General features: G+C 36.9%; 2 protein-coding genes and 3 long non-coding RNA genes across 6 annotated transcripts; 3 read left to right on the forward strand and 2 right to left on the reverse strand.

The window, feature by feature from the left end:
• The first annotated feature begins 30736 nt into the window (after positions 1-30736).
• Positions 30737-31572, forward strand: LOC145000023 (uncharacterized). Its single transcript, XR_013661089.1, has 3 exons — positions 30737-30774; positions 31222-31317; positions 31425-31572. It is a non-coding gene; the product is annotated as an uncharacterized LOC145000023 (long non-coding RNA).
• Positions 31573-31691: 119 nt separating this feature from the next.
• Positions 31692-33508, forward strand: LOC144999885 (uncharacterized). The gene is made up of 3 exons (XR_013661031.1): positions 31692-31798; positions 32935-32988; positions 33450-33508. It is a non-coding gene; the product is annotated as an uncharacterized LOC144999885 (long non-coding RNA).
• Positions 33509-37862: 4354 nt separating this feature from the next.
• On the reverse strand, positions 37863-41732 carry LOC145000107 (uncharacterized). The gene is made up of 5 exons (XM_078959259.1): positions 41297-41732; positions 39265-41207; positions 38939-39188; positions 38317-38864; positions 37863-38230 (listed from the first exon to the last, which is right to left on the reverse strand). The coding sequence occupies exons 1-5, from the start codon at positions 41367-41369 to the stop codon at positions 38069-38071; spliced, it is 2976 nt and encodes a 991-aa protein (XP_078815385.1). The 5' UTR covers positions 41370-41732; the 3' UTR covers positions 37863-38068.
• An 87-nt stretch (positions 41733-41819) lies between these two features.
• LOC145000108 (putative glycosyltransferase At5g03795) lies at positions 41820-45349 on the reverse strand. 2 transcript variants are annotated; one of them, XM_078959260.1, is made up of 5 exons: positions 45223-45349; positions 43799-44326; positions 43584-43714; positions 42690-43044; positions 41820-42592 (listed from the first exon to the last, which is right to left on the reverse strand). In XM_078959260.1, exons 2-5 carry the CDS (start codon positions 44297-44299, stop codon positions 41924-41926), a joined length of 1656 nt encoding a protein of 551 aa, XP_078815386.1. In that variant the 5' UTR covers positions 44300-44326; positions 45223-45349; the 3' UTR covers positions 41820-41923. The 2 variants fall into 2 exon arrangements, with proteins under 2 accessions (XP_078815386.1, XP_078815387.1); XM_078959261.1 differs by having other exon boundaries at positions 43799-44341; positions 45223-45345.
• LOC145000109 (uncharacterized) lies at positions 42364-43115 on the forward strand. Its single transcript, XR_013661127.1, has 2 exons — positions 42364-42489; positions 42586-43115. It is a non-coding gene; the product is annotated as an uncharacterized LOC145000109 (long non-coding RNA).
• Positions 45350-72089: the final 26740 nt, after the last annotated feature.

Below are 72089 nucleotides of genomic sequence, written 5' to 3' on the forward strand. Positions count from 1 at the left end.
CATAGGATTGCCAGGTCGCTGAATCTTGAGGTGTAGGATTTGATGTCAGATCCGTTCATAGTGAGATTCCAAAGCTCCTGCTCTAGCTTTTGTATCTCACCCCTTGGGCAGTACTCTTCGAGCATCATGATTTTGAGATCCTCCCAACTCATCGAGTTTGCTACTGGGAGTGTTAGGGCTTTGATGTGGCCATTCCACCATGAAAGGGCCCTATCATAAATAGTGCAGGCTACAAACTTGACATTGCTCTCCTCTGGGCAGGCACAAATTTCAAATACTGATTCCGTCTTCTCAAACCACTGCATCAGAGCAATGATGCCACCACTTCCATTGAAGGGATTGGGCTTGCAGTTTGCAAAATCTTTATAAGTGTATTCCTTTGGGTGCCCTTGGTTTTCACTTTGATTGGCACTGTTTGTTCCAATTCCGCCTCCGTTGTTGTTGCTGCTAATTTGGGCAATGGCAGCAACCATAGCAGCGGTCACTGCAGTTTGGAACACTACGTTGTTCATTTGGGGGGGGGGGGGGCTGTTGATCTGTTGTTCTTTCGGCTGTTGCACTTCCTTGGTGGCATGTTACTACCATAAAGTTTAAAGGTATAATGACGATAAGTTTCCGATAAAAGTTATGGACCGGGCATTATCATAATGAAATGCCTTATGCATGTATGTGTATCAATTCTAATTGTTCTTGAAATTCGCAAGCAATTCACGGGGAAATTTAATATGACAAGTAAACAATTTCATAACAAATCGTTACATCCAGTGAAATAAAAATCAATAACTATTTCATTAATAATATGGTCTCGTACATAGTTATAATCAAAATTTGACCTTTAAGAAGGTCTACATGAAAGAGTAGCACTAAAGCTTACTCATAAATAAAACAAGATAATGAGTAGTACATGCTCTACTCACGACGGGTAATCCCTTGCGGTCCCTGAGATGAAGTCGAGGCAACCTGTAGTTCTGCTAGCCGATGCTCAGCTGCGATTAATCTCTCCTCGAGAGCCGAGTGCGTCTCCTAATACTCCCTCACCTCTTCTCGAGCAGTGGTAAAGTCCTCAATGAGTTTGTCAATGGGATAGTAGTCTCTCTCTAGGTCTCAACTCAGTGTGTCTGTGACTTCCACATCAGCTCCCAACCCCAGAACCCGATTTGCCGTCCCCCTAGTCTGATCTCCGAGGATCGTGATTTGTGGAATCATGACGGGGAGGTACCTGTCGACCGGTCCCCATTAGCTGAGGTTATAGAAACCCCACTCCATGCCAAACGGAGGGTGTTGGTGCTGGTGTCGGCTCCATCTCTCCAGATCTTCTGCCCAACGGGGGGGTAGGTCTGTTGTAGCCTAAACGATGTGCAACGCCTGCCCTCAAAATGGTTTGAATACCTGTTTACTGGTTTCCTAAGAATACAACTTATTTTGAAAAATCTCAACAATTAAGTAGGCGAGTTCATAATCATTTTGTATGAGAAGGATTTGTAACAGTTTCGTGTAAAATGATTTTTGTATAGTTCTAGAAAATTTGATATTTTCTTTAAGGACGAGTTGTAAGTTTCATACTCAAGACTAGAATGTATGTATTTACTTTATATCTCTTTCTTGTAAAATGATAGTGTATGTTTCTAGAAAATCCAAGATTTCTTAAATGTGAACTGTAGTCTTAAACCCTAAGACCAAAAATGTAAGGAATGTTGTACTGAAAAATAGTATGTAGTTTTATCCTCTTATAAAATTAGTGAAGTGTAAGTTACCCCGTAAACCGAGTAGTTTTGTTAATCCCTATGTGAGTTATTATAACCATGTTTAATTAGACTGATATGCCTGAACGACATTCTTCAGGCGTTGGAGTTGGTAGACATTTGTCACCCTAGACTTTCCGGTCTAACTGTAGCGAACATCTAAGGTGCGGGGTTGTCAATCCTGTATAGATCTATACACAACTATCTCGCTCTCCCTCAAGGAGACTCTGGTTGTAATGTGGGACTTAAGGTGTACACTAGATAGGTATAGTGAAGAGAATCTCTCACAAGAGCATCAATTGATTTGCATGAACTATGACTCCTTCTTCTTGTAAAATGAAATAATTATACCCTTGGATAATTATATGGTTCCTCTGAAATGATAGTGTGGTTTTATGACTCCCAAACTATACTAATTATACTTTATCTTATATGTTTGTTGATACTATTTATATAATATTTTATATAAATATAATGGTGTACACTTGCCTAGTGTCGAAATATGAGTCAAAATATAGTGTCTTTGGGTTGTAACTGTGACAACCTAAAATTCTATTTTGTCCAGTTATTCTAATCAATCAAGGCCAGACTCATTTTTCCTGTCTTCTAGTATTGTTTAGAGTCAAATGGAGTGTTCTAAACTCAGTATAATCAAGGTATGGGGCTAGGGACGAGTGAATTTGAGTTAAAAACCTTTCAATTAAGCCAAACACCCCTTGATGAGGTGTATGCGGTTGCACACATGGGTGTACGACTGTACACCCATCCTAGCCGTACACTCTCATGTATAAATGAGAGTCTTAGCCTTCATTTACCTCTTTTCACACTCCTAAGCCAAGAAATCAACTTCTCTCTCAAGTACCATCCGATTTTCAGCTAGATCTTCAAGTTGTTAGTGTTTCTTCCTTTGATTTGTTGATTCATTACACAATCTAGTAAGGATTCATGACTTCATCCATGAAATTACTCCTTTTATTTAGATCTTCAACTGTTCTCCAAGAACACCAAGAAAACCTACTAAGTTTTGGACCTCAAACACCCCTAAAGGCTTCTATATCGTAAGTACCACTCCTCATGCTTACTACTTACTAGTTATGCTCCTTAGAAATCATCCAAACCATGATCATCAAGGAGTGTACGGCCGTACACACCCCATGTGGCCATACACCCCTTTGTTTAGTACTATTTGGCTTCAAACTCATGTTCTATGCTAGCACATGATCAAGAACACTTATGGGATGCAACTTAGAGAATTTGGATACATTTTGACCATTTTTACATGATCATCAAGGGTGTACGGTGGTACACTCCTTGTGTAGTTGTACACACCCTTTATGAGGTCCAAAATGGTAATAAACTTCCATTAACGCTAAGCATTTGTCAAAACACACTTCCAAGATTCTTAATAAGACCTTAAATCACTCATTGGCATGTTTCACCATGAGTGTGCGGCCGCACACCCACTTGGGTCATACACTCTGGCCGTACACATACATGAAACACACCATTCTGGCCGTACACACCAATGTGTGGCCATACACCCATTATATGCAACCCTTGGTACTTCTAGCACTTCAATCTAAGTGTTTCCTATATCCTAGGGTGTTTTTCCTTGCATGATTAGTTGTTTAAACTCTAATTATATACATATATGTGTCATTCTACGCTTATTAGGATACGTTGTGCTCAAGTCTTCACTTGACACTTAGCATCCTACAAACCTATCTTTCATTCGTATCACTCACTGCAAGTGAGTTCATACCCCTTAATCTACCCTTTAAATGATTTTAGAATGATTTTATGGGGGGGGGGGGGGGGAATACAAGTTGAAAACATTATATTTATTATATCAATCCCATATGATTAATAACTAACAAACAAGTGGATTTCATATACTTCAAAATTGTTTACCAAACAAACTCTTTAAAACATTTCATAAACTGACATCAAGTCATCTATTATTCAAATGGTTAAAACTACTTTTATGTTAACTCTTTATTAAACTCTTTTGAACTTATATATTGTCAAAATCATGTCTATATAGATATAATTATATAAGTAAGGTTGAAAGAACTTAGGACTGATAACTCACTTTATTTCATGTTCCTTGTTTGGTTGTGGACTTAGAGTATCCGGTTGTTTGTCCGAGCATCGTTTGAACCTTAGTTATATATTATGTATATGCATATAGATATAACAACTTTTATCTTAGTGCAACACACTCAGTCCTTCAAACAACATTACTAGTAAACTATAATAGGTATAGTTTAGGAGATTACTACTCACTATTTATAGTACAATGAAACATACAAGAGTCAGTTCATTCATGAGTCAATACAAACTTACTATTACGAGAAACAAAAAGAATATAATATGATGAGAAACTAAGAGAACATACACTATACTATTCACGAGAACATAATATACACTAGTACAGAGAGAACATACAATACACTAGAGCATACTATACAAACACTAAAATACTATAACATTAATGTGAGCCACTACTTCATGGTATGTCAATCTTCTGCTGTGCCGCGTTTTGTAACCAGAGTCTCCTGGAGGAAGAGCGTAAATTTGTGTATAGATCTATACGGGACTGACCGTCCTACACCTTGTTGCTAGCTACAGTAGGACCTGCAGGTCTATGGGTGACGAATGTCATACCATTTCGACGTCAACAAGCGTCGTGTTTTACTAGTCGATCAAGTATGGTTACAATAATATCACATTTTACCTTAATTAACAATTGGTTTAAGGTAGTTAGTACAACAGTAGATATTATACACAATACTACAGTACTTTATTATTTTCCCATTGCATTCACATTGTGATCTTCTCACATAATCGGTAATGTAAAACTATATTTTTTTATAATGATAGTCATACTTGGAAAAATACACACTTTTACAAGAAACAAACATTCAGAACATTTGGGTCTTGGTAGAAGGCTACATTTTAGTAGAAAATATAGGATTTTCTAAGAGTTACAAGCATTTATAAACTTTTACATCTAACATTTTCATACAAACAATGACACTAAAATACTTATGAAATCACCAGCTTAAATATTGATTCTCTCTTTCAAAATAACTTGTATTCTCAGGTCATCAGTAGACAGGTACCGATGCCAGGTTTTGTGGCGATGGAGCTAGACTCATCTTTATTTTGATCATTCAATTTTGGTGTCTTGCTATTATACAGAACACACTTGTATTAAAATATATTATACATGAAATGGATGATGTTATTGCTTGTTTACTATTATGCATTGTTGTGATACTGTACATGACGTCCTCCACCCTCGAATGTTTCCGCCAATTCGGTTTGGGGGTGTGACAGTAACACACCAAAATAGTAAATAAATATTATAACCATTTTTGCTAGAAAAGCTATCTTTTAGTAAAAGTTGCCAAAACCTTGTAGTTTTCCGAATCATGCTTTTCCTTATGATATTTGTATCGTATCTTTTTTTTTTTAACTTTGCATATCAAAACTAATATATCACAAATATTATATCAAAGTAGTGATAATCATACCTTATGAAAATAATATATTATTTTTAACATAAAGATACAAACATGTAAGTATTTGTGTGACAAAAAAAGATTTACTGGTATCCCCCCCTAAAAACATGAAAAAGCTTCAATATATGGGGGTATGTACTCACCTTGATTGGTTTTGGTGGGTTGCTTGAAGTAATGAAGTGAAGATTTCTTCCCTAAACTCTTGAACGAAGTTGATGAACTTCCTTGAAGTGATGAAGTGAAGATTTTTTATAATGATAGTCATACTTGGAAAAATACACACTTTTACAAGAAAAAACATTCAAAACATTTGGGTCTTGGTAGAAGGCTACATTTTAGTAGAAAATATAGGATTTTCTAGGAGTTACAAGCATTTATAAACTTTTACATCTAACATTTTCATACAAACAATGACACTAAAATACTTATGAAATCACCAGCTTAAATATTGATTCTCTCTTTCAAAATAACTTGTATTCTCAGGTCATCAGTAGACAGGTACCGATGCCAGGTTTTGTGACGATGGAGCTAGACTCGTCTTTATTTTGATCATTCAATTTTGGTGTCTTGCTGTTATACAGAACACACTTGTATTAAAATATATTATACATGAAATGGATGATGTTGTTGCTTGTTTACTATTATGCATTGTTGTGATACTGTACATGACGTCCTCCACCCCCGAATGTTTCCGCCAATTCGGTTTGGGGGTGTGATAGTAACACACCAAAATAGTAAATAAATATTATAACCATTTTTGCTAGAAAAGCTATCTTTTAGTAAAAGTTGCCAAAACCTTGTAGTTTTCCGAATCATGCTTTTCCTTATGATATTTGTATCGTATCTTTTTTTTTTAACTTTGCATATCAAAACTAATATATCACAAATATTATATCAAAGTAGTGATAATCATACCTTATGCAAATAATACATTATTTTTAACATAAAGATACAAACATGTAAGTATTTGTGTGACAGAAAAAGATTTACTGGTATCCCCCCCTAAAAACATGAAAAAGCTTGAATATATGGGGGTATGTACTCACCTTGATTGGTTTTGGTGGGTTGCTTGAAGTGATGAAGTGAAGATTTCTTGCCTAAACTCTTGAACGAAGTTGATGAACTTCCTTGGAGGTGATATTATCCTAAGGGTTTTTAACAAATTTTAGTGTGTGTAAATCGGATGAATTTAACATAAGAATGTATAGAATGCTTAAGAAGTCTCAACATCACTTACCAAAATCTAAGAATATAGCTTGAAGATTCAAACCCCTTTAAAGCTTGGAAACTGACTTCTTGAGAGTAAATGGAGTTTTTGCAGTAAGTGAAATGGAATTGGTGGTGTTTGAGAGAGTGATTTCGGCCTGAAGATGGGGAAGGAAATGATGTAAAGTTTACTTGGTAATCTGTTGGGTAATACATGGTATTTGGTGGTTAATTGCTTGGGATACTACCGGGTTTGCATAGGAAATGGGGATGGGATATCACATCTGAAAATCAAACCTTATCCTTTGTATCCCACAGGAACCACTCTAGGATGAATCACCTTTTAGTTTTTAGCCACAAAAGAAGGTGATTTCGATCTAGGCATGACTGAAATCCCTTGGTACACACTCCTTTTTGATGATTTCGTTCCTAAACTTTTACAAGAAAGTTATTTCGGTCCCGCATTTAAGAGTTTTCGGCCTTAATGGGACATAACTAGAGATTTCGGTCTTGTAGTGATCCCCATGGATGTGTTTTCGGTCTTGAGTAACAGAAATCACAAAGATGGTGGCCTTAAAAATCGAGAATTCAAGGTCATGGCATAAATACTTGTTTTTGTGTTAAAACCATTTGATTCTTGTTTAATTTGCACAGATCTTTCAAAGTTTATTTCAACATGAGTTTCCAAGTGTAAATTATCTTTAATCATACAAATGGTTCCCTCTTGGCTTTCAATAAACATCATTGCATCAAATTTACATAGATATACATTGTGGATATACTTATACACAAGGCCCCTTAGACTTGGTTTGACCCAAAATTTTCTAGTTGTCACAGTAAAGAAGCATCTCTCTGAGAAACTTAGGCCCGTCTTTTCCATGCTTTACAGACTTGAAGGTGTTCTGGAATCATGCTCGATTCCCAAAGAAAGGGGAGAAGAAGTAAAACAATCTAAAAAGGAAAACCCCAAACCTTTAGACATGTCCACTGTCAAGCCCAAAAGCAAAACTAAACCTAAAGGCAAAGAAAAGATTTTCGTGAAGAACCAATTATTGATAACAACGAAGATGAAGAGCCTTATGAAAATGAGCTAAAAAGAAAAAAGGAACGTGAAGTTGAGATGGATGAGCATCAAAGAATAATTCGTGATACTGAAGCGAAAGAAAAAACTGAATGCGAAGCTCAGGTCACGCTGGAAAGCCGGAAGCTTTTATTTCCAGTATGGACTCTAAAGCGAAGTCAAAGTGAAGTTGTGGATATGCCGAGTAAGTATCGGCTGGAGCCCGTTGTGTCATTCGATCTTTAGAGTAAACAAGATTCAAAACTGGACCTTCCGATCACTCCGAAAGCCTTCTGGTTTTTCAGCTTTGTGAAAGTTGTGAATGTCCCAACAACAGATAGCGGTGCATATCACTTACTTTTCTTGTTTTATCTCAAGCATATGAAGCCACAGTTCGAGACGTGGAGTGCGAGCAAGATTATAGTTGTGAAGGTCACCGGTACAATCGAAACCGAAAGCTTCCCAAATGTGAAGTTCAAGGTTGTGAGAGGTTCATTTAGTCAGGTCTACGAATTCACCCTCCCTGATCTGCCATGCCTTACCCCTTATGAGTGGATCATGCTTTACAACATGTTGCTGAGAGATGGAAAAAAAATATTAGCCCGTTATTGCTCACCTTAAGCAGATGTTAATCGCATGCATTCATATAGGTAGGCAAAACGGATGTGGAGATTGTTGTTGTGGTGCGAAGGAAGCCAAGCGTACTCCTTAAAGAAGTTCCAAAAGTTTTTGAGAAATTGTAGCCTGGGAAGATACAAAAGGAAGGATGGTATGTGGCCTTTCAGATGAAAGAACGAAACGATGCAGACTTTCATAAGGCTTGCTTCTTTCTTGCTGATAAGCATCTTTACACTACCTCTTGCCTGGAGTATATCGTCGACATTGTTAACAAGTACAAGGGTAACAACAAAAGTAACAAGAAGTGCTTTTCGGATATGATTCAATGATATATCCAAGTTCGCTAGGTTTTGTTGGTCGTCATTCCGAAAGTTTTTGAAGTGCAAAAGCAAACTCAGCCGTGAAGGACTCTCGCCTCAATCGACACAAAGGGGGAGATTGTTGAGTATTAGTCTTTTGTATATCCGAGTTGGTCCTGTCCACTCGTGATAAATGATTAGGGTTTTACTATATAAGGTGCATGCATGCATCGTGTTTTAGTTAATCGTGTATTTGTAAACCCTACACACCTCAACAGTAGTCGTTCTTTATCGAGCTCTTCTGAGGTTGTGATTTATAATCATTCGATACATTCTTGATTCATATTCCGTGTTTGATTGTTCATACTTGTTTGAATCTAATCGATCTTAAGAGTTTTTTGACTCTTCAATATTCGATGGATTTTTATATGACGAATGAATCCAGATATGAGGAATGGGACTCATGGGTCCCAGTTCAATGGTCTGGGATCGCTGCTCGAGAAACTAATATTGAGTAGATTTCTCGAGAGTACCCCTATCTCGTCCTCCGCCTGATGAGTTGCGTTTCTCTTCCAAGACTTAGATATAGTAAGTACATTGGAGTCGTCATACGGAGGTTCCTGCAACACATCGGAATGCGGTATCGTCGTTTGAGGCAGCGAACCTGCCAACAACATTTGCCGAAACTGCTCTGGAGTACTGGCTCTGCTATTTCTACCGTAATCGGTGGGATCTGTGCCATTAGCACCTGCATTGGGGCCTATGTTCTATACTCGCGGTGATGGTCGTTGTTTATCGTCACCGGTATTCTGAACATATCTTCTACTACAGTCCCAGGTGTTGTTGGATTTAGATCCCTCTTTTTCAGAGAACTAGCATTGTTTATTGGCTGTATCACTCTGAGGATACGTTTGAATGCAGCCAAATGTTATGACATGTTCTAAAGGGGATTGGAAGCTGGATGATGGATCTATCCTGAAAATTTACCTGAGAAAACAACACAGAAGAATCGTTAAAGGACAACCGGGTGTTCTCCTAGGACGTCGCTCCGACGATCAAGTTAGATTTCTTAGAGAGAGTTTAGGGTAAATTGTGTGAGGAAGAACATTGATCATTTCCCTGTACAGGAAGAGATCCTTTTATACCCGTTTCTAATGGAATGAAATGACTTTCCCATGTGGGATTGAGACGTGGCACCCTCTTATTGAGAGGAGTGTGCCCCCGATAACTAACTGCCAGGTGACGTCAGTCCCGGGCATCACCAGGCTCCTTATCATGACCTGATTGGTCGTGAGAGAGTGAAAAGATTATGAGGAATATCCGATCCTCATGAGAGGAAACGGCCTCCACCTCAACGTTAGCCTACTTGAGCCAAGACTGTGTCCCGGTCTTGGTACTGGCTAGATAACGCCCTAGTTAGTGCTTTCCGTTAAGTTTAACATGGCCACGTATGGTAACGTTAATAGTCCCTATTGATGACAAAACCTCACAAGAGCCGTGAGTCCCTATCGATGATAGAATGACATGAGAGCCATGAGTCTCTAATGAGTCCCTTGTATGTATGTTGTGGTATGTGGTATTTTAGGAAACTTGATAAGCTTTATGCTTACAGTTGTTTATTTATTGTTTTTTTGGTAGTTCATCTAGTACCTTACGTGCATCCTTGAAGATTTTATGATGTCTAGTTCCATTGTTTTTATTATCCTGATACAATCTATGATTCGAAACTATGGTTTTGAAACAAGTTGATACTATGGTTCAATGAGAAATGATTTTTGGGTGTTTCTATTATGTTTTAAGGAAAAAAAAGTTGGTGTTTCTGATTTTGATTAGGTCTGTAATTAGAATTCAAGTTCTTTGATTATCTCACTTTTAAATTCGTGTATCCTAGGCTATAGATGTAACGCCCGCAGATACGGGCTAGTCAATTTAGAGGCAATAGGGGTTGAAAATTACTTTTTGACAAAAGATTATTTAGAATAAATAATCTTAACCAAGTTTTAGAATATGTCACAAGGTTTCCGTACATATAAAGAACGCCAAAATCCGAGTTATAACGAAGAAGTTATGGTCCGCCGAAGTTTTACGGCAAAACCGGCACGGCACTGGGAGACGTAAATAGTGAATTTACGATAGAAGACTTTTTAGCCTTAGCAATCTAAACAAAATTCGTAGAATATGTTAATCTAAGAACATCGATAAAAAGAACACCCAAATCTGACTTCGTATGAAGAAGTTATGATTTTTCTAAGATTCGGCTTAGCAGTGCGCGGCCTGAAACTCGAATTTTAGTTCGAGCAGTTTTTGGCTTACGTGACCTAACTGAGAGTTGAAGATCTCATTAATAGGAACTAAACGGTAAAAAGATAGACGAGAGTCCGTATGAAGGAGTTATGAACTCTTCGCGGTCATTTAACAGTCTAATCGCCTCCTACTGTTAAATTTGAGATCGGTCGAGAATTAGCCGACGGAGTCTAAAAGAAAGTTGTGGATCTTGATTTTACCTACGCGTGGATATAAAGAACGTCGAAAACGGAGCTCGTATGCAAAAGTTATGACTTTTCTAAGTTTGAGGGCTGATACGCGATAGGGGTGACGTGGCACCACCAGAATTGGACACGTGGCACCACCTGAAGGCCACCACATGGACCAACTCGGCGAGTAGGTCCCCCCTACTCGGCGAGTCCATCAGATTCCACCCCTATAAATAGAGGTGCCGGGTTCCCTCATTTCCTCACCCCTCACCCCTCTTCTTTCTCTCTCTAAACTCTCTCTCTAAGCTCCCTTAAGCCCCTAAAAGCCTAGGTAAACCCCCTAGCACCCGAAGGAAGCCCTGAGGCTCCCGGAGTCCCGAGAAAAAGGGTCTTTCGGCTTGGGAACACTGCTCCAGCGAAGCCCGACTTTGCGAAAAACCCGCTGTTTTATCGAAGGAATATCGTTTTGAGAGTATGAAATAAAATAATGAGAGATAGGTGATGATAGGAAGGTGATGATAGATAGGTGATTATGAATCGGTGATATAGGATACTACAACCTTGTCCGACAATTTGGAGATGTAGTCATCTACCAGAGTATAGATGGCGACCGCGGACTATTATAGACAACCCCGTGGAAACACCAGCAGGCTAGTAACCTGTAGGTGATGAATTACGAGTTCAGGCGATGTTGTAACTACATATTCATGCGATGATAGTCTAACCCTTATTATGAATTACGAGTCCAGGCGGTGTTGTGGCTACGTATTCATGTGATGATAGACTAACCCTTATCATGATTTACAAGTCCAGGCGATGTTGTAGCTGCGTAATCATGCGATGATACCCTAACTCTTGCTAGACACATATTGAGGGAGTAATCCTCGGATTAGTATTGTCTATGCAATGTAGGCGATGATCCTTAGGTAAAGTTCGTAGGAACAATCATGTAAGGAAATACGATGTAAGGAGATGAGAAGTAAATATGATATAGGAGATGACCCTTGAGATAATATCTTTAGGGAAGACTAAAAGAAGATAATGGGGATGGGTAATTGGGTTGATTGTTTGATTGTTTAAACATAATAACTATATTATTGTGGGTTGAAAACCCTATGTACTCACCAGGTTTCCCAACCTGACCCACTCAGTTCATTTACATCACAGGTGGCGATATGAAGTGACATTACACTAAGAGATTTAAAGAGATGTAGATCACTAGTGTAAATAATTGTAAGTTCTGTTTATGCTTATGTTTCTGTATTAACGATGACATCCCAAACGTTTTAAGATGAATAAAAATACGTTTCTTCAAAAATGTTTTAATAACGTATTTATCGTGTTTTTCTGGGAACAAATTCCGCAACCTTTTTATAAAATGAAGTACTCTGATTTTTATAAAGCATAAACAAAATCGGTCTTTTCTGGCCATGATTTTGGGGTGTCACAGTTGGTATGAGAGCATTAGTTTAAGCGAACTAGGAATATGGATTTATTTCTAGACTTAAACTTAGAATGCTAAGTAATGATTGTGAGGAGTGTGTCAAATAGATTTAGGTAATGCACATGAATAGACACAAGCACTAGCTTATTTTAGGAATGATGCCTAAATTCCTTTTACGTGCTAAATGATGCTATAGTTTGATCGGATCTATGGTCTGTTGCCAACCGGATCTGGAAACCTTATGTGTCTAGGATTCTAAACGTATGAATACGATATTAGAACTAGCATATAAACGTTTCGGAGTGATAAGGATGATTTAAACATCAATCCTAAGTAAAGGTCTAGATTCACCTTATTCGGTGTAGAGATCAAGATGGCAAGAACCCGTAGCGGAAACGTAAATGCGAATGGGAACCGAAACCAACCCCCAGTGATTGAGCAAATATCGGTGATGGAAGCTGCTGCTGAGCCAGTCTCAATGGCCGGAGTGCAAGCGATGATCCAAGCGATGTTGGATCGTCAAATGGAGGAAACTAGGCGTTTGCTCCAGCAAAATCGAGAGGAAGCGACCGTTCAGATCGAACAGCCCGAGTTGAACGAAGGGCAGACTGAGGAGGGAAACTACAATGGGACTGTTGGTCAAGCCAACCCACCAATAGTTAGGCAAAACCACCAGGATGGAGGAAATGATGGACGTGGATGCAAATACAAGGATTTCATGGCGTCCAAACCACCGAGTCTATCTGGAAGCCCGATGCCGGTGGAAGTCATAAACTGGATCTCCGAGATGGAGACGATGTTTGAGAGTTGTGAGTGTAGCAACAGGCAAAAGACCGCTCTCGCGGTTCCTCTGTTGAAATCTGGAGTACTAAGCTGGTGGAAGCTACTAGCTGATTCGATGCCCAAAGGAGAAGCGAGCAAAATGTCATGGGAGGATTTTCTGGTGCAGCTAAAAATGCAGTACTGCTCTGAACAGGATCTTCTGGAAATCAACAACGAGTTTCAGAATCTAAAGAAGGGAAAGATGAGTGTCATCGAGTATGCTGCAAGTTTTACGGAGAAAATGAAGCTTGTTCCTTATCTAGTTCCAACTGAACTCTCCAAGGTCAATAAGTTTACCCACGGATTACCAGCAGACTTTGGTCCAATGGTCAAACAAGCAACCACTTTGAAAGCCGCCATCTGGGCAGCCAAGAATGTCGAGACCCAAATAAGAGAAAGGGTCTGGAGAAAGTTGAAGTTGGTGAGAAGAGGAAGTTGGAAGGATCCTCAAGACCTGATAATAAGGGAAAGTTCTCAAAGTCTAACATGGACGACCGAAGGAATGAAGCCAAGTGGTGTAAGAAGTGCAAGAAGAAGCACTTCGGAAGATGCGATGGAGAAGTGACGTGCTATAAGTGTGGTAGGACCGGTCACTATTCCAGCGATTGTACATTCGACAACAAGAAGTGCTACGAATGTGGAAATAATGGGCATATTTCAAAGAACTGCCCAAAGAAAAATAAAGCAGCAAGACCAGAAACGCCACCAAGGCCAAGGGCATTTCACATGATCCTCGACGAAGAAGAAAATCGTGCGAGGAATCAAGGATGAGGACTTCATATCCGAAGATCAAGTTATGCAGTAGCCATAGTATTGTATGAAGTAGCCTATTAGAGGCATAGCCTAGGGTGAACTTGAACACCTATGTAATCATTTCAAGAAATAATATGAAACCTTTGTTTTGTTATCTGAAGTGTTAAGTTGTTTTTTTTTCTTGTATGGTCACTTGGAAAAACTGCGGGACAATACTTGGGACGAGTATGAGTAGGTGTGAATGGTAGTAGAGGCCTATACTACCGGAAGCACAGGACTCACACTTGGATCAGGGAAAGTCACAAGGTTACCAAGGAGCCAGTAATTGATTTCGTTTTATTCAAGTATGTCGTTACCATTGTTTCGGTAATGACTAAGAAGATTGTTGATATCCCGACCCTAGTGGTCATATCACATTGAGTCTGACTACGATGCGTAGGTTACGTGGTTCAGAGAACCAAGTTTGATATAGCGTCCGACTTAAACCAAACAATTAAAATCAAAGCGCTCAATACAAGTATTGCGCTCGTTGGTAGCTAGAAATGCTACATGTTAAAGTATGATTATATCACATTAGAACATGAAGGAAGGCTTAGTCTGTTTTAGAATTTAAGAGACCTGAGTCTAAATGTGCATCACATGATGATAGGTCATAATTTGGAGTCTAATCTGAGGTAGAGAGCAGGTGCACGATCAAGTATTGCTTACAATCAATAAGTCTAAGAGATAGACTTGAAGGAATAAAGAAGTTATAATTATTACCTAGGATGAAGAGATGACGTATGGAGTCATTATACGATCCTTGTTTCGTTGATGATTCCGGGACGTAATCATCCTAAGGGGGAGATAATTGTAACGCCCGCAGATCCGGGCTAGTCAATTTAGAGGCAATAGGGGTTGAAAATGACTTTTTGACAAAAGATTATTTAGAATAAATAATCTTAACCAAGTTGTAGAATATGTCACAAGGTTTCCGTACATATAAAGAACGCCGAAATCCGAGTTATAACGAAGAAGTTATGGTCCGCCGAAGTTTTACGGCAAAACCGGCACGGCACCGGGAGACGTAAATAGTGAATTTACGATAGAAGACTTTTTAGCCTTAGCAATCTAAACAAAATTCGTAGAATATGTTAAACTAAGAACATCGATAAAAAGAACGCCCAAATCTGACTTCGTATGAAGAAGTTATGATTTTTCTAAGATTCGGCTTAGCAGTGCACGGCCTGAAACTCGAATTTTAGTTCGAGCGGTTTTTGGCTTACGTGACCTAACTGAGAGTTGAAGATCTCATTAATAGGAACTCAACGGTAAAAAGACAGACGAAAACGGAGTCCGTATGAAGGAGTTATGAACTCTTCGCGGTCATTTAACAGTCTAATCGCCTCCTACTGTTAAATTTGAGATTGGTCGAGAATTAGCCGACGGAGTCTAAACGAAAGTTGTAGATCTTGATTTTACCTACGCGTGGATATAAAGAACGTTGAAAACGGATCTTGTATGCGAAAGTTATGATTTTTCTAAGTTTGAGGGCTGATACGCGATAGGGGGTGACGTGGCACCACCAGAAGGCCACCACATGGACCAACTCGGCGAGTAGGTCCCCCCTACTCGGCGAGTCCATCAGATTCCACCCCTATAAATAGAGGTGTCGGGTTCCCTCATTTCCTCACCCCTCACCCCTCTTCTTTCTCTCTCTAAACTCTATCTCTAAGCTCCCTTAAGCCCCTAAAAGCCTAGGTAAACCCCCTAGCACCCGAAGGAAGCCCTGAGGCTCCCGGAGTCCCGAGAAAAAGGGTCTTTCGGCTTGGGAACGCTGCTCCAGCGAAGCCCGACTTTGCGAAAAACCCGCTGTTTTATCGAAGGAATATCGTTTTGAGAGTATCGAAGCGCTGTCCGAGTGCTGAGTCACCACCTTTCAGGTGAGTGCATGGTCCCTTTCATCTTACACATAGATATGAAGTATTTTAATATAAATTACGTGCTATGTGTACATATTGTCAGAATACTTGTTGTCTATGCTGGATGAATGATTTATACATGTTTTAAATAATTTAAACTGTATATTTATTTTATAGCTACAAATATATTGGGATAAAACATTGGTAGATGAAATAGTTGGTGAGTGATGAAATAAAATAATGAGAGATAGGTGATGATAGGAAGGTGATGATAGATAGGTGATTATGAATCGGTGATGTAGGATACTACAACCTTGTCCGACAATTTGGAGATGTAGTCATCTACCAGAGTATAGATGGCGACCGCGGACTATTATAGACAACCCCGTGGAAACACCAGCAAGCTAGTAACCTGTAGGTGATGAATTACGAGTTCAGGCGATGTTGTAACTACGTATTCATGCGATGATAGTCTAACCCTTATTATGAATTACGAGTTCAGGCGATGTTGTGGCTACGTATTCATGTGATGATAGACTAACCCTTATCATGATTTACAAGTCCAGGCGATGTTGTGGCTGCGTAATCATGCGATGATACCCTAACTCTTGCTAGACACATATTGAGGGAGTAATCCTCGGATTAGTATTGTCTATGCAATGTAGGTGATGATCCTTAGGTAAAGTTCGTAGGAACAATCATGTAAGGAAATACGATGTAAGGAGATGAGAAGTAAATATGATATAGGAGATGACCCTTGAGATAATATCTTTAGGGAAGACTAAAAGAAGATAATGGGGATGGGTAATTGGGTTGATTGTTTGATTGTTTAAACATAATAACTATATTATTGTGGGTTGAAAACCCTATGTACTCACCAGGTTTCCCAACCTGACCCACTCAGTTCATTTACATCACAGGTGGCGATATGAAGTGACATTACACTAAGAGATTTAAAGAGATGTAGATCACTAGTGTAAATAATTGTAAGTTCTGTTTATGCTTATGTTTCTGTATTAACGATGACATCCCAAACGTTTTAAGATGAATAAAAATACGTTTCTTCGAAAATGTTTTAATAACGTATTTATCGTGTTTTTCTGGGAACAAATTCCGCAACCTTTTTATAAAATGAAGTACTCTGATTTTTATAAAGCATAAACAAAATCGGTCTTTTCTGGCCGTGATTTTGGAGATGTCACAATAAAGATGAATTATAGATTTTGAAAATTAATATAATCATGATCTTTGAAACGTCCAAGTCAATTGTTATTCAAAATCTCTAAATTTTTATATTTTACCAACAAGGACTGAAGATGACATTCTTCCTTTTTTTTTTTGAAAAAAAAAATCAATTGTATGATATAGATTTTTATGATAAAAACTATCAAAAGACCATAAACAACAAAAAGAAAAAGATGAGAAATATGAATCAAAATGAAAGTTGGTCTTAACAAAAAAAAAATTCTCAATTATGATGTTTTGTTCAATAATAATAATAATAATAATAAGTTTATGATTTTTTTGGAAAAAAAAATTATGTAAATCAGGAGATTACCGATAAAATTGCCAAAAGAGCCAAAGAAAAAAAAATGCAAGGGTTTTTTTTTGGTAAAAGTAGTTGTTAGTTGAAAGCGGGTAGCGGGAAGTTGTAGCTTTTATTTGTTATATGCATGTCTGGCAAAAGTAGCTGGAAGCTTTTGAAATATATAAAATTACATAAAAGGACAATTGATTAAAAATAAAAGAATATATAAATATATTTTTAAGGGTAATTATGGAAATTGATTTCAAAAACTCCGGAGCATTTTGTTAAAAGCTACATGAAGTAGCTTTTAGAATCGGAGCGTTTTGTTAAAACTAAAAGCTAAACGCTCGTACTGCCAAACAAAGTTTTTTGTTTAAACTAGAGCGTTTTGTCAAAAGCTAAAAGCTCCAAGTTCCCAAAGGCTTCCAAAAGCTCCGTACCAAACAAGCCCTTAATAAAAAAATGAAATGGAAGTTCTTTGAACCCTTTAAAATTTGGTAATAGTTCCCTATAACAACTGGTGAATATAATACTAGAAAAACATCCAAAGTTTATAAACATTCGTTGTTTGTAAAATCTTAAGTACTTTGTGTAACCAAGCTGTCAATTTCTTCTTAATGAGAATATTGTTCTTATAAAAGACATGTATAATGAAATGAAATAGATATGTAAAAACTAGAAACATACATTAATAATGAAAAATGAGTGAAGCGTTACATGTGGTTGGATGGAGAGAATGAAAACTGTAGCAGGAAATTACATGTTGTGGAACCCATTTCAATTGAATGCCATACCTGTGCTGTCCATTTGTGATGCAGTAATTATTTGTCACGTATTATTTTCTTATGCTGATGGCTTCATAATTTTAGTTATGACAACGACACCTTTCCATACATTTTCGAACACATGCTATTTTGTTTGCCTTGAAAAAAAAAATTATTTAAGTTTACGTACACTAATAGAAATAACAAGAACCTAAGTAATGTTTTTTGTTAGTGATTCTCAAGAGTCAAGAACATTGGTTATAGGGTTAAGTCAAGAACATTGGTTATAGGGTTAAGTCAACTTTTAATTAAAGTGTTTGGTTAAATAGGTGATAAGCTAAATTGTAAATTTAAAATGATATTAATAAATATTTAGATATATAATTAAAAACTAGCATTAGATATAATTAATAACATATTTTGAATATTTTTTTTTAAATATCTCTGTAAGTTTTTCAAAAGTTATTCTAAAATAATTTATTAAAAGTTAACTTATTTAATAATTTATAACCTACACAAACTATTTTTGTTTGTTTTACCAAACAAAGATTATAATAATATATTTTATTTTAATTACATAATAATAATAATAATAATAATAATAATAATAATAATAATAAATAAATAAATAAATAAATAAATAAAGACTAATTTTTTGATATACACATTTTAAAATTTCATAGATATATTATCTATATACGAAAAATCAAAGTTAGTTGGGCTGGAAGGTATTGAGCAAGAAAGGGGCTTCCCTCTCACTGGAACACCGCCCCCAGACTGAGGGAAGCAACCCGTGGGAAAGAGGTGGGGGAGGGTGTGCCGCACTCTCTCTCCTCATTCTATTGGATAATTTTTATTTTATTTTTTTTAATATTTATAAAATTATAAACCTATTAAAAAATATAAAAAATATATATTAAAATTCATGGTTTTTAATTCCTTACAAAATGAGTGTGTGTGTGTGTGTGTATATATATATATATATATATATATATATAAAATATGTTTTTTTTTAAATAATAAAAAAATAGTGAATGCACCTTCCCACCCATTCTTTGAGTTTTAGTTGAGGGAAAGAAAAGTGATGGAAAGGATGGTGTAGCCCACAAAAAATAAGAAAAACATCCCTCCTATACCCTCCGGTCTTAGACAAGTTAAGTTCCTCCCTCTTGTATCTATTGCTATCATCATTTTACTCTATAAAAAATATCTCTTTCATTTATTTAATTTTTTAAAATGTCATTTTAACCACATTGACTTTGAAGTTTGTAGTTGTCACTTTTATCTTTTTGTTTTCTAAATTTTTATGTTTACCCATAATATGTATAATGTGGTTTTCGTATAATTACCACCCCTCAATTTAATAAAATGTTATTTTAACTTTCCTGGTTTTGAACTTTGTAAAATGTCACAATGATCATATACTTTTTAAATTTTCGTGTTTTATTCATCCACCGACAGTTACCATCCCTCAACTTTGAAAAATATCATATTGACCCATTCGACTTTAAACTTTGTAAACTTCAATTTGACCCCATGTCTTTCTAAATATTCATGTTTACCCCTAAAAAGTTGTTGGCTTTTCTTGTCAATCTTCATCGAGAGATTGGCTTTAACATTAATCTTCAATTTCTACACAGCATCAAGATGAACATATGAATCTTCAATGAATGACTTCGTATTGAGTAGTTGGACTTTTCTTCAAAAATTTGACTTTGAACGCACATTGGGTGAGCAGGCTTGATGTACTGATTCTTGAAAATTGGTGCTTTTAGCTTGAGAATCTTCAGAGAGAACATCAGAGAGAACAAATCTTCTGGATCACTTCAGTGGGTTCATAGATAGCAGCAAATTTATTGAGGAGGCTTCAATGCAATCTATCAAATAATCTTCAATTTCAGCTCCACCTTGCTTCTGGGGTTGAAGGATTGAATGTCGAAAGAATAATCTTCATTTCTTGCTCCTTTGAATACGAATTCTTTGATGATCACGGATGAAGTCTTGGCTCAGAAAATCTTCAATACAGTCTCCACGAGTCTTATCTATACCTGAAATCGTTTTTCAAGACAAAACAAAAATATAATAAAACTTAAAACAGAAACAACACAAAAATAACACTGTTTTTGGATTTTTAATTTTCTGATTTTTGTTTGATTTTTTTGAAATTTTCTGATTTTTCTTTGATTTTTGAATATTTCTGATTTTTTTTAATTCTCCCCCTAAATTTGTGCATAGAGGAAAACTATGAACAAATTTAACAAAAAGAAAAATACTTGGGATCAAAGTTGTGAGACAACTTGAACTTGTTTATCAGTACCTTCACTTTCATGAGTAGATCTGATCAATTGTCGGTATTGTGGTCCACTTAAACATGAAGAATATTGAAAAACTTTTCTAAATAAACCATTTAGCTGATGACGACCACGGGTATTGTTGTCCACTTAAATTAAGCAGCGAGATCTACAGGCAACCTCTAAATGGTTCGATTTTAGGTGCACTAGAATGTGTTCCCCACTTCCCGATATACCATGGTTATCAAGAACTTCCTAAGGACTCCTTACTTTAGGTGAGTAAAAAATTATTAAAAAGGAAGTCAGATTTAAAGATAGATACATATGTTGTGTCCCAGGTCGGATATATTTCAATCACGCAAAGGGGACAACATATGGCTAACTAGGATAAAGGGATTGAGAGGTAGAATGTTGCATATGTTATATCCCAGGTCGGATCTTCCGATCACGCAAAGGGGACAACATATGGCTAGAAAATAGGAAGAATTTCATAGATAAGGAGATACATAGAAATAAAGTTGCATATGTTGCATTCCAGGTCGGATCCCTTCCAATCACGCAAAGGAAGCAACATATGACTAACAGATAGAAAGCAAGAAAATAATTTCTACAGACCTACTCTATCAGAACCCCCCAGTCGCCCTATCATAACCAGAATTAAGGACATAAGTCCGTACATCAAGGAAAATTTGAACCACTATTCTAGATGCGTATTAATTTAGTGTATCCCGTGGGTTCCCGTGTTTATCTCACTGCTCAATCTACTCGAGCGTTGTATGGTCAGTCCAAACAATTCTAACTAAATCCACACTGTTAAAACCTTCGTGCTTACCAGCACATTGAACACAAAGTCTAGACAATTCAGATGCAGTCCTTTATAGACACATACTGTTGGAAGATTTAGAATAGCTAATAATATTACTTTTGTATTTAGTGATCGTGTATATATAAAATTATAATTTCATGGGTAGTTATGTAATATACTAAAACTTAGTCGGTTTGTATCCAGTGTTTGTAATTAAACTATCAATGCAAAATAGTGTTTATGAAAATGCATGTAGCATGTTTTGGAGTAATATGATGTAGTCTTAGAGAGAGGTTCTCTTAATCATGGTATCAGAGAAGTAGCTTAAGTGAACTAAATACCACAGATTGGTATTTAGACTTAAACCGTCGGAAGTTCAATATATGAATGGATTCATTAGAAGTATATGGATACAAACCATAGGAAAGAATTAAGGTATTGGGTAATGATAAACCTTAATATTTTAAAGTACTCAGCTACTTCAAAATATTTAGAGAATTAGTTTAAGTGAACTAGAAATGGTAAGGATTTCTAGGATTAAACTTAAATTACTAAGTAATGATGGTACGATGTGTGCCTAGTATATTTTAGATTGAATACCCCACTTGCTATAGTGTGCACTAGCGTAGTTTAAGGGAGATACCTTATATGCTAATATGTGCTAGAACATAAATAAAATACCCAAAAGCGTGAACACAACTTTGAGATACATAGTGTCAGTCTTTCTCTTCCGAAGCATCCACGTGTTAATAGAACTGTTTCAGTTTCTTCTACTCCATCGGCATGAAACTTTTCCAGGAAGTAAGGAGACTTATGATAGTTGATATCAATAAAAAGTCAAAGGATATCGTAAAATAATATCTATCAAGTGATACCGTAAATAGTGTATTAATACTTATACAGTGGTATTGTACATTCAAACTATCTTTGATAAAATAATAACACCTTTGAAGCAATGTTGTGTGTTCAAAGTACATTCGGATGAGATGAATGTTTTGGTGTAATCCATGAAGTTGTTCCACCGCTGACTAGATCGAAGCAGCGATTGCCTATAGAGTTAGAAGAGATGAAAATGATGATAAATACTTCGGCAGTATCGAAATTGATGTTGTGCAAGATTTAGAAGAATTAAATGAAGACCGAAGGAAAGGCTAATGAAGTTTTCAGACTCAATAGGCCAAGACTTTGCCAAAACATTGTGATGTAGTATGCAGTTTGAGTAGTAACCCTATACAGGATGCTCAGATTTAGTATTTAATAATACCGATTGACGATTGACTTCTATCACATCCTTATGGAAGTTCCATAGTGTGTTAAGCCGACTTTAACGTACATGATTAGGATGGTGATTTGAGTCATTTAGTGGTAAAAGGCTAAGTAACTTACTTTTCTAAGTAAGGTAGAATGCTTAATTTAAGAAGATGTATACGCAGAGTATTGATGAGAAGAGATGTCGTAGTTACGAATGGCAGAGAACCAAGTTGAAGCTAGTACAACATGTTGAGATGCAGTTATAATGCGGACTTCCTAGGATAGACTCCTATGAAGTAGACTTAAAAGATACACCCATGAGAAAAAGTCTTACTCATATACAGGAATGACGATGTCATGGAAGGATAATGAAATGAAAAAATGTGCATGGTAACTTACATGAGTTAGAAGATGATGTAGGTAGTTGGAAACTGTTTGTCTTCACACTGCTAGAGTAAATTTGGTGTAGTATGTCTTGTCGAGTAGACACTACCCGAGAAAGAATTTATATGAAGAATTGGAAGTAAAATTTCTATCGACCTATGAAAAAGTATTAGAATATTCTAGATCAAGCATATACATGAGAAGAATCCTAGAAGGCAAGTATAGGTAATCCAAGATATGTTTGATAGAATCACGAAATCCCAAGTTGAGTCTAGGAGAAATTCTTGTATGTACTTGTATGAACACATTCATGTGTGATAAATTGCTTTGTGATTTTGAATGGTGACTTGGAAAACTGTGAGACAATACTTGGGACGAGTATGAGTAGGTGTGAATGGTAGTAGAGGCCTATACTACCGGAAGCACAGGACTCACACTTGGATCAGGGAAAGTCAGAAGATTACCAAGAAGCTAGTAATTGATTCTATTTTATTCATGTATGTCATTACCATCATTTCAGTAATGACTCAGAAGATGATTGTTTTTTTGACCCTAGTGGTCATATCAAACCGAGTCCGAAAAAGACGAGTATGTTACATGGTTCAGAAAACCAAGATTGATGTAACATCTGACTTAATCTAGGAGATTGAAATGAAAGATAATCGAAGCGGTCAACAGAAGTATCACGATCACCATTATAGTAAAGAATTTTGTAGCAAGAAGTGTTACATGCTAGAATGTGATTATATTAGATTAAAACATGAAGGAAGGTTACTTACATAATAGTATTTGACTATTAGAGATGAGAGTTTTGTTCGTTGTGTGTCTTTTGCATTATGCAATCAAAGGTCATTAGAATATGGCCATTCGAGTTTTTAAAATAGAAGTAAAGGCCTTATCTTGGATTTATTCTATAAATCAAATATAAGAAGGAGTAGGAGTTGCAATGAGAATTGAGTTTTAACTCAAATATTAGGATTGAAGGCCCGATAGAGAATGAAGAACGAGTGCAAGTTTGAACACCGGTATTAATTAAGAAGTTTGAAGAGTTTGACAACCGTTTGGCAAACCAAAAGCTAAAGATCATACATTTTAGATTACCAAAAAGGAGGTACATTAGGACCCGAATATTGTAACTGGTAGTTTAGTCGTCAATTCTAGACCTACTCACATATTATTTAATTCTGATGCCTTAGATTCTTTTGTGTCTCAAGAATTCACATATTCTTTTCAAATTACTTGTTACACATTCGTCCAATCATTTTATGTAGATACCATAGTAAGTATATCATTAATTGCTAATAAAGTCTAAAGAAATTATGTCGTAGGAATTAAGGATGATAATTTTATTGATAAAGCTAATTCCTATATCCTTGCCAAACTTTGATATTATTCTCGACATGGATTCATTGTCAAAGAACCACACAAAATTCTTGTGCTACAAAAAGATAGTACGCATCGCTATCGAAAGGGAAGATTTTATTTATGTCTAAGGTGAAAATAATAAAAAAACTCATAAATTTATATCAAAGGGATATTCTACATATCTGGCTTATACAGTTGATATCTTAAAAGAGGGGAAGAAAACTATAAATGATATTTTCGTTGTTAATGGATATCCTGATGTTTTCCCCGACGAATTGCCTGGACTGCCCCCAGATAGGCAAGTAGAATTCTGAATTGACCTTATGCTTGGTGCTACTCCAATTGCCAAAGACTGCTATATAGAATGATAACATTTCGGTAATTGTCGACCGGCTAACTAAGAGTGCACATTTTCTTGTCATGCGTGAAACAGCTCCAATAGAGAAATACGCACAAGTATACATGGATGAAATTGTGGTGTGGCATGGTGTGCCACTAAAGATTATTTTTGATCGTGATACTCGCTTCACTTCTCATTTTCGGGCGAGTATGCAATGTGAATTAAGGTCTCATGTTGCTCGTAGCACAACTTATCATCCCTAGACAGATGGTCAGACGGAGAGAGTAATCCAAACAGTAGAAGATATGCTTTGTGCATGTGTTTTGGAGTTCGGTGGTAACTGGGACAAGTACTTGCCTCTTGTTGAATTTTCATATAATAATATTTACCACACTTCACTCAAGATGTCACCATATGAAGCACTATACAGATGCAGATGCCGCAGATGTCTCCTTATGGCCAGATCTGAAGTTTGAATAAGTGTCTTAATGATTGAGATCATAAAAGTGTAATGTTGGAATCTGCCACGTATGCCAATCGTACTTATGGTTATGCTCAACGTAGCTAGTTACGAACTCAAGTCCTCCTGACCAACGCTCTACGTCTAACGTAGAGAAGTGTACGCCGCGCATACGGCCGTCGTTGACTTTTGTCCAAGTATGCCATTTTGACAAGTGGTGAGGGTTTTGGACCTGGGGAGGGATAAAATGGTCTTTTGCCCAAATTAAGTATTAGACTTGGCGTGGGATTAGTGAAGTATGAAAAATTACCTTAATTATTAGTTAGGGTTAATTGGTGTAATTATTAGGCGGAGTCTAGTTCCAGCTGTTCGTTTGTGAGTTTTATCTATCATTTTGCAAGGTGAGTCTCATCACTTATTCTTACCTTTATGGCAATATGGATTTATATATGTGATGGCCAGCTGGGTCTATATGCTATTATTGTGATATATGTTACCTTATGTGTGCTGAGACTGTTGGTAGTCTCCAGGGTTGCTGATAACCCACAGGGCGTGATGTTTGACCACTGAGACTTCAAGTAGTCTACAGAGTTGCTGATAACCCATATTTATTATATGGGTTGTGTTGTATGTGGTATTTTAGAGAACTCACAAAGCTCCGTGCTTATAGTTGTTGATTAAATGTGTTTCAGGTACTTCTGAGGATCATGGGAAAACGAAGACTTGATTGTATACATTCGTCTGCAGTTTATGATGTCAGATACTTTTGAAACACTCTGATATTTTTGATGATGATTGTATTTGACACTGTGATTTTCTTGGGATGGTTATATGAATAATGTTTTTATCTGAATTTAAAAATGAAAATTTTAGTTCGAGATTTTTGATGTTACACTATAGCCTTAATAAAATGTGATATTTAATCTTATTATTAATTAAATATAATTATATAGTACATGCTATCACATGTTAATAACATGTACCTTACACTCACAACCATTCATCCTTTTAATCAAATGGATAAGAATTGATAATATATTCACACAATATTTGTATGTTTGAGTTGGCTAACATATAATACGTTTTTTATTATTTGAAATTCTATTCGTTAACTTATAAAAAATTAATCTTAGTTGCTAAATTTTATATACGTGTTGGTATAAATTCAAATTTCTTTACGTTGTGATGTAAAGTTTATGTATGTTTTCGTGCTTATTTTTATATACATTTCCTATGTATAAGTTCGATCACATATCATACATTTTCTTTGGATGGTTTAAATTTGAGTTAGTCATTGATACCAACTTTGTATTTTGTATTTTATTGTTTTAAACACTCTTGTAACATTTGTATTTATTAGATTTGTATTTCAAACATTTTGTTTAGACTTATGTTGTATTAAATTTTTGATTCATGTTTATTATCCTTGTTGAACTTGTATAACAAGACTGTCAATTTTTTCTACATTTAGGAATATATATATATATATATATATATATATATATATATATATATATATATATATATATATATATATATATATATATATATATATATATAATTTTTTTAGTTTTTATTTTTATTTTCCTTTTACCGACGAAAAAATGTACTACAAACTTCAAAAAATGAGATTTGTTAACATGCTCCTTGGGAATTGCCAAATTCCGTCAAAAGGATTTATTATTTAGAATTCCGCCGATAAAATTACGATGGATTTACTTGCGGGTTAGGCGGTGAGAAATTAGGCAGTTTTCTAGTATTATATGTTTGATTGTTTGTTTTAATAATTTTTAGGTATGAGTGTTGCAAACTCAAATGGAAGAGAACGAAAAGCTTTGCAACTAATTTAAGTTCAACTAAATGAACTCACGAGGCGATATGGTAACACGCATGACAATCCACCTAATTCATCCTGTTTATTATATTTGTTGTTTTAAACACTTATTGAACACTTGCATTTATTTATTTATTTGTGGTTTAAACATTTTGGTAAAGCTGATGTTGTATCTTACAGTTTTTAAACTTCCTTTATGTTGCATCTTATAGTTTTTAAACACTTATTGAAGCATGTTGTTTACTGCCGTTGGAAATTACGCAGTTTTCTAGTATTATAGGTTTGTTCTAAACATTTTTAAGATACGATGAGTTGAAAACCCAAATGGAAGAAAAAAAGCAGTTGAAGATACGCAACTAACTTATGTCCTACTTCAAGTGCAAATGAATAAACTTATAAAGCGATTTAGTAACACTTCCGACAATCCAACAAACTATCTTAGTTTATTATGTTTGTTGTTTTAGACGAACTAAAATTTTTGTTAAGGCATATATTGTATCATATAACTTTTAGACATATTTTCATAATAATTCTGGTTGAACTTGTAAAATATGATTTATTGTTTATTGTTTATTGTATTGGATTTATTCTACATTTTCGAAAGAAAAATATGTATTTTTAAAAAAAAATTCTTATCTATATTTTAAATTCTCTTTTTAACGAAGGAACAACTATATGAAAACTATCAAAAACATGATCTGCCATATATAAGTTCCATTGCTAATATGTTCATACACAACAACCTACAACAGAGAAGTCATATAGAAAAAGTACACAAGTTTTTGTTATACACAATAATTTATGTCTTAGTGGGTTGTAGAATATTAAAATTATACAATTCCCTAAAATATTAATAGTTGTATATGGCAAAAACTTAGTGTGTACGGATCACTTCACATAAAAAAGTTGTAAATTCCGTTTGTATAGCGACATAAATTTCTGTTGGTAAAGTGTAACAAATTTCGTCTGAAATCCACCGCAACATTAGGCAGTATTGGATCTATCGCAAACCGGATGCCAACAACTACAAGATCGCTAGAGAGAATGTTATACGACAATTCGATCCAAATTTTGCATCAAACAACACCCAATTTTGCCGAAACTCTATTTTGCAAAATGATTAAAAATAGCCCTATCATTGCAAACATTTTGCAAATAACTCTTGTTAGAAAACCGGGTTATAGAATTGTTTGGATCAATGAGAGTTGTAAAATACTTTTAGATTAAAACATGTTGAGGGTATATTTGAAAACCTCTAATTGAATAAAATTCATTGTTTCCAAGAAGAGAGAATGTAGAAGATGTTACGAAAAATATATACCCAAATGATTTTGAAATTGATCTTATAACAAGAAACAAACTTCATGCCTTAAAACTGCCATATGGTAGTTATAGGTATTACAAATTCTTATCCAAAAATTGTCACATAACCTATCATAAACCAACTTAAAAACGGGTTTAGAACCAGGATCACAAAACCGAGTTTATTCCAAAAAAACCTGATTTTCGAGACATTTTTTATATAGCAACATAACACATATAAAAAAATTTCCGCTAGCCAAGGTCAGCCGCTCCTTGGACCCGCATCCAAGGGCGTTGCCCCCAAACCCCCATCGATTCAAGGGTTTCGTCCTAAATAACAGTATACTTTCAACAAAGATAAAATTAAATAAATGTGCACTCTGCACCATCTTAATTTGTTCAATAATTATCAAAGTGATATTGATCAACAAATTAATCTCATTATACTTAAATAATATTAGTGATATAAAAACATTAACAACTCTAATAAAAAAGAAAAAGAAGACGTCTCGATATGAGCGAGTTATAGCAACTTTTTTCTACATATAAGCTATAGGCGCTTGTAGATTAGTCCAACAAAATGACCCCTACATGTCGTTAAAGTTGATGACAAATTTTAGCCCACTTCTTAAGTAATGGGGACCCTTTGGTTAAGGGGAAAAGAAAACTGATGAGAGCGAATGGACTAGCACATCAATCCAAAATATTTGGGATCATTATTTTAACGTATGAGTCAACTTGCCTTTGACCTTTTGACCATCCATGGAGTCACGACGAAAAACGGACATGATAATGGCTATTCTGCCGATAAACAGGAAATATTATTAATGAACGATCCACATGTCAAGTAAAAAGTTTTTTTATGAGACTTGTGTTGTGGCTAATGGCTATGGCACGCTTTTGCTCCCTCTATCATATCAATATGACATTGACCAACAAATTGATTGAATAAAAGTTAAAATAGACAAGTAAAACAATCTGAGGGAAACCATGTGGGATGTTTGCATGGGTAAAATATATTTATATTTGTTTGCGTGAGTAAAACATCTTTTTGCATGGAGATCACCGGCCTCTACAGTTGCTCTATTGCAGAAAAAAGATTTTGGGTGGAGGTAAAAGAAATGCATAGGTTACGTCAATTTTTATATACGATTTGGATTAGATTTATTTTTGTCCAAATTTAGGAATAATTTACGACATTTTTAGTATTTGGCATCCATAATCTATAACTTATAAAGCAAAAGGAAAAGTGAAAACGACACAACATATATAGGTCATATAACATTTGTACTTTTGTAGTTCTAAATAGCCACTAGCAGGTTTTTTTATTTTATTTTGTATTTTTCTTTTATTTTTTTAAGAGCAACTTGCATACCCACTAATCATAATATCTACATCTTTTCTACGTCGAACCCTAGACTATTTAAGGGGAGAACATATTTTCAATACACCTAATACTATTAGGTAACAAACCATTTATTGGTTTATACAACATATATAAAGCAAAAATGAAAAATGAAAACGACAACGTAGGTGATATAACATCTGTAGTTCCAAGTAGCCATTAGTAGGTTATTTTATTTTATTTTATTTTTTTAAGAGCAACTCATATACCCATTAATCATAATATCGATACACTACAATAAAAGTCATTTTTAGTGACTGATTTTTTAGTGACCACCTAAAATTTGGTCACTAACATCATCATTTAGTGACCATATATTAAATCGTCACTGAATTTTGGTAATGCTATAAGTTTAGTGACCGGTTCTATATATGTCGTCACTCGCCGGTCACTAACCGTAAAGTAAAAGCTCTATTTGATGTTTTAATGACCAAAAAAGTGGTTACTGCATTAGAGGCTTAGTGACAAAAAATAATAGTTATTAATTTTTTACGCTATTTGAACCCAACTAAACGGCATGTAATGATGACACAATATGGTCATTGAAAACAAACTAAAAAAACAATTAGTGACCACAAAATAGTGGTCACTAACCAACATATGTCAGAAGTAGATAAGTTGGATCAAATAAATACATGTCATCAAACCACAAGGGTGAAAATGTGACTTACCCTAAACTATGAGTGATAGAGTAACAAAACACGATAGACCACATTGTATGCAAACAAACCTCTTCCATCGTTTCACCACCGTTCTCCTCCACCATCTCCAAGCACTAAACCTTCCCCAATCTCCAATTCATCAACTCCAAATCCAATTTCTACTACTTAGGATTTTTTGTCAGCCGAGAGTTTCAAGGATATGGGAAATGGCAAGTTCAATGACTACCTATATCGATATCCGAGTCATCGACGACGTCATTAACAAAGTTCGAGAAGAATTCGTCCTGGCGAGGGAATTCCTTCACATTGATGTCGTCGCCACTTCTTACTTGCGGTGAAAGCATAAAAACGACAATATAGCTGCCAGTGGTAAGGTTCGTCCTCCCACTGATTGGCGCCTCCTCCTCCTTCCCTATATCCTTTGGTGTGTGTATATATATATATATATATATATATATATATATATATATATATATATATATATCTAAATCGATCAGCCCTGGTGATTTCATCTACTGGATTAGATTTCGAAAGAAGGTTAGATGGACAATTAAATCTATGTTATTATGAGCAGCATCAATTGCCCTAATTTTATTTATTTTGTTCTTGTTATTTTCATAATTTTGACAATTGAATCCATGTTCTTATGACCAACAAACTTGACGTTCATAGGGAATAGTGGCATTCTCAATGTGTTTTATTATTGCTTTAATTATTTAGATTGTTGATTGTTAATCTTTATTTTACACTTAATCAGTAATTACCTTTTGGTTTAGAGTTCCAAATCCATTTGAAGTTGATAATTTAACCATTCACAACTCTTTTGTTGTACTAAAATTTCTACATTAGGTGTCTCTTCTGTTGAAGATTCTTAGATTCTCTTGTAGTAATATACTAATATGTCATTTTTATATTAAGGATTTATTTTAAAGTTATTTGGAATATGAAAATTTATTGATTAAAACTCGTTTTGTGAATGTGAAGGTTTACACAGTAATGAGGACAGAGCTGGAGAATGTCACTCCATCTAAGGTTTCTCATTCCGAACTAAAAGCTAAACTGGAATCCTCAAGATTCAAGGTGGTCATTATAAAAATATGGATGTTTTTTACAATAAAAATTGAACCTTGAGAATTCAATCATTTCATTTCCTTTTGTTCGCCTGATTTTTTTTTTTTTTTTTACAGTTTGAAGCGCAACTGCTTGAGTTGTAAGTGTCACTGCAAAGTAATTACAAATATACGGATGAAAAGCATGAGATTCTTAGAAAGAGATTGTTTAATGATTACACTAAGATCATTTATTGTGTTGATGAGTTAGGCCTTTTGTGTGCTTATGAGGTATGTATTTTTTATGCAATTTAAAGAGTAAATTTCTAGTAAGGAATCTTGTTCTTATGACTTATATCATCTATGATTTGTCACTTGATAGGCTGTTAAAATTTTTATATGGCACTCCTCAAAAGCTATTGAAGAATGTGATTTCTTTTAGCAAATCTGCTCAAAGTATGTTTATTTTCTTGAGGAAGCGTTGTTTATCACTGGGGAATCTTTGCCAAATGGTATATGCTATTTTTGAACCTTTTATTCATTGACTATCATCGTTGGAAAAATTCAATTTTTTTTACAAATATATGTTTGACAATGTTGCATTCATCCTTGAAAGGTAAAAAATATTTTTTATCTTGCAAAAACAGATGGTTGCTTAAAATAGAAAAAATGTTGAAAGTGGTTAACTTAAGGTTTTCATTCAGCACACCTAATATAACAATAATCCTAGAGAGATGGGTAAAACAATCATTTACTGTCTTTTAGATTGTTCATTTAGCACACAAAAAGAAACAACAATTTTCATCTAACAAATCAATTGCCTTGTGTTTGTAGATTTTTGTCTTTTTAGAAGCAGAGTATGAAACTTCACAGAATTCTCGAAATCAAGTAAATTTGTTTTTTCTCCAACCAGAATATCTTCATTAAGTTATAATTATATTAAAAAAATCTTTAGGATTATCACTTTAAGGGTTTTAAATGGTTTTCTAAAATCGAACTACATAATAACTAAAGGACAAAAATGTAATTTACAATTGCAAACTCCTTGTTTCTTTTTGTTTTTCCCACTAATGTATGGATAAATGAGGGCAAAATTGTAAATTGTTATGAGTTATGTCTTGTCTCCGTTACAAAGAGAATGAAAATATTCTTTATTTGTAACATTTTGTAATTACAAGAGATTTCATCTTGTTGCGTTTGTAAATTTATTGAATCTTTGAAAAAGAACAAAGATCTTGTTTGCTTTTGACTTAAGTGGGACATGAATCGGATGGTGTTTGTTTTTTTGAGAAAGATTTTATTCATCACTTATGTTTGTCTTGTTTGCGTGGGGGCAAAAATATGAAAAAATATTGTTTGTTTTCTAAATTTTTCAAGGAAAATGAACGTTTTCTAATTCCATATTTACTAATAACATAATTTAAAGGGTGAATATACGACAAAATGATCATTTGTAAACTTGGCTAAAGTTGATGATGAATATTATGAGATTTGTTCTTTTGAATATAAGGGTAAAATGGTTATTTGGTCTCATTTAGATAGTTTTCATCAAATTATTTTTGTATGTTTTTTATTGTGATATGAGAGTCTCTTCTATTGTTTTTCTCAATGCTACTGTGCGTTATTTTAATGAGAAATTCTTTTGTAGGTTGGGATATGTTAAGAGAAGAACTTAAATAAATAGGCAACTGAAAGAATCAAGGTTTGTTTTTGAATTTATATATATATATATATATATATATATATATATATATATATATATATATATATATATATAACATGGTTTAATGAGGACAATAAAATCTTGTTTATGTTTTTTCTCCTCCATTAAATTTTGTTACTAGAAATGATGTGTGGAAAATATTTTGAGGAAACAAAAAGAAAATATAAGTTAATGTTGAGAACTTTGTTCCCACTTTCTCAATTAACCCTTTCTTTGTCAAGTAAAAAAGAAACATATACACCAATGGATAAGGTGTATATATGAGTAGTTCTTTTTTCAATTAATATAGATAATAACAACTTTATAAAGAGATTTAGGGAATTGAGTCTTTCCCCATTAAGACCTAAATTTTTACAATTTTTTTGGCATTAATAGCTAATAGTCAATGCAGAAGCAACTATTTCACTTATCTTTAACTTGTTTTTTCACGTAAAAAAAAGGATCCATTTGTTCATGAAGATTCTCAAAGCACCATAATTGATGGCCATGAAGACACTTGAAGATGTTTATTTTTATTTTGATGTCTTTGAATTTTATTTTTTTTTTAATTTTTAATTTTTATTTTTATTTTTGTAAAAATTCGATATCTATATGTAAGAAATAGTGACATACTTTCGATGGTATGTTATTTATAGCATTCTACTTCTATATTAGCTATGAAAATTCTATCCAATTATATCTATGAAAAATGTATAGCAACTCAATTATAGCGTATTGTCTTTTCTCGTAGTTTCTTAAACAATGACCACTTTTTTTTATTTTTTTGTCTCTAACAATATATATTTAGTGACCACTTTTTGTGGTCACTAATTATATAAATTAGTGACGACTTTCACTGATTTGTGACAAGATTTACTGACGAAACCGGTTGTCACAGATTTAGTGACCATTATATTTTAGTCATTATTCAGTAACCATATATATATATATATATATATATATATATATATATATATATATATATATATATATATATATATATATATATATATATATATATATATATATATATATATATATATATATATATATATATATTTGGTCACTAAATCTCTTTTGTGATGGACCTATAGTGACGAAAAGTGACGACTAGATATTTGGTCACTAAATCACTTAGTGACGACTCTGTTAGTGACCATATCCCTGCCGTCACTAATTGGCATTTTTTTTTTGTAGTGACATCTTTTGTCCATTTGGCTTGAAGACTATTTAGGAGAACACATTTTCAATATACCTGATACCATTGAGTAACAAGTCATTTATTAGCCACTATAAGTGAAACAATTGTGTGTTTTTATGGTTTATAAAAAAGGAGATGTGAAATTCCCATATCAAATTTCGTAAATTTGTAGAAAAAAAATGTTATTAGCAATGCTATGGCATGGCTAGATATTGTGGGGTTACAATGACTTACCTACTTTTGCTTATGGGGTTCTTTTTTTTTTTTATAGAAAATGATGATGATAGCCCAATGTTTGCTAGCTAAGTTATCTATATTAGATTTTACTAACAAAAAAAAAAAAAAAACCTTTAATTAATCAAGAAAATATGGGATTATGGTAAGGGATTTCTTGGGATGGGATCTTTATAATGCAAACGAATGCAATGATGAGGATGACTTGACTACTAGATGAGAAGATTTAGGTTTTGAGGAGGAGGACTTTAGTGATAATTACGAGGAGTTTGTCCCAAATAATTATGAGGAGGAAAAGGTGGACAGGAAAGTTGAGGAAGTGTCTAGCGAATTTGATTACATGTTAAATGGGAATTGGGGTCATGATCATGATAGCGATCATCCAACAATTGAAACCAAGTGGAGAGGTAGCACGTGGCTCACGTGAGGTTGACTCCGAGAGGCATACATGGGTTGTTTCAAAGGAATTGTCGAATGAAAAGGACATAATTGCTAAAGAGTAGCTAGGTAACCATGATTATGCATGTAGTTTTCGTGGTAGGTTATGTGTTAATTTGGGTGTGTTCACCATAAATATTAATAGCTTTTGATTTCTAGCATTTAAGAAAACGCTCTAAAAGAAATCTTCATTCGACATCAGAAGTTTTTAACTTTTAGCCTAAACAAAACATTTCAAAATCAAACACTATCCATTACCTACTACCAGCTACCTACTACATGTCAGTTTTGCTGAACACGTCATTTATCATGTGGGATCCAAGTTCTTTTTTGAAATCTAATGTCACATATATCTATAGTTTGGTTATAGATGAAGGTACTTAGGGTGGTGGCGAATGTTATTGTTTCTTGAGATTAATGTGTAAGTTTCGCATGAAAATTCCCGTAAACAAGTTGTGTGTGATTATTTGCTCTCCTTTATGAATCATTGAAATGAGATATTTCTCCTTTCTGGTGGCTTCAATTGTATTGAGGAAGCAGGAATTTGTTGATATTCCTATGATCATGAAACGTTTTACTCGGGTGAACAACATAAGGTATAAATTCAACAAATTAGATCGCTTTCTTGTTAGTGATGGGTTGGTTGATCTTTTTCATAACATGTTGTTTGCAGTGGTTGATAGGAACTGATCGGATCATTGCCCCAGTGGATTGAAAAACAAGGTGTTTGAACTTTGAATATGGGCCCACTTCCTTCAAGTTGTTTCATTCGTGGCTTGAGATGTCCGATTTTGATTTGGTGGTTCGGATGGCCATGGGTGAGTTCTAGACTGATCTTAGAAAGGTTTTTCAACCTTGAATTTGGCCACCAAAATTCAAATGGGCCCACTATCCCACTTGAAGTTGTTTTGTGATCCTTTCTAGCTTAGCCCATTAATTGTAAATCTAAAAGTTATAAAAGCCCAACAAACAAATTTTAGTTTAACGTATTCCCCATACACTAATGTAATTAGAACATTTAACTAAAATTTTATCCTTTAATACAAATAATTAACGTCTTATTTGTTACAATAGCAGCACGCTTTAAATCTCATTAAGCATTAATTTTCATCATAAAAGACTTTCATCTAAGTTTTATTTTTCTATTTGTTTATTTATTTTAAAAACATAATAAAGTTTCAAAAATATACAAAAAAGATCATGATCTCTTTTTTAGTACACAAAATACAATTAAAGTATATTTTTTATACACAAAATACCAACGAAGTATATATGTGTTCAAATAAAACCTTGTGGGTAACCAGTTACTAAAATGTCTTAAAAAGGTAACAGATTTTCAAAAATGTTCAAAAAATACAATTATTTTTTTAGTATAAAAAATACCATTGAAATTTCCAAAATGATAAAAAAAAAAAAAACATTGTTGTTTTTTCAGAGCATTTTTTGTTAACTTCGTTGTTTCCGGATTATATAGAACACGGTCATCAGAGATTAGTTACCATCGTATCAGTTCAACACCAGTTGTGTACTCTCTTTCATTCCATCACTCGATCAGTTTGTATCTAAATCCATCTTTAGGAATTCTCATGACATAACGTCACACTCATTTCTGCTTTGTGTCTCTCTTATGCCGCAACACTAATGAGCGGCTAACTTTGATGTATAATATGTGCATCAAAGTTAGGTATGAGGCATATAACGTATATATGTTTTAGGTATGAGGCATATAATGTGATTGAGAAGCAAGAATGTTTAACTAATGTTATTACCCACTTATTTCTCTTGTTATCACAAGAGCGATCAATTGAAGGAATGAAAGAGATTTGCATTATTGTTGTGAATTGATATGACGGTTCATGATCTCCGGTGATTGTGTTCTACATAATCCGACAACAACATAGTTAACAAAAACTGTGGTATTTTTTAAACATTTTGGAAACTTCATTACACTTTTAAGTTATTTTTCCGTTCACCTGAAGTATCTGGTTACCACAATGTTTTAGTTGAGCACATGTGTATTTCGTTGGTATTCTGTGTATAAATAGTAATATTAATGACATTTTTTGTACTAAAAAAAAAAAACAATGGTATTTTTTGAACATTTGGAAACCGGGTAACCTACAATAGCCGGTAAAATGGTATTTTGTTTACTAAAAATAAAACAAGACAAAATTTCACGATTGGTCCCTGTGGTTTACACAATATCGCACTTTGAGGACTTTCTAGCAAAAAGTCACGCGAATGGTCCTTAAGGTTTCATTTAATTACGCGATTGGTCCTTGACCCTAACCCCGTCATTTTTGAGCCGTTAGTGAAGGGGTAAATTTGTCTTTTCATCTTGTTGTGCATCAGAGTATATAATTTAAGTTTTGCCTTTGTATCCTTCTACTTCTCGTTCCTTACCTCTGTTCTTCCCTCCCTACTCACATTCTATTCCAAAATTGAAGAAGATGGTGATATGCCACTGTGGAAGGCCGGCGATTTTGGTGACATCGTGGACTGACTTGAACCCAGGTCGTCGATTTTGGTCATGCTCAAGGTTAGGAGGAACATGCAGCTTTTTTGGATGGTTCGACCCTCCCATGTGCCCTAGGTCAACTGTTGTGATTCCAGGGTTGTTGCGTGGAAGAAACAATCTCGAAGCAAGATTGATGATGGTGAAATGGCTACTTTGTCTGAGTTGGTTGTTTTTCATGGTGTGTTACCTTTTCAAGTAAAAAATCAAGAAGCATTGGGGGGGGGGGGGGGGAATCTATAACTTGGAATCTGTCTTTTGGTCCCATTTTGTCATAGCTTTTGAAGGATTTTCCCTATGATTGTATGTAATGTTGGGACAAGAAAATGTAACAGATATAATATGTAATGTAAGTTTGATGTTTTGTTTTAATGTGATGGATATTATATTAGCAAGGAAGGAAATTGTCAATTTGATTGCATGTAAGTGTAATGTTGATTATTAAAGTGCAGTAACATAGCCAAAAAACTAATTACCAAAGTAGCATTACCATTAACCATAATGCATGTAAGTGTAATATCATGTTACAAACATAGAATACCCAAAAGACCTATCAAAAGTAGTTGTTTTGACTGACATACCATAACCAAACTTAGTAAACATGTTCTAACTTTAATTAGACATAATAGCAAAAGATTACTTAGAAATACAAACTAAGCTACAACATGTTTTCCCTTCTTTTGTCCACCCCCCTATCCAGCTTCACTAGGACCTCCCTGCCCCTTGCAAGTCCTAGCATTGTGACCTTTGTTGTGGCATTTGCTACAAGTGACTGTCAAGTGTTTCCTACTTAACTTGGTACTTTGAGTTGGCTCATCAACTGCCCTCTTCCTTTTTTTCTTTGGCCTACCAACCTATAAACAAATTCATATGGTTACATATTAACAAGTTTATTAAATAGTTTCAAATTAAATTAAACAAAACATGTATGACAACAAACCTGTTTGTGATGTTTGGGTGGGAGAAGGGTTGTTGGACAATCAGATCTAGGCCACATGCTCCTTCCATTTATTGGGTCAATTGTGTGTTGGTACATAGCATTCCATGTACTGAGCCAGTAACATTTGCTCACCCAAGCCTCAGGATCTCCACATTCTGACCCATTCTGCATCTTATCATACATTGTAGCAATAGCATGCTGGCATGGAATACCTGTAATGTCCCATTTCCTGCAAGTGCAACTCCTCTCTTTCAAATTCACAACATACTGCTCCATCCATAAACCAGTCACTTGATATTTATCAGCTCCATTAAATAGAACCCTCATCTTACTTGCCTCTGTCTTATTGTTTTCTAAGATTGTTGTTGCAGTTGTACTTAGAGAACCTTTGCATTTATCTAGCACCTTATGAACATTTACTATTCTCTTTGTGAGGTATTCTCTAATATATTCCAAACAAGTGATTATAGGCTTGTCCCTTGCCTCATCTAGCTTGGAGTTAAATACCTCACACAAGTTATTTGTTAAACTATCAGTCAATGCCCTTCCTATATATAAAACCAAACAATTAATTACTGAAATCAGTTATGAAATATGTTAGTGAAAAGAGTATGATACTTACCAGAGAAATGGGATCTTGCCCAGTGTTTTGCAGGAATTTTACTTAAACACTCATGTGCTTCTGGGTTAAGCTTTTTCAGTTTCTCCATAGCCCTATTAAATTTTGGTATGTTGTATACTTTTCCACAACACCATACTGCTTCCCTCAATTCATCTCCTTTGTGTTTCAATTTCATGTTGTGATACACATGTCTTAAACAGAACCTTTGCTCAGCTGATGGAAATAACTTCTCTATTGCAGCCAAGATTCCCTGTGAGTACAATTAAAATAAGTTAGTAAATGAAATAATAAAAAAAAGTAAAAGTGAATAAAAAGTTAGAGGGTACCTTTTGCCGATCTGAAATGAAAGTGAAGTTAGATGAAGAATTCAAATCTAAGTCATCACCCAAGTGTTCCAAAAACCATGTCCAAGAGTTAATATTTTCAGTCTCTACAATGGCATATGCAACTGGGTAAATGCCATTGTTCGAATCAAGCCCAACTGCAGTAAGAATTTGTCCTGGAAAGGGACCCTTCAAAAACGTACCATCAAATCCAAGAAAATCCCTCAAACCTTTTTTAAATCCCTCCTTCAATGGACCTAAGCATATATATATCCGTTTGAAGATCCTTGTCTCAGAAGACACATTGGGTTCAGTTTCGACATCTATCTTCACAGTTGTTCCTGGATTCTTTGACTTCAATTCCATGGCATATTCTCTCAAAACACCGTACTGCTTTTCATAATCACCATAAACATATTGTTTTGCCATAGCTTTGGCCCGAAATACTTTCATCTTTGATATTGAAAGTGAATACCTCTGTACTAACTCCTCTTGTAAAGCACGTGTAGGGATCTTGGGGTTACTTTCAACTTGATGCAATATGTTGTTAGCTAGAAACTTAGATGAACAAGCCCTCACTGTCCTTGTTTGCAAACAAGAATGAGAATCTTCGTATGTTTTGACAGTCCAAAGTTGTTTCTCATCTGCCCTAGATATAAAAAGAACCCATGGACAAGTTGTTTTCTTGGAAAGTACTAAATTGCCCCTATCTTTATTACTGTCACCAGTCAATTCAGGAACAATACCCCTACACTTTACCCTAACTCTTGTCTTGTCATTCTTTACATAATGTAGATCCCTCCTTTCTTTTACAGAGTAGTTGGCAATAACTTCTCTTATTTTTTCCTTTTCCTTGAACGTCTGACCAATCTTAAAAGCTTTAGTGTGAACCTCACCAGATGAACAAGCAACTGGTTTTAGAATGGACCTTAACAATTTCTTCCTAGGCTCTTTTTCACTAGCAAATGACTCAAATACATCATTGTCTAAGACTTCTAAACGTTCATCTTCAATGTCTTCCTTTTCCTTAGTATTATTGTTTGTCGGATCAAGCTGGCCCAAGTCAATGTCTTCATCAAGTACACTACAGAAGTTGATCATGTTCACCTCCACATCATCTATCAAAGGTTCCTCATCAAACACTATTTTTTCTGCATCATGCTGACTATCAAAATCACTTTCATCTGCACTATCCCCACAATCATATTCATCATCTACAACTGGATCATTATTCATAACTGGCTCATCATATTGGTCATCTATGATTGGCACATCATTCATAACAGGTACATCATTCATAACTGGTTCATCATTCAAATCTGGTTCATCATTCATAATTGGTTCATCATTCAAAACTGGCTCATCAGTCATAACTGGTTCATCATTCAAAACTGGCTCATCAGTCATAACTGGCTCATCATCCATAACTGGCTCACTATCCTGTATCACTTGTGAAGGTCCATCAAATGTTCCATATGGCACAATGGACTGGGAGTAGTCTAATTTTTTCCTAGAAGACCCAACAACTTTTCCCTTCTTTTGGTTCCTATCTAGTTCAGGGGATACATCAGTAACCAACTCCTCAATAATAACCTTGGTGGGGGACAAAAAATAACTGTTAACCCTTGTGTGCCCATGCTCTATGTAGATACTTAAAAGGTTATTTTTTTCCACATAATTTGACAATACATGCACATCCCCATCATTTCCTAGAGGTAACAGACCAAAGTCCAACTCGACTTCTGGAATAAGAAAATGATAATACAAAGTTTGCCCTTCTACGTACCCTATTTCTCGAACCATTGTATCCAACTCATGCACAGAGAATACGTCAATATCTACGAAGTCAACATAGTCTATTGTTCCATCTACGTACCTTCTCCCAGGGCTTTTCGTGAATATCCCACCATGATGGATTTTCAGAGTGAAATAGTTGCTTGTTCCCTCTGAAATAAAGAATAACAAAAAAAATTTCAACAATTTAGGCATAATATCAAATCGAGAAAATCAAAGATCACTTTAGTAAGTCACTTACGGTATATCCTTTCCAAATCATAATTTGATGCTTTAGTGTGTTTGGAACGAAGTGACCATAACGTTAACACCATTATCGTTTTCAATCGACAGATGATCCTCTGCCTTGTGTTCTGTTGGAGAAGACGAAGATGAATGCGAAAGGGTAATGGGTAGCTGAGGAAGGAGGAAGATGATCTTTGTACTTAATTACAGAGTTCATGCGTATATGTGCATAATGATCGATTATTAGAGTGACTGCAAGATGAAAAGACAAATTTACCCCTTCACTAACGGCTCAAAAATGACGGGGTTAGGGTCAAGGACCAATCGCGCAATTAAATGAAACCTTAAGGACCATTCGCGTGAGTTTTTGCTAGAAAGTCCTCAAAGTGCGATATTGTGTAAACCACAGGGACCAATCGTGAAATTTTGTCATAAAACAATGATCTTTTTTGTACGTTTTTGAAGCTTTGTTACATTTTTAAGTCATTTTCCAAAATTTTAAAATGAAATTCATCCATAGCAGTTAGCTTAAATATCAATAATCCAATGTGCATATGGCTGTATGATTTTTTATTTTCTTATATTTTAATAGTTACACAAAAAAATCTATGAGATAAACAAAAAAAAAAGTAAACTTTGTACATTACCTAGGATTTACTCTAAACACTCTATTATACCATATTGAATGCAATATCATATGAAAAATATCATACTTCACAGGCTTAACATGCCACAAAAAATGTTGTTGTACCAATTTTACCCTTTCCTGCATAACCAAATACCTCGAATCCGAAATCGACACAAGAATACTCTTCAAATTCGGAACATCTTTCTCCTTCAAAAAAACCGCAAACGATTCCCAATTCAAAACCTCAAAAAACGGAGGGGCAAAATTGTCCGAAATAATCACGGGAACACACCCATAGAAAATAGCCTCCACTACCCTTGGACTATTGACCTCATACCCTTTAGCACATATACAAAACTTGCTAGATTTCATGTATTCGATATAGTTTTTATTGTTTTTGGATTTCGGGAGTTTTTTGAAGATTTTAATTTCAGGATCTTTGTTTTCCCAATAGCGTAGGAGAATTGGGCGGAGGTCTCCGTGCATTCGGCCGGCGAAAAAGGCGAGGGTTGACCGTTTTGAAGGCGGTTGACCACCGAACTGTTTTAATGGATTTTTTGCTGATTGAATCGTTGTTTCAGGTAATGCAACGTCTTTTCCTAATTCGAATCCTTCGTTTTTGACATCGGAATTGCACATTGCGCGAATGCAATTGTTCATGTATTTCTTTGTTTCAGATGGGGCCTTAAATATCATAAAAAAATGTAAGCGATTGTGTTAAAAGGGGATTATGATATCAAGGAAAGAGGAATGGAATGAGAATTTCACAGCTTATGCTTACCCAATCGTGACATGCAACAAGGAAATGATCAGATCCAGAAGTTCTATTCCAGAAATTGTATCTTCCAGAAATTAAATCAAGGTATTTCTTCAAATACTGAATCAAGTTTTTGTGAGTGTGAGAATCAACAACGTATAATTTTTCTTCCAACATTCTTGAGCTAAAAGGTAAGTAGAAAAGATGTGCTTCTTTTGGATTTTTAGTGACGAAATGTTTGCTTGCTTTCATGTGTTTCATAAACCATCCTTCAGATGCATATATTCCTTTAAGCACTGCTTGTGGTTGATGAAATATAGGCTTTTCTCCCTCCTTGTATATGTATACCTTGAGTGTTTTTTCCATTAATTCATAGCTCCTGAATTTAATATTAATAATAATAATAATATGATAATTGTAATAATGCATGTGCACTTGTTTTTTATTCAATGGATGAAGTGTTATATGGATAATGAACTAATGATGTCTAGTGGAATGAAGTATCGTATATATATAAAGATTGTTCATTTCTGGACCATTTTACCCTTATATCAAGATATAACAAACATAGATAATAGACTACAAATCAAACCTTGAAACATTAACATCAAGGGAAATGGAAAAAATAAATGAACATTTTACCCTTAGATTAAAAATGATGTGATTTTTGGGTTTTGTAAATTTTGGCTTGTGTGTACCTTTTAAATGACCATTTTACCCTTATATTAAGAAATGACAAAAATAAATGACCAGTTTACCCTTCGATTAAAAATTAAGTTGTAAATTTTGGTGTTTTGTAATTTTTGGGTTGGGTACCTTTTGAAATGACCATTTTACCCTTATATTAAGAAATGACAAAAATAAATGACAATTTTACCCTTAGATTAAAAACTAAGTTGTAATTTTTGCGTTGTGTACCTTTTAAACCTTGAAACATTAACATAAAGGGAAGGATCAAGTGTGAGATCATTTTCAATGACAGGAGCATTCTCGATCTGAAATTTTGCATCCAATAATACTTGATCAACTGCTGAAGACCATCTTGGTTTCTATAAAAACACAAAAAGATACCCTTTTTAAAAGCAACAATTCATATGATTATAATGAGAAGTAAAAAAAAAAAAAGTTCAAACCATTGAACGAAATGAAGCACGATTATGACCTAACATCTCACGCATCTCTGAAATTGTCACTACTTCCCCCATTGTCCCATGATCATTACTTCCCTTAACTTGAGCAACTTCATTTGCAGATGATGATTTATCAAAATCATGGAAAGATTTTGATGCATCTATGTCTTTTTTAGGATCACTTTGTGTTGTAGTATTCAATGTTATTGGTGGAGATGGTGAAATTGATGGTGGAAGAAGAATTGAAGGTATACTAACAGGCTTTGTGTAACTAGATCCATGAAAATGAGTGATGTTTTTAACAATTTGAGGGATTTGAGATGAATCTTTAGTTGGGAAGCTTCCATTTTTGAGTTTTTGTGCACTGTTTGCAGAGAATAAAGATGATATAACATCACCATATGGAAACTCTAAATACTGGAACATCATAAAAACAGCAAATACCACTGCTACAAGGTACACCAGTCTCTTGGTTTCCATTAAAGAATGAAGCTTTTGACCCATTTATGTAACACAAGGATCCTACAACCCCTGTAAGAAGAGCACCTAAGTTTATCAAGAGTTATTTTTACTGGAAATGAACTTTTATTGGAAGAATTTAAGGTGGAAAAGTTTTTTAATTAAGAAAGATTACACACGATTACATGGGATTCTTAGTGTGCCACAATCGAGTAACATGTTTAATTAACCTAAATTAATGTTAATGAAAAGTAAATTAAAGTTGCTCCCTTGTCCCACATTCAACATTGGATGTGATTTGAAGTTGAGCACTATGGGTTTGATTTTGAGGATCGAATTGATATAACTTTTGAACTTTTTTGAGATAAATTGCTAATTAGATTAACCTTTATCAAGTTAAATAATAGTATAAAAAGTTGGAAGCATAGCTCTTGTAGAAAAACAGAGGGGACAAAAGTACAAATTAACTTCATTTTATCTTCTTTTTAAGCTACTGAGTCAACTAAAGAAAGTTTGATCGAACTCTTCTTAAACCAGTGGATTATTATGAACAACTTACTACATAGTCATAAAAACCTAATTATCAACCAAATTTTGCTCATTAAGTAAAGAAAGGATCAACAAACTCCAACAAGTGCATAATAAAGAAACCAAATAAAAACCCTAGGAAAAAAAATATAAAAAACCTTCAATTTATCGTGTGATTCACTTGAACAATCAATTAACATCAAATTCCACCACAAGCGTAACTTCCTTCTATCATAAAATTCAAAGCGGAGCAAAAAGAAAAGGAAATAGAAACATCCCTAATTCAGTAATTTCATCGTCTGATGTTTCAGTCAAAGAAAGTTAGCTACAGATCATAAATTTGACACGGATTTTCCATTCTTCTATTGGTCAAAGATCTTTTGTTAAAGTCAAAGTAGATCAGCTGATAAGACTAAGTATCAACATTTGCTAAGAGTTACCTGAAGGAGAGCTGCTGCCATGGACGACCGATTTGGAAGGTTGTTCAAAGGTTTACGCCAGAAGTGTAGCAGAAGCAGAGGAGAAGAATATATTATTTTCGCTTGATTGGGAAATGATTATTCGAGCCGTTATACTACTTTTAGGTAATTATAGAAGTTTCAAATTGGTCCTCCTACTTTTGTTTTGTGGACTTTTGACTTTTTTCGCTGGTTGATTGACACTATGTAAAACGGTTCTTGGAAGCTTGGAAATTGGGATCTTCTTTCCAATTTACGAGGCACCTTAAAAGATCATTAATCTACTAGATCTGAAAAAGTAAAGGAAATACACGGACCAACAGTCGCATTGATAATTAGTTTTTTTTTTTTTTTTTTTTTTTTTTTTTTTTTTTTGAAACGGCAAACTGATTAAGTAGAAGTTTGCTTGCAGTATTTCGACAAGCTCCTTTAAAGGGCAAACCTAACCCTCATAGGGATTTTTAGGGAAAAATTCTCCACATGTGGCACTACAAGAAATAGTTTAAGGGAATCGAACTCTTAACCACAAGCCCTATATGGGTATAAAACCTGGTGCATCAACCCAGCTAGGCTGGACATCACTTGCTACATTGATAATTAGTTACGAGCAGGTAGATAGGGTGGATGTTGGAGTTTAATTGTCAATCTATCTAAAAAGTTATTTTTAGGTTTTTATGAATTTTTTAGGTTTTTATGAATTTTTCCAATGCAGTATTTATTCAAATGGTCTTGATCTTTAGACAACTCAAATCATTACTAGAACTCCTCATTTTGAAAATATTGGTGATTATTTTAGCCTTCTCCAAACTAAAGAGGTATGGATATGGAATAAGATTGTCCCTAGGAAATTAAAGGTGCTTGCTTGGTGTATTAAACAAGGAAGACACCCTACAATGTCTAATCTCCTCAAAACTGACATTGGATCTAGCTCTACATGCAAATTCTGTAGCTGTGGTTGTTGAAGACGAAGATCATAATTTTTGTAGCTTTTTATGGCGGTTCTTATGGGAAGAAATTAGAAAATGGTGGCATTGCTTGGGTACTCTTCCCCCGTCTTCTAGTGAGTTAATTGAGCCGCAAAACGCAGTTTGGAGGCCCTTCTGCCAGTGTTGAGGTCCACGAAACTTGCACGAATTTGGCGACCAAAGTTTAGATTTTGGCATATCTTTGGATCAATGTTAGGAAGAAGAAAGGTAAAGAGTTGATCGGGAAGGATTGGATTGATGATCCAGTTTTGGAAAGTTTGAAAAGTTTTGTTTAACTTTTTTCTATTGTCCCGATTTTGGTTTGGCATGTTTTGTTTTTGCTTTAATTGTTTTTTATTTTTTTGTAGCTTCTTGCTAGCTTTTTCTATAAAATCTTGCTAGTTCAGAATAAAGAGTTTAATTTTTATAACTTAAATTCAAACTTCAAACCACAAAGGCACTCAAGTATGCTTTTTAACTCACTAGAATGACATTTTCTACAAGCATCAAATATCTTCAAAAGTATAAAGTATGCAAGTTATAACTAAAATTTATGTTTTAAAATATTGTGTGAATGACTATCGATTGAATTCTATACAAATTTATTAATACATTACAGTTTTATTCATCAATTAGTATTTGAAACCAAAATATGTTTTATTGAATCTAAGTATAAAAATAATTATTAGCATAATAAATCAGGCTCATTCACCAATCAATATTTGAAACCAAAATGGGCTATATCGATTAAATCTACATTTTTTTTTGAAGAGCATTAAAGTCAATCTCAACCAAAAACCTATACACAATTGGTGAAAGCTTGCTGCATTTTTTCAACAGCGCTTTATTATTTTTAAAGCCAATATTTATGACAAAGACATATAAGGGACAATATCATGTTGACATATTTTAAGTCTAAATTTACAAAGATACTTATTTTGTAGCTAGAAGTTATCTAGTATTTCAAACTATGATTAAAACTTAAGAATCTAAACAGATCGAATTGTTTTATAGTTTGGTTGTAGCTTTATCCTTAGGGGGTGTTTGGCTTAGTTTTTCACAGCTAAAAGTTCTTTTTGGAAAAAAAAAAAAAAAAAACAAAAGAAGTTTACCAAATTAGTTTTAAAAGCTACTTTTGAAGTTTTTACATAAGAAAAATGAACTTTTTGGAAAAGTCAGGAAATCCTGATTTTTTGTAACTTTTCCAAAAAAAACTTTTGGGGTTTGAAAATCTAAGTCAAACACGCTCTTAAAATCAATTAGTTTAAAACAACCTTGCACCATTGCTTCTAATTTTGGACAACTAGAATGTGGTGAATGCTTTTGCCTATATCAAAATTGAAGGGGTTAGAAATGCAGAAAATGGAACATACATGTGTTAGATGTAAAGTTGCATCATTATGCACGGGAAAAGTGCTCGTTATTTAAGAGCTTTATGGTGCATTTAGCAGCGGAAAAATGGGTGGTTTTTCGGAAAAATTTTCCAAAAAAAAAAATGAGAATTTTGAAAACGCGTTTAGTTCGTCTATTTTTCTAAATTTTTTAAGGAAAATGAAAATTTTCCGTTTTCTAAAATTACAAAAGGGTTGGAAATATTTGAAAAACTGATAATCATTATTTTCCATATTTTTGTAATTCTAAATTTTTTCTAAAATATAAACATACACTCACTCCCATCCTCAATTTTTGTTTGACCAATATAGAGATTACAACCATCTATATTTTATAATTGTTTTCATTTAGAACATTATTCGATAAAATTCTATCCATCAATATCTAGATATGTCCTTAAAAAAAATATGAGATGATCATATTAGATATATATATTGTAATAGTTATAAAATAGTTTTTTGATTGTACCTTATTCATCAAATAATTTTTTTTTATAACACATTTGATGTGAACACATCATAACTAAGCATTTTGACATGCTTTACTAATACATTTTGCATTGACATTGACATGTTATATTCCTCTATACATGTTACAACATGTGAGAATTCTAATTCTAGTACATATTTTAAACTGTGTTAATTTCATATATAGAAACTAAGTCAAATTGGATAATTGTTTTCTCTCCGGTTTGAATGGAAACATTTCATCGTCGAACAGACATAGAGAAAGTGTCTTATACATGCAAATATTTGTATTCCACAAGTATAGAGTATTTTTCTTGTACCTCCTGATTATAAATTAATGTATGCGTTAACGTTTACAATATTAAAATCATCAAGATTCTTACATATACATTATAGAAAGACTAATGTGAACAATGACCATATTTTAGACTTGTTCAAAACTTTAATATTATATTATATATTTTCAGAAATAGAATCATAATTTTAACATTCGGTTTTCAGGTATTTTCATTTTAGCCCTTAGCCAATTCAAAATATGCACATTTGGTCCCTTGTTTAAAGAATCGCAATTCAGCCCATACATTGGGCGTACGTGAGGTACGCACAGCATACTCATGAGAACCAAACGCAGAGGATCATTAGGGCCAGGAGGGGCTATGCCCCCCCCCCCCCCCCCAATGATTTTTTTTCTTAGAACTAGTTATAGCCCATTAACTTTACACAACGTAAGCCCAAAAGAGAAATTGTTTGGGTTCCTCCTGCTCTCCGAACCAACGTCATCAACACTTCTAACCCTCGCTCAGTTGCTCCATCATTCATTGTTCATTGCACCACGTATCCACCTCGGCACCTCCCAATCAACTATCTTCAATTAACGCTGACAACTCCATCTCTCGCCTCTGCACTAGAATCGATCAGGTATGCTCAATGTTCTTTCAATTTCTCTCTTCTCTCTTTTGCATCGAACCATCATCCCCATTCCCTCAGCCCCTCTGATTAAGGGGCTGTTTGGCAGAATCTGAATTTTTAAGATCTGAATTATTAAGAGATCTGAACTTCTAAAAGGGTCTGAAATTTTAAGAGTTGAATGTTTAACATGCTGTTTGGTTGGAACCTCTGAATTGTTGTGCTGAATTATCAAAAAAACCAATTTACCCTTTTGTTTTAATTTTTATTGAATTCAAGGGTTTGTTTAGAAAATAACCTAATAAATTTCTTCAATACGTATCAAAAAAATATAAACATCATATAAAATCCAAATTCAGCATAAATCAAAAACAAATATAAATATTTTTAAATCCACAAAATCATACTAAAATCCAAATAAAATCCTACAAATTTAATTTGGCCCCAATTGATTCGCAATTTAGGCACGCAAATTATCCATGTATTCATTGCCTTGTGAACCCCATTCCACATCGTCTACATTTTGGCCATCATTCTCTCCCCTTATGCTTGACCATTGTTCTCCTTGAATGCCATAAATAACTCATCATGAATATCACATTTCCTTATGAAATTGTGGACTGCAAAACAAGCAATGACTATATCTCGTTGCACTGAAAAAGGAAAAGAAGTCATTCGCTTTAGGATTGGGAATCTCGCCTTCAAAACATCGTAAGCACGTTCAATAACATTTCTGAGTTGTGCATGTGCATGGTTGAATTTTTCTTCCTTAGTTAACACACATCGTTGTTGAAAATCGGCTAACCAATACCTCATGTTGCGGTAAGGAGTCATAAATCCATAAGTGTTGGTGTATGCATCATCGCAAAGGTAATATTTATCTATACACATGAGTGAAGGAAGTATTATATGTAGAAAGTTTAAAATAATATTTTAGAATAAGTTTAAAAAGAATTACAAACCTTGAAGAGGGAACGGAAAGCCTGAAGTCGGGTTAAATGCAACTTCTTTCAAAACTTGCGAATCATGTGTTATACCATCCCACCCGACCCATACGAATGTGAATATCATATCAAAATCACAAATTCCTAAAACATTTTGAAAGCATTCACCTTTTCCTCTTCCCCTGTAGCAAGTTTGTTGATCAGCAGACACAACTGCATGCACGAGAATTCCATCTAATGCGCCTATTACTCCAAGAAAGATTTATTTTAGCTTACGATGTCTCTCTGATGAATTCACAGTTGCATTAGAATTTGTTGGAACTATAACTTCTTTTGCAAAAATCATCATTGCATTTAGCACCTCATGAAAGCATCTATGAATTGTTTCTGTGGAGTGTTGAAACCTTCGTTTGATAATCCTGAACGGTTTATTATGTGCTATAGTTGTCAAGAACATAGCCATCTTTTCTTCAACGCTTATATGTCTACTACTTTGTAACCAATTGTTTCGTCTAAAATGATTGCATAAAAATACATACGCTTCACGTAAAAGACACGTCAACTCATGACATTGTGTAGAAGTTCCATGCAACAATTCTTGTGTATGTTGATGACCACTCATTTCCGAATCATTATCAATTGTCCTTCCAATTCTATTGGATGCTAGATTCAACCAATAGCAACATAGTAAAATGATAAATGTAATTTCTTCATCCGAATCCATAAGTAATATGTTATTTTGAAAATACATAACAATTATATTAATAACATATAACTTAAAAATACATCCAAAACATCAAGTCATTCATGTCATATAAAAATCTAGTAATCCAAAGATCAAGTAATCCAAAAAACCATCTAGTTCAAACCAAACATCAAGTAATCCAAAAAAAACCATTTAGTTCAAACCAAACATCTAGTTATCTAAAAAAACATCAAAACATTAAAAACATCTACTTAGCGAAACATTCCATAATGTGCTCCAACAGTCTTGACCCAATTCTCACAAATAGTTGGATCAATGGTTAACCACACGTGCCTATTATCCGCACATTCACCAAAAAGAGCAACAACAGTAGTGTATCTTAGATCAAATATTCCCCATCCTAACTTCTCCAACTTTTCCATACATGCATCCAAATTTGAAGAAGTATGATTTTCCACAAATATTTTAGCAACAGTGGCAATATCTTTCCCGATATCAAGCAATCTCGAATTCGATGCATCTTTACCCTTATCTTTACTTTTATTTGGACTATTTGTCATATCTGTAGTCTTTTATTTTTTTGATTGAGAGGATGACTCGTCACTGAGACCTACAATCTTTTGTTGAGTGCAATTGATGTCATCAAAGTCATGCAAACTATAGTGGCTTGACTCTTGAGTAGGACGGGAAAGGGTAGAAGTTGGTCCCCAACTATGAATGCATGTCACAGTTGCGCCTTCAAACAATTGTGTACAAAGGTCGGGGAAGGGTAGTGGCGCTCTTCTCAAACTTTCAACATGTTTGTTCGACTGCTTGAAAATTATTATATTAGATTATTAAAGCCTAATAATAATTTTTTATTATAAAAATACAAAATACATTTATTTCTAGTTGCCATTCTTCTTCTGAAAGATTAAAGGTGTTGGTTATGGGATTATAAACATTCCCGGTTTTGTTTTTTAACTTTAACCAACCTGAAAACTTTGACTTTGAGTAATCGTAGCGATTCTTCATTTGCTTTTGGTTCACAAAAAAATTATGTTCTTTTGCTAATTTTTCTGCTACAATCCTCCAAGAGAGTGCTTTCAAACTACCCCCTTCCCAACCATTAATTGTAATTTCTTGCAAACATGCTTCCAGAAAGGCTTTTTCAATAGCTTCTACCTTCCAAATAATCCTAGGCTTCTTTTGTGACATGTCTAATATCATTTCAATAACAAATCAACATATAACAATACAAATCAGCACACAATAGTACAAAATCAGGACATAACAATATAGATAAGCACTTAACAACAAAAATTAATGCATAAAAAGCAAAAATCAGCACATAATCAACATCTAACAACAAAAATCTACCCATAAACAGCAAAAATCAACACAAATGAGCACATAACAGCACAAATAAGCATCTAACAGCAAAAATCTACCCATAAACAGCACATAACAGCACAAATCAACCACAAATCAGCCAAAATCAACTAGAAATCAAGTCTCATATTTCAACAATCAACATAATTTTAGAAATCAATGAAGATATTTCCGATTATAAATTTCACATACAAAAAACGACAGCTAGGGGTGTAAGTGAGCCGAGCTACTTGTGAGCTACTCGGGATCGACTCGTTAAAAGCTCGACTCGAGATCGAATTAAACGAGCTCGAGCCTAAATATGAGGCTCGTTTATTAAATGAGCTCGAGCCGAGCTTCAGTTAGTGAGCTCGTGAGCCTAAACAAGCTTAAACGAGCCTATATATATATACACACACACACACACACACACACACAAACACACATACACACACACACACACACATATATATATATATATATATATATATATATATATATATATATATATATATATATATATATATATACATGGAGGCTCGTTTAGGCTCGCGAGCCCACTGAATTGTTCACGAGTCGAGCCTGAGCTTCATTTCAAGGCTCGAATCGAGTTCGAGCTCTAGCTCGAGCTTCCTCAAAATTAAACGAGCCGAGCTCGAGCTTGGTCAGGCTCGGGCTCGGCTCGGCTCGGCTCGTTTGCACCCTAACGACAACAGATTTTGAAGAAAATAGGGGAAAAACAAGAAAAAAAAACATCATAAAAAAAAAAACAAACAACAACGGCTGATGTCGATGCTGATTTGAGGCAACATAAAAAAACAAGAAAAAAGAGGAGAAAAGAGAAGAACACGAACGTGATGTCGATGCTGCTGCTGGAGTCGACAATGGCGAGACTGCGAAGGCAAGAGATGGCGATAGGGAGGGCTGCGACTGTGGCAGGAGATGGCGATAGGAAGGAAGATCTTCGGTGGCTGGAGTGTCAACGATGGAAGCGACGTGATTGAAGCAGCCGAACAAAAAAGGATTAGGGTGATTTTTTTTTTAATTTCAGATGGGCTTCCATGTCTGAATCGGTAAGTGATAAAATTCAATTTAAGAGCCCAAAATAAGATTTTTTTTTTTTAATTATGATTATGAATGTTTGATTGTTAAGTGGTATTAAGATGCAAACAAACGGGGCCTATTGATAATGAATGTCTGATTATGCTTGCGATATTCAATTACTTGCTTTAAGTAATTGATACATTTGTTCTTGGACTAACATTGTTAATTAAATTGTTGGTTCAGTTTTTACCCATTAACATGAAAATCCTAATCAAGCAAGATGCAATATTTTAAACCTGTATCCAAAAATTTTTAAATCCACCTGTATAGTTTGAGCAACTAGAAAGAGAAAAGAAAAATAAAGAATATATAACAGAGAAGAAATTATAGCTAGAAAGAGAATAGAGAACAGAAAAGAAAGTGTGATTGCGAGTGTGAGTGGAGATTAGCAGAAAAAGGAAAGCAAGCATGATTTAGGAATGGAGGTTTCACAAGAAGAAAAAAAGGGTTACAACATACTCTTGGCTTCATATTGATCGGTCTCATTATTCCTTTTTTGACTAAATACTCTCCTATTTTCTTTCCTTCCCAATAAACAAATTGATAAAGTTTTTTTAGTTGGCAAAAATGTTATTATTCTGATAAAAATAAAAGACTTAAAATATGGAACTATGGAAGTTTAGATGATTTTCTCGTCTGTTGGTTTAAATAGAAAGAGAAATTATTGAAAACAATGATTATTGGAAGTTTGTAATTCTTCTTCTTGGTATTTTTATTGTTTGTTTGTTGAAAAAAATTATACTTTTGGCCCCCAAATTAATTGTTCAAGCTCTGCCCGTGTGGAGAACCCGAATTGCGAAAGCCATGCTAGTATGTTTGGCGTTCCTGTGTTACGTCGGGTGTACTAGCGCAACCTCTAAACCTTAATTTTAAGGGTTTGTTCCCTGTTTAATCCACCTTATGCCTCCCTTGGACATTTCTTATCAGACACCCTTCCCTCATAAACCCTAATCTCAAGTCTAAGCGTTGTGTGTGAGAGTTTGGAGCTTATTAGTGATTTTGGTGCTCATTTGTTGAAGAATAAGGCTAGTGAAGAAAGAGGTGTTGCTTGCAAGCTTTTAGATCCAAAAACATCTTCACTTTATGCATCTTTTGAAGGTATAAAGTTTATATCTTGATGTGTTTCCTTTTAGATCTCCATAGATGAGTTTTTATGAGCTTTTTGTCCCAAAGCTTGGACCTTTGTGAGACTGAAGCACTCTAGAGCATTCTAGCTGCCCTTTCATATGTTCTAGGTATTGTGGATTCATAAAAATGCTTGCTTGATCATTTCCATCGGCCCATGCATGAGTTAAGTGACTTAGAGTGTGATGAAAGTAATATTTTTGTGTATTGGGTTCTTTCTGGCCATCCAAAGGCTTAAAGTTGGTGACTTTGTGGGTTAAGACATGCTATTATGGTCATATATGAAGTTAGGATATGTATCTTAATGGATTATGACATAAAAGTTGATAAATGGGGATCGGGCAGAATATATTAGGCATACTCCTAGCTACACCCCGAGTAGCCATGCTCGTTCCTGATTGGTCGCTGATAGAGTTATACACCCCACGTAAGAAGGAGTACGCCCAACGTATGCGTTGGGAAATTAACTTTTAATGACTTTTGACCTTTGGTCAAGAATTTGGGTTTTGGACCATGGGAGGGAAAAATGGTCTTTTTCCCGTAAGGGGCTTTGTGTAGGATTTGGACTTGAGAGTTGAGTTAAGGACCTTGATTGTTAATTAGGGTTAATTGTCGTGTTATAGCCGGAGTCTAGTTCCAACACTTCGGGTGTGAGATTTATGTGTCATCAGTATCAGGTGAGTCTCCTCACTTATTCTTACATATGTGGTAGAATAGTTGTATTTGTGATGACCAGCTGGGTCTAACTGTTATTTTTGATGATGTCGTTTATGTGTGACTGAGACTGCAGATAGTCTCCAGGGTTGCTGATAAATGGACATGTTATTGCCCACTGGGACTGCTGATAGCCCATAGGGTTGCTGATAACCTATAGTTGTTATTTATGATGTGTTGTATGTGGTATCTTGTGGAACTCACTAAGCTTTGTGCTTACAGTTGTTGATTTATGTGTTTCAAGTACTTTTGAGGATCGCGGGAAGGGGAAGGTCTGATTGTACACACTCGCTGGGAGATTTGTTACTGGGTAGTTTATGATACTTTGATATTTTGAGGTGATAATTTGTATTTGACACTTATGTTTTTTTGGATGACTTGGTTCATGAACAATATTTTGGTAATTTAAAAATGAAAATTTTGGTTGAAAATTAGAGGTGTTACAATTTGGTATTAGAGCCCTGGTTTGAAGGATTTGGATACACTCTAGGGTAATTCCAAACTCAAACTAAGGATTTAAAGATTTTCATAAAAACTTTTCAAATAATTGAAGATTGTTATAGAAGAAAAACCCAGTGAAGCACTATGTACAATCAACTAGATCTCGAACGGTAGTTTCCTAAAATACCCCAATTTATATTGAGTTGTGTAAAGGTGATATTTTATGAGCTGATAGAAGTGCATGCTAGTTAGTGGTAGGCTAAGGATCCTACGCGAATGGTGTGATAGTGTTGCCTAATTTATGATGCTTTAGCCTAGGAGTTTGTTCTTATGAGATTATATCTGTCATTGCTATTTGCTTGGTGTATACTGTATAATTGTACACAGTTAGGATTTTATAGCCTTAGAATGTCTGATTTAGCCTTTTTTCATGTTCCTCGTTTGGTTGTAGATTGAGGTATAATCATTTATTTGAATGTCTATCGAGTCTCGTATAGTGTATAATCGGCATGCGCGAAGCAAATGGCAAGGACAATGGAGATCTTGTGAGGCGGAGTAGTGTTGGGGAGCAGTCTAGAGTTAGTGTCTAGATGCTTGGTTGTGGTTCTAAGGAATTAGCAGGGCGAGTGTATAGCTGATCTAGGGCAATATAGTCCTTGTGACTTAGGGTCTTGAGATGACGAGTTGAGACAAACACGGGTTGGTGTAGAAGGTAGTATTGGGTCCATACTATTGAAAGCACTGGATCCGTACGCAGATCAAGAAGGAATCTTAAGGAACTAAGGAACTTGTAGGAGTGTGTGGGTGTTTGTGTATGTGATTTAGCATGATTCTGATGGTTTTCTTGTATGTTTTAGTATGGTGGTAACCCGAGGTTCAGGCTCCAGCGACCCCGAGAGGTCGAGTATCAGTGATGATGAGATTCACAAGATTATTGCCGCCGAGGTGGCCGTAGCAATCAGAGGGACTATTCCAGATAGTTTTGGGTCTATAAATACCATGTTGATTGCGACTTTTGATGAGTGTTATGCCTCCGTCACTGAGGCTGCTCCTGTCGCAGATATTGCGGCTGTTACTGCTACGAGACCGCAGGGGGTGTGATTTATTGTGGTACTGGGAGTTCAACAACATGAAGTCACCCGATTTTGATGGGACCCATGATCCGATTGCTGCTATGAGATGGATTTCTGATGTGGAGGGATGTTTTTACACTTGCTCTTGTCCGGAGAATCTGAGGGTTTGTTTCGCACAAAACTTGCTTCACTTGAGAGCGAAGGACTGGTGGAAGTTTGTGACAATTGATTATACCCTCGTAGAGCATTCTATGGTGACATGGGAGAGATTTACTGATATGTTCAGATATAAGTTTGTTCCAGTGGTTGAGAGAGAGAGAGAGAGAGAGGTAGTCCGGGAGTTCTTGTCTCTCAAGCAGAAGACAAAGACGGTGACTAAGATCACCAGGATGTTTCATGAGAGGGCCTTGTATTGTCCTGAGCGCGCGTCTACTAAGAAGGAACGTGTGATTCAGTATCTGAGTATTCTGAGGAGGGATATACATTAGTTCGTGGTGAACACTTCATATCGAGCATTAGCTGAGCTATATACCAATGCTAGGAGGAGGGAGATCGAGTTAGAGACCCAGGATAGAGAGGATAAGGAGACCCAAGTGAGATATAGAAGCGCCAGTACATTCAAAGCCGGCGACTAAGCAGCCCAAGCCTACTGTGTAATGCCCCGTTCTTAAAGTATTTAATTATGAGTCCCTGAGATTTAAGAGGAAGGGTAATTTTGGTCCTTTGGCGGGAAATGGGTTTTATCCGAGAAGGTTTGGTCAGGTGTGTGGGTTGATAGAAGCATAGGGCTTTTTGCCACCCTCGTGTGAATGTAAAGATTATTGGGAGCGGGTTTAGAGTAGAGGTGCGGCGTTTTGAAGATGATAATTGATTATAGCTCTTAATGGAAAAAGTGGAAAAGGGGTCCCATGCAAGCCATGCATGTGTATTTGAGTTTGGCTGGGTACGCCCAGCGTAAGCTGGACGTACGCCCAACGTAGTAAAGGGAAAAACACGGGGGGCAAGGGTGAGTACGCCCTGCGTACTAGAGGTACACCCAGCGTACTCTCAGAAGCCCCAAACCCTAATTTTAGGGTCAGCCACTATATATAGAACATAAAGGCTTCCTCCTTAGCCTCCATAATCACTCTCTTAACCTCAGAAACCCTAAGATAGTCATTCCACCTCCATTGTTGGGTGTGTTTGGTCTTAGAAAGCTCATTTAGGCAAAAGAGAAGCTAGAAGAAGAAAGGAGAATTTGTCATAGAAGGAGAGGAACGATTGGAGCTTGTAGATCTGGAGAGATATCTTCCTTTGGAGCTTATTTGAGGTATAAAGCTTTTTGCTTGTCAATTATTTTGCATAGATCTAAGTGTTGTGAAGTTTTGGCATCTTTCTTGTCCCAAAAGTCGTCATCTTGATATATGCTTTGTGTTGGCCAAGATTATCTGTCCTTTCAGACCTTTGGAGAGGTCATGTGTAACATCCCGAAATATCAAGAGTAAAATTGAAGGGCTAAAAGAGTAAATTGGGAAAGAGTGACTCAGCGAGTAGAGTCGCGACTTGGTCGCGTGTTAAGTGGCCGACTCGGCGAGTCAGTGTAATGGACTCGGCGAGTAGGCGCTGAGTGGAGAAAACCCTAATTCTCGGGGTTGAGCCTTATATAAAGATCATTATGTTTTCCTCCCAGCCTCTTTATCACCCCTTGAGCCCCAGAAAACACTAAATCGCGGAGAAGCACCATTGTTGAGTGGATTGGAGTTTGGAGAAGTAATTTTTGAAGGAATTTTGGGAGATTGAAGGCTTGGAGCAAGGGGCTTTGCTTGGATTCGAATTACATTGCAGTTGGGGCATCTCTTAGAGGTAATATCTCGTTATTGGACTATTGTTATGTGGTTTCTTCATTTTGGGGTTGTGGGAATTTGTCTAGGGATGTAATGGGAAGTCTAGAGGCTAGATCTGAGGTTGCTACCTCAGATATGGAAGGGAGAAGAATCAGAGAGCATGAAAGTCCCTGTGTTAGAGTGTTTAGTGAAGCTTACATGTCCCAAACCCTAGCCCAATGTGCAAACGGCTTAGATCTCTTTGGATTCACGTAAAGTTTGCCACTTTACGTGATGGATGAGTGGTAGGAGACTAGATCTATGCTTTGGAGCAGTTGCATGGCCTGGAATGCTTCTGAATGTATTCAGACCGGTGGTACTCGGTGAGTCACATGGGTGGACTCGACGAGTTGGATGAAGATGGCCTGGAACTCGGCGAGTTGTATGAACAACTCGGCGAGTAGGTTGAAGATAGTCGTAGACTCGGCGAGTCTGTTCTTGGACTCGACGAGTCTTGTCGAAGAGTCCCAAATATTTTCTGGTTGAGTCGAGAATCGGCGAGTCAAGGGATGACTCGCTGAGTTGTGTGCGAGTGGACTCAGAGTTGTGGGACTCGGCGAGTCTCGGGTGACTCGGCGAGTTGAGTCACGGATTGGGGAAGTTCTGAGCACGGGGACTCGACGAGTCGACGGGTTGACTCGGCGAGCAGGGTCAACCAGGAGGGTTGACTTTGACGAAGGACTTTAACTTGGACCAAGAGTTGACCGTTGACTTTTAGGGCTTGGTTAGCGATGTGGCCTTTGGGCCAAGAGAGGGGTAAAATAGTCTTTTACCCTTAAAAGGGTGCCATGATAGGGTTGATTCTAGTCTCGAGAGTTATATTCATGAGAGTATTTGCCTTACGTGTTAGGCGGTGGCGGGTTCGAGATTCAAGTGTGGGGATATCTGCTTTCTGTTGGCCAGGTGAGTCTTCTCACTATACTTTACCTTGAGTAGGTAACCAGAGTTATGTGATCAGATTATTTGTAGGCTATATGTACGTGATGTGTTGTACTGCATTATTTCTATGTGATTTATGTTGTGCATGTTTATAGAGTTGGAACCGGAAGGTTCCCAGAGTTAGAACCTGAGGGTTCACAGAGTTTGGGTGCACGGAACCATAGAGTTATAGCCTCGAGTGGCTAATATTTGTTATGTGTGGTATTTTGGGGAACTCACTAAGCTTCGTGCTTACAGTGTTTTGTGTTATGTTTTAAGTTTCTTTCAGGATCACGGGACGACACCGGCTTGATTGTACACACCGGAGAAAGAGTCATGTTTTGAGGATCCTGGTTTAATATGCAAGTGAAAATGGAGTTATGTTTTGTAATTCGATTATGAATGAGATTTTAAACAAGTGTTTCTAAGAATTAAACGATTATTTTAAATGAAAAATCTTTTTGAAATTTACGGTGTTACATCTTGAGTAAGAAAAATGAGGTCCCAAGGGTTGTAGTTGTTCCATGTTTGAGATATAGGTCTTAATGGATTAAGACCTTGGATTAAGAGCTTTATGGACGTCCCAAGTGATAAAGTTTGAGACTTTATGAATCTTAGGCATATTTGGCATAGGGATCTGAAGTTTGGGCTTAAGAGCTTAAGCCATTCAGAAGTTATGAAGACTTAATGAGTAGCGAGGTTACGCCCCGCGTAACATATTAGTACGCCCCGCGTAGTTGGTCAGGGCCCCGATCCCCAGTTGCGAATCAGCGGGTACGCCCTGCGTACCAAGGAGGGTACGCCCAACGAACTCCCCCTGATTGGACTTCCATGTTGGGCCTTAGAGTTTGGGCCGTTTTTGGGTTGTTGGTTTATGGGCCATGACTGGAAATTTATGGATAGAGTATTTGGGCCCAATTATTGTTATGGACCTTTGATCTAGGCCCATTTGGTGAGGAGGGCCCAATTTAGTAAATTGGGCCAATATTGGGCTTTGTATAAGATTTGGACCTTGGGCCATTGGTGGGCTTGGGAGCTTACCTAGTGTTGGGCCGGATTAAGTTAAGGGTAAAATGGTCAATTTACCCTTGGAAGAGTATTGTACTTGGCCTAATGTTTATTTGTGCTATGTTGGCTAGTTCGGGATTTGCGGTGAGTCGGTGATTCAGGAATCTGCTTCTTCATTTCAGAGTTTCGCAATCGCGAGGTGAGTTATCCTCACTATATCAACAGGGTCTAAGGCACCAAGGCTAGCCCTTTATCCAATTGAGATCCGGGTATTTGTTGTTATGTTATTGCTTTGATATGTTTGCATCTTGGTAGTTAGGATGGTATATGCTAGTGACCGGTTAGGTCGGTATCCTGGTTAGGATGATGATATGTTATGTGATCTGTTTGATCGGCTTGTTGACTGTGAACTGTTATATGACTGTATGTTTATGCGCACATGGTTGTTTGGACTGCAGTTGGGTTGAGGCGGGACCTGCTTTGTGCCGTAGGCCAACATACCCAGGGCGGACCGGTTATTCCGAAGGCCCAGCGAGCGGTCCGGATATGCTGTAGGCCCCACGAGGGCGGACCAGACGTACCGAGGCTCTGAGAGTGGACCAGGCCGACTGAAGGCCCGATGCGGGCGGACCAGTCATACTGTAGACTCAGAGAGTGGACCAGGTGGGTTGAAGGCCCGGTACGGGCGGACCAACCACACTGCAGACTCGAGGGACATGAGTAGACTCGGAGGGTGGACCCGGTGGACTGAAGGCCCGATACGGCGAACCAGTCACACAGTAGACCCGATATGCATGGTTGTTCTGTGATCGGTTATGATATGACATGTTATATGTGTATGGTATATGTGGTTGGTATTTTGGGGGTATCTCACTAAGCTTTCGGGCTTACAGTTGTGGTTTAATGTTTTTCAGGTTCTTCAGAAGACCGTGGCAAGGCGAAGGCGTGATCGTACCGCTCCTCGTGTTTATGTTTTATGTTATGTTTCTGGGAATACTATGATAATTAATGTATTGAAGACCTTTTTGTAAAAACTTAAAGTAATTGAGATGTTTTGAAAAGTTTAAATTGGTTGAAATTTTTCGGTCGTTACAAGTTGGTATCAGAGCCTTGGTTTGAGTGAATTGGAGGAACATTCGTGTGAATCCAGTCTCAAATTAGGGAGAGTTTTTAAAAGAGAATTTAAAATGGTTTTCAAATTAAGTAAAAGGAGGACGCGGAGGTACGATCAGCCGGAGCCAGTAAGTAACCCCAAAATACCATACATGATATTTGTTTTCGAGCTTTGATAGAACAACATGCTAGTACTAGGCTAGGGATCTTCAGGATTTCATGATAATGTTGCCTGTTTTATGATGCCTGCTAGCCTAGGGTTTCCTTCTGCATGAGATTTTCAGTGTTCCTCTAGGAGTGAGGATTAAGCGCTTGCTATGTATATTTGTCACTAGGGTGTTGTGGTTGTACTTCATACAAATATAGGTAGGCGTGGAAGGTAGTATGGGCCCGTACTACTGAAAGCACAGGACCCATACGCGTATCAGGGAAACCAAGACCTCTAGGGTTGGGTTGAGAGTTGGTTCCCGGGTTAGTGGGAAGTGTCTGAGATTTTGTGGTTTATTTTCAGTATGGAGATTCCGAGGCATGCTGGGAGTGGATCTGGGTCAGGATCGGGAGCAGGAGAGGGAGTTTCGGGCGGGTCAATACCACCTGAGGTTATTGGTCAGATGAGCACGTGCGAGTTGGATGCGAGGATTCGTGAGATCCTGCATGATGAGGTTGCTGCGTTGTTCCGGGCCGAGCTGCCGGAACTGTTTGGGTCGATCAAGACCGCCATGGTGGAGTATTTTGATGAGCGCTATGTGGTTGTCACTGAGACGGTTGCCGCGGCAGCTACATTGGCTGTAGCAGCGCCAGGGGGAGGAGTCGGTCGAGGTTTTCAGTATCGGGACTTTGATAATACGAAGCCTCCTACCTTTGATGGAGTTCAGGACCCGATTGTTGCTATGAGATGGTTATCGAACGTGGAGGGGTGTTTCTTCACGTGTTCATTCCGTGCTGACCAGAGGGTGAGGTGTGCTCTGAACCTGTTGAGGCTCAGGGTGAAGGATTGGTGGAGATTGACCACGGGGTCATATTCAGATGCATAGAGGGCTGCGGTTTCATGGGATCAGTTCAGAGAGATGTTCAACACTCGTTATGTTCCGCGAGTTGAGAGGGAGAAATTGGCTCAGGAGTTCCTTGAGTTGAAGCAGGATTCGGAGTCGGTGATGGATATCACCAGGATGTTCACTGAGAGGGAAATGTTTTGCCCTGAGTTCACTTCGGAACAGGCTCAGATGTCCCGATATCTGAGTATGCTCAAGAGAGATATCAGACAGTTTGTGTCTACGCAGAGGTGTGGGACTTTGTTGGAGTTGCAGGAGGCCGCCAGGCGGCGTGAGTTAGAGATTGAGTTGTAGTTGCGTGAGTTGAGGCAGGCTCCGGTGCAGTCGCATCCGGCGCCGAAATGGTCCAAGATCGTTGATTCCAGGGTGGGAAATCAGAGCAGCCACGCTTGTGGGAAGTGTGGGAGGGGTCACACCGGAGTTTGTAGGGCCGGTGGTACATGCCGCAAGTGCGGGAAGGAGGGGCACTATGCGAGGGATTGTGGGCAGGCAGCCCCGGGTCGGGATCTGAGGATCTGTTATCATTGTCATCAGGTTGGGCATTTGAGGGTCAATTGTCCACAGCTTGTTGTGGGGTCGGTGCAGGCTCCAGCACCGGCCACTTTGAGGATCACAGGTGGAGGTCAGGGTGGAGTGGAGCCCCCGAGGGCTCAGGGTCGTGCTTTTCAGCTTACAGCAAAGGAGGTCAGAGTAGTGTCGGATGCAGCTGCGGGTATGTTCCTTTCTTGTTATCTTGTTATCTTGTGATTATCGTGGAGTATTGTTTATTTGCTAGTCTCATTGTGTGGTTTTCGGTATGTTATCCGTTGTTCCTTGAGGGTTTGGTATGGTTATTGATTAGTGTTTGGGATTTTGTTGGTTATCTTTCATGAGGGTTATTAGTGGAAATCTGGCGTTGGTCTGAATGTCGGGTAGCATCTGTAGTCTGAGGATTGGTTAGCTGAAGATTGAGTTTCTTTCGAGTGGGATGATCAGCATGGAAATGTGATTTTTGTGAAGGTTGCTAGTGCTAGTGGGAATCAGTCCGCGTGTAAGTGTTGGTTTTGTGCGGGGTTGTTTTGGGAGGTCGGTGATAGCGACCGGTGGTCGATAGTCAGTGCCCTAAGTGGGGGAGAATTGGCAATTCTTCGGAAGGTCGATGGGCATGAGAGGTTGTTTAGCTGCTTGGGATTCAGCAGTGGTTCTGTCAGTCAAGAGTATAGGCTGGTATGAGTAAGTGGCAGGCGTGCGGGGCGGGATACAGACCTAGGGCATTTGATTGTGGAGGGCCTGGGATCAGGCCGGGATCGAGTATGTATGATGGAGATAGAGTTCGGAACCCCTAGAGGGCTAGAACAGTATGCATGGGAGGATTTCCTGGAGAGATAACTCGGAGTGATGAATGCTAGTTAAGCGGTCCGGATAGACTGAAGGCCGATAGGCGTACCAATCAGGCCGAAGGCTCGGAGGATGGTCCAGCCAGACTGAAGGCCCTGGAGGGTGGTCCAGATTAGCTGAAGGTTTTGAGAGTGGTCCAGATTGGCTGAAGGTCTGGTAAGGCGGTCCAGTCATGCTGAAGACTCTGCAGGTATTGTTAGACTGGTTCGAGGAAATGGGTTGAGTATGTCACGATGTGTTAGCATTAGAAGGTCTGGCCCCAGGTATGGATCTTGATTAGTGGAGATGGTGCATGGACTCGAGAGTCCTTGCGAACAGATTCAGAGAATGTGTGTTGCATGGATAGTGGTCATGCTATAAGGGAGTGGTGTAGCGTTGGGCGAGCACTGTGGCACTTATCGTAGTGACAAGGCGGCCAAGTGGATTTCCTTGGTAAGGGGAGAGAGAGGAATCTAGCTCCGAGAGAGAGTGTAAATTCACGGAAGTGAAAGCAGCAGCGCAGAGTTATGATTGGAGTGGTCCAATTATGGTCATTGAGCAGCGTGATTGCGACAGTGGTATGGGATCACATCTGGATTGGATGTCTGCTGAGGTCGTGGAAGGAATTCCGTGGGTGTAGAGCCAAGAGGCTCGGAAGGGATGCAAGGATGGAGTCTTGGACTCCCAGTTTGATTCTGATCAAGGAATTGTGTGTGTAGTGGTGATTCATCCTAGGGGATGCTTGGAGGTATCGTCAGTGTGATGGGTTTTCCCAACCCGAGGATGCTAGGACCAGTTTAGTGTGGTTATGAGATTGCGGTGAAGAACTCGTGGGAGTTGCTCTGAGGCTGAAGCATGTGTCGTCCTGTCAGCAAGAAAGGTAAAGTTGGGTTTCGGATTTCGATTGTCGAGTATTGAGGAACCTGGTCCGGTGAATGCCATGTGGTGCATTGCGGGGGTAGTTCTGGAGTAGAGTTGCCGCGGGCTTCGAGGACGAAGCCTAATTTAAGTGGGGGAGAATTGTAACGCCCCGTTCTTAAAGTATTTAATTATGAGTCCCTGAGATTTAAGAGAAATGGTAATTTTGGTCCTTTGGCGGGAAATGGGTTTTATCCGAGAAGGTTTGGTCAGGTGTGTGGGTTGATAGAAGCATAGGGCTTCTTGCCACCCTCGTGTGAATGTAAAGATTATTGGGAGTGGGTTTAGAGTAGAGGAGTTGCGGCGTTTTGAAGATGATAATTGATTATAGCTCTTAATGGAAAAAGTGGAAAAGGGGTCCCATGCAAGCCATGCATGTGTATTTGAGTTTGGCTGGGTACGCCCAGTGTAAGTTGGACGTACGCCCAGCGTAGTGAAGGGAGAAACGCGGGGGGCTAGGGTGAGTACACCCAGTGTACTAGAGGTACGCCCAACGTACTCTCAGAAACCCCAAACCCTAATTTTAGGGTCAGCCACTATATATAGAACATAAAGGCTTCCTCCTTAGCCTCCATAATCACTCTCTTAACCTCAGAAACCCTACGATAGTCGTTCCACCTCCATTGTTGGGTGTGTTTGGTCTTAGAAAGCTCATTTAGGCAAAAGAGAAGCTAGAAGAAGAAAGGAGAAGTTGTCAAAGAAGGAAAGGAACGATTGGAGTTTGTAGATCTAGAGAGATATCATCCTTTGGAGCTTATTTGAGGTATAAAGCTTCTTGCTTGTCAATTATTTTGCATAGATCTAAGTGTTGTGAAGTTTTGGCATCTTTCTTGTCCCAAAAGTCGTCATCTTGATATATGCTTTGTGTTGGCCGAGATTATCTGTCCTTTCAGACCTTTAGAGAGGTCTTGAGTGAGAAAAATGAGGTCCCAAGGGCTATAGTTGTTCAATGTGTGAGATATATAGGTCTTAATGGATTAAGACCTTGGATTAAGAGCTTTATGGACGTCCCAAGTGATAAAGTTTGAGACTTTATAAATCTTAGGCATATTTGGCATAGGGATCTGAAGTTTGGGCTTAAGAGCTTAAGCCATTAAGAAGTTATGAAGACCTAATGAGTAGCGAGGTTACGCCCCGCGTAGTTGGTCAGGGCCCCGATCCCCAGTTGCGAATCAGTGGGTACGCCCCGCGTACCAAGGAGGGTACGCCCAGCGTCCCCCTGATTAGACTTCCATGTTGGGCCTTAGAGTTTGGGCCGTTTGTGGGTTGTTGGTTTATGGGCCATGACTGGAAACTTATGGATAGAGTATTTGGGCCCAATTATTGTTATGGACCTTGGATCTAGGCCCATTTGGTGAGGAGGGCCCAATTTAGTAAATTGGGCCAATATTGGGCTTTGTATAAGATTTGGACCTTGGGCCATTGGTGGGCTTGGGAGCTTACCTAGTGTTGGGCTAAGGGTAAAATGGTCAATTTACCCTTGGAAGAGTATTGTACTTGGCCTAATGTTTATTTGTGCTATGTTGGCTAGTTCGGGATTTGCGGTGAGTCGGTGATTCAGGAATCTGCTTCTTCATTTCAGAGTTTCGCAATCGCGAGGTGAGTTATCCTCACTATATCAACAGGGTCTAAGGCACCAAGGCTAGCCCTTTATCCAATTGAGATCCGGGTATTTGTTGTTATGTTATTGCTTTGATATGTTTGCATCTTGGTAGTTAGGATGGTATATGCTAGTGACCGGTTAGGTCGGTATCCTGGTTAGGATGATGATATGTTATGTGATCTGTTTGATCGGCTTGTTGACTGTGAACTGTTATATGACTGTATGTTTATGCGCACATGGTTGTTTGGACTGCAGTTGGGTTGAGGCGGGACCTGCTTTGTGCCGTAGGCCAACATACCCAGGGCGGACCGGTTATTCCGAAGGCCCAGCGAGCGGTCCGGATATGCTGTAGGCCCCACGAGGGCGGACCAGACGTACCGAGGCTCTGAGAGTGGACCAGGCCGACTGAAGGCCCGATGCGGGCGGACCAGTCATACTGTAGACTCAGAGAGTAGACCAGGTGGGTTGAAGGCCCGGTGCGGGCGGACCAACCACACTGCAGACTCGAGGGACATGAGTAGACTCGGAGGGTGGACCCGGTGGACTGAAGGCTCGATACGGCGGACCAGTCACACAGTAGACCCGATATGCATGGTTGTTCTGTGATCGGTTATGATATGACATGTTATATGTGGTTGGTATTGTGGGGGTATCTCACTAAGCTTTCGGGCTTACAGTTGTGGTTTAATGTTTTTCAGGTTCCTCAGGAGACCGTGGCAAGGCGAAGGCGTGATCGTACCGCTCCTCATGTTTATGTTTTATGTTATGTTTCTAGGAATACTCTGATAATAAATGTATTGAAGACCTTTTTGTAAAAACTTAAAGTAATTGAGATATTTTGAAAAGTTTAAATTGGTTGAAATTTTTCGGTCGTTACATACTGACTCGAGAGTTGGAGGCCAGAAGGGCCGCACTTGCGGTAAGTGTGGCGAGCAACATGAGGGACCCTATCGGTCAGGGGCAACTTGCTAGTTGTGTGCAAAGAGGGACATTTGGCCAGGGATTTCCCCAAGGGATTTCTTGTTTTCTTTAATCTCAATGAGACAGGTCATATGAGGGCCGAGTGTCCTCAGATTGTATCTAGGGCGGTTCGAAATCCAGACCCAATGACCCTACGTACTACTGATGGTCGATCGAGGAAGGCCGAGACACCAAGGGCTCAAGGGAGAGCATTTCAGTTGATAACAGAGGAGTTCTGAATAGCTCCAGATGTTGTGGCTAGTATGTATTCTTTATTATTATGTTGATTTATTTTGTTGCTTATGTTATTATTTATGTAGGTACTTTTCTTGTGAATTGTGTACCTACGCTTGGGATGTTTGATATGAATGAGAATTGGTATTTTGTGTCATCATCTTTTTTTCATGGTTTTAGTATTTCGCGGGAGGCCTTGAGTAAGCCCTTGAGAGTCTCTATACCTGATGAGTGTCAGGTCTCCGCTACTGACATCTATCGGGGTTGTGTGTTAGAGATTTTTGGTGTTGGTTATCCGATAGATCTTATCCCTATCACGATGGGAGATGTCTGTGTGATCATGGGTATGGATTAGGTGAGCCGGCTTGGGGCTCTAATTGACTGTGAGCGTCAAATGGTGACGGTTCGGGATCCTAGGGGGGGAGTGTTGACCATCTACGGTGAAGTTACTAGGTCGAGATCAGACTTTTGTTCTGCCGCTAGGGCGAGGCAGAGTTTGCAGCATGGGTGTATGAGTTATCTAGCATATGTAGTCGATACTCGGATTGAGGAGAAGGGATCGATTTCCATTTTTGATGTTCCTATTATGCACGATTTTCCTAATGTTTTTTTCCAAGGAGTTACTGGGTGTGCCTCGTACGAGGCAGGCAGAGTTTCAGATCGATCTGATCCCAGGTGCTGTCCAAGGCACTGTACTATCTTGCACCTCTTAATATGTAGGAGTTATCCTCTCAGCTGCAAGAGCTGTTAGGAAAATGGTTTATTTGGCCGAGCAGTTCTCCTTAGGGAGCACCACCACCCGTTCTTCTCGTGTTTGTGACCAACGAAGACGTTGTGAACGAGCCCCAGTCGGTTGTGTTGTTGCTCCCACCGTGTACTTCATCTCTCCTCCTACCTCAATTCATTGGAACGCCGCCATCTCTACTGTCGACGACCAGAATGTATCGCTGCCACCTTTCTTCTTTCATTATTCCACCACTGTTACCCCCTTCTGTCGTGGATGAAGACGAAGACCGACATGGGATGTCGGGTATGTAGAAAGACAAGCCACAGCCAACCAATAGTTACTGCCCGCCTTTTGTGTCGCCGTTGTCTCCTACCGTCATCATGTGCTACCAGAAGTGTTGTTGGGTGCTTGCAATTAGAAGTGTGGTTGGGTGTGTTTCTATTTTGGTGTGTTTGTGTGTACAACGTAGTTTGGATGGAATTCCGAGAAGGCCACCACCACCAACTGCCATTGTCGGCCACCATAAGGTAGCTGTGTGTGTGTGTGTTTATTTTGTTTAGTGTGTATTTATTTTGAGAGTAAAGCCTTGTAAAATGTAATAGGAAGTGAGATAATGAAAGAAAGGAACCCTAACCACCACCGTAAGGTGGTGGCTGCCGCCTCCTACTACCACCAGCCGCCGTGTCAGATGGCGGTGTGCTTGCTTTGTTGCGTTTGACTCGTTTGGGGGATACTTGGACAAAGTGGGCCCAATGAATCCCTAATGGGCCCAAGGAAACCCTAATTGACCTAATAAAACACTAATGGGCCCAATGAGGCCCAAAGTTACCTAAAAGCCCAACTAATTTACTACTGGGCTAGTATTGGGTAGGAAACCCTAATAGCTTAAAACCCTAATTTTTTGGGAGTTGATCGGGATGCACACCAGAATTATTTAATAAAATCAAAATATTAAATAAATATCATTGACAAATTAACCTAAGGTAACATTCGACTTAATGGATTAAGTCCTTGATGGGTTAAGTAAGAAACACTTAACCCTAATCGTCATTTCATGTGGAGACCCTAATTTCACTTGGGCCTTGAGTTGGGCCTTTCCTTTGGGCTTTGGTAATTGGATTATTGATGAGCCATCCAAGAATAATCATATGGACTAGAATATGTTGATAGGATTAGGATAAGGCCCATATGAAGGTGTGGGCCTAATTTGGAAAATAGGGTCGTAGATGGGCCATAGTTTGGGCCTTAATAATTATATGATATTGGGCCATTGGAAATGCCAAATGTTTGGACTGGACTAAGTAGTTGGGCCTTTAATTATGACCATGTAAAGGTTTGGGCCCAATTTGGATAATTGGGCCATATGTTGGGCTTTGATTCCTAGTTTGACATTTAGGCCTTTGGAGTGTGAGTTGGACCTTAGGCTTCGAACCCAATTATTAATTGGGTATTGTTTAATGTTGGTAGTTCGAGAATCTGTTAACCAGCAACTAGAGTTTCATCTGCGAGACTTCAGCAGTGCCATGTGAGTTATCCTCACTATACTCAAGGGTCTAAGGCACTACGGCCGACCCTTTATGGATTGTATTCGATTATGGTATGATATGTTTATTGGTTTACATCCTGGTAGCTAGGATGAGGTTATGTTTATGCTTAGTGACCTAGTTAGGTCGGTGTCCTGGTTATAGGATGTTGCTATGCTATATGATATGTTAGATCGATTTGATTGTTATATATGTATGCTAGCGTATGATATGGATGTGCACATGTTTGTTATCTGGTGGTTGGGTTGAGGCGGTCTTGCTTTGTGCTGAAGGCCAACATACCCGAGGTGGTACAAATAGGCTGTAGGCCCTGCGAGGCGGTCCAATCATGCCGAAGGCCCGGCGAGCGGTCCAGATGCAAGGCGGTCCAGTCATGCCGAAGGCTCGGCAGCGGTCCAGATAGGCTGCAGGCCCTACGAGGCGGTCCAGTCATGCTGAAGGCTCGTTATACATGTTGTTTGCTTATATGTTTATATGATATGGTTATATTTGTATGTCGTTGGTATTTTGGGGGTAACTCACTAAGCTTTTGGGCTTATAGTTTTTAGTTTATTGTTTTAGGTTCAGTGGATGACCGTGGGAAGGCGAAGGCATGATCGTACACTTCCTCGATTGATGATTATGATTTCTGGGAACTCTGATGTTTAAACTATTTTGAAAACAAATTATAATGACTGAATGGTTTTAAATAATATGAAAGTTTTAAATTGACTCGAATTTTATGGACGTTACAGTTTTCTAGCAAAAATGGTCAGGACTAGGTTATTGTATGATTTTTGTGAGATTTGACATAAAATATGTTGTTATAAACGTATAATGTTTGTTTGACTTGATCTCCACAAAAAGATAAAAATAAATTTTACCAAGTTTATAACTCAATTTTTACCGTTTGGTGACGTAAAAAGGGCCAAAACTAGCAAATTTGCTTCACCGTACAAAATGTTCATATACTTGTGTTAGATGTAAATTTTATGTTATTTAGGGACATCTAAAATGGTTAAATAATATGTATATATATATATATATATATATATATATATATATATATATATACATATCTGTGTGTGTGAGTATATATGGGCACAACAAAACATTTATAATAAACTATAATAGGTATAGTTTATGGGTCATTGACACTACTTTACCATTTTCATACAATACGAATAATTATATAAAAGTATAATTATTTTTACACTATGTAAATACCATGGAAATATGATATTTACCCTTACAAGGGTTTTCATTACAATATACGTAAACTTATTGAAACAATTATGTGAGACACAGTCTTCACCGTACCTACGAGAGTACACTTGTGTATAGATCTATACGAGATTGACAATCTTGCACCTAAGCTGCTAGTTACAGCTAAACTGGTAGGTCTGGGGTGACAAATGTCTAACATTCCGACACCTAAAGAACATCGTAGTAGGCCAACTTCGGTTTTAGCATGGTTGTAATAACTCACATGGGGAATCAACAATACATTTGGTTTACGGAGTAATATGCGTTTAAATGGTTTTATATAAGAATAAAACTACATAATAGTACTTTAAGTATAGAAATACTTATATATTTTTGGTCTTAGGGTTTTTAAGTGTACAACTGATTTTTAAGAAAATATTGGATTTTCTGGGAGCATACACTATCATTATACAAGGAAAAAGTTATAGATTTTTCACATACAAAACTCTTATGAACTCACAAACTTAATTGTTGACACTTTTCAAAATTACTTGTATTCTTAGGGAATCGTTAAATAGTTAGTCACAAGGCTTTTGAGGATAAGATGTTTTGGCGTCGTACTATTTATTTTTGTCATCATAATGTAATTGGTTTTGAATCATACAATACATGGTAACAATGTAACATTCTCAATTATAATTATGATGGTTGTATCTGTTGTGATCGCTATTATAAAATATGTTGTGATACTTTTTGTGAAAGTCATCCAGCCGCAGACGTTTCTGCCATCCTGGTTTGGGGAGTAACAACAGAGCAAGTGGTTGGATGTAGTGAAAGATTATGACTGCGATATTTTATACCATCCAAGCAAGGCCAATGTGGTTACCGAGGCCTTGAGTTGGAGAACGATTAGTGCCTCGATTTAGGATGTGTGTGTGAGGATGAATGTGATGACCCTAGTTTTGGATATTATCAAAGAAGCGCAGTCGGAGGCAAAAAGGAAGAAAATTGGAGAAATGAGCGGGTAATCGATCAGATTTCAACTTTTGATATCGACAACTGAGGGATTTTGACTATTCATGGGCGGGTTTGGGTACCTTATACAGCTGGGGCTCAACAGATATTGATGGAGGAGGCCCACAAGTCAAGATTTTCCATTCATCCATGGGGTTACCAAGATTT

This window comes from Lactuca saligna, chromosome 6 (assembly GCF_052625555.1).
Source record: "Lactuca saligna cultivar CGN05327 chromosome 6, ASM5262555v1, whole genome shotgun sequence".
NCBI lineage: Eukaryota > Viridiplantae > Streptophyta > Magnoliopsida > Asterales > Asteraceae > Lactuca > Lactuca saligna.

Coding starts and splice junctions, on each gene's coding strand:
- LOC145000107 (XM_078959259.1), bottom strand. CDS start 41,369: ATGGTGTTAACGTTATGGTCACTTCGTTCCAAACACACTAAAGCATCA. Junction 41,208..41,296: donor TGATTTGGAAAGGATATACC/GTAAGTGACTTA, acceptor TCTTTATTTCAG/AGGGAACAAGCAACTATTTC. Junction 38,865..38,938: donor GGCAAGATCCCATTTCTCTG/GTAAGTATCATA, acceptor TTTTATATATAG/GAAGGGCATTGACTGATAGT.
- LOC145000108 (XM_078959260.1), bottom strand. CDS start 44,299: ATGGGTCAAAAGCTTCATTCTTTAATGGAAACCAAGAGACTGGTGTAC. Junction 43,045..43,583: donor AATGTTTCAAGGTTTAAAAG/GTACACAACGCA, acceptor TATTAAATTCAG/GAGCTATGAATTAATGGAAA. Junction 42,593..42,689: donor TTGTTGCATGTCACGATTGG/GTAAGCATAAGC, acceptor ATGATATTTAAG/GCCCCATCTGAAACAAAGAA.